The sequence below is a fragment of the Brachypodium distachyon genome, chromosome 1 (genome assembly GCF_000005505.3).
Source record: "Brachypodium distachyon strain Bd21 chromosome 1, Brachypodium_distachyon_v3.0, whole genome shotgun sequence".
Taxonomy (NCBI): domain Eukaryota; kingdom Viridiplantae; phylum Streptophyta; class Magnoliopsida; order Poales; family Poaceae; genus Brachypodium; species Brachypodium distachyon.
In genome coordinates this window covers 68,165,556-68,235,552 of record NC_016131.3, presented here as the reverse complement: position 1 = coordinate 68,235,552, position 69,997 = coordinate 68,165,556, and the positions used below count along the sequence as shown (strand labels likewise).

The 69,997-nt window shown below is 44.6% G+C and overlaps 6 protein-coding genes across 11 annotated transcripts in view; 3 read left to right on the top strand and 3 right to left on the bottom strand.

The window, feature by feature from the left end:
- Positions 1-10,870, bottom strand: part of LOC100840492 (kinesin light chain 3) — a 13,418-nt gene extending 2,548 nt beyond the window's left edge. For 2 of the 4 annotated variants that reach the window (XM_014897508.2, XM_014897510.2), the window contains exons 1-15: positions 10,687-10,870; positions 10,096-10,220; positions 9,585-9,665; positions 8,014-8,207; positions 6,728-6,832; positions 5,662-5,762; positions 5,309-5,387; positions 4,540-4,551; positions 3,827-3,892; positions 2,917-2,985; positions 2,786-2,842; positions 1,775-1,852; positions 832-929; positions 707-752; positions 170-297 (exon numbers count right to left, since the gene is read on the bottom strand). In XM_014897508.2, the coding sequence (XP_014752994.1) occupies positions 170-297; positions 707-752; positions 832-929; positions 1,775-1,852; positions 2,786-2,842; positions 2,917-2,985; positions 3,827-3,892; positions 4,540-4,551; positions 5,309-5,387; positions 5,662-5,762; positions 6,728-6,832; positions 8,014-8,207; positions 9,585-9,665; positions 10,096-10,195 (1,214 nt within the window). In that variant the 5' untranslated portion in view covers positions 10,196-10,220; positions 10,687-10,870. The remainder of the gene's footprint in view (positions 1-169; positions 298-706; positions 753-831; positions 930-1,774; positions 1,853-2,785; positions 2,843-2,916; positions 2,986-3,826; positions 3,893-4,539; positions 4,552-5,308; positions 5,388-5,661; positions 5,763-6,727; positions 6,833-8,013; positions 8,208-9,584; positions 9,666-10,095; positions 10,221-10,686) is intronic. The other 2 variants (XM_014897509.2, XM_010230649.3) reach the window with 2 other exon arrangements.
- A 292-nt stretch (positions 10,871-11,162) lies between these two features.
- Positions 11,163-16,375, top strand: LOC100840183 (probable UDP-3-O-acyl-N-acetylglucosamine deacetylase 2, mitochondrial). Of its 3 annotated transcripts, none has more exons than XM_003561827.4 (7): positions 11,164-11,311; positions 11,397-11,702; positions 11,827-12,033; positions 12,826-12,924; positions 13,710-13,774; positions 14,196-14,340; positions 15,961-16,375. In XM_003561827.4, the coding sequence occupies exons 1-7, from the start codon at positions 11,252-11,254 to the stop codon at positions 16,036-16,038; spliced, it is 960 nt and encodes a 319-aa protein (XP_003561875.1). In that variant the 5' UTR covers positions 11,164-11,251; the 3' UTR covers positions 16,039-16,375. The 3 variants fall into 3 exon arrangements, with proteins under 3 accessions (XP_014754492.1, XP_003561875.1, XP_014754493.1); XM_014899007.2 differs by having other exon boundaries at positions 11,211-11,315; XM_014899006.2 differs by lacking the exon at positions 12,826-12,924 and having other exon boundaries at positions 11,163-11,311.
- A 2,964-nt stretch (positions 16,376-19,339) lies between these two features.
- LOC100821963 (two-component response regulator ORR21) lies at positions 19,340-26,740 on the top strand. The gene is made up of 7 exons (XM_003558408.4): positions 19,340-19,706; positions 20,942-21,094; positions 21,177-21,575; positions 21,861-21,937; positions 22,625-23,931; positions 24,416-25,469; positions 26,445-26,740. Exons 1-5 carry the CDS (start codon positions 19,583-19,585, stop codon positions 23,903-23,905), a joined length of 2,034 nt encoding a protein of 677 aa, XP_003558456.1. The 5' UTR covers positions 19,340-19,582; the 3' UTR covers positions 23,906-23,931; positions 24,416-25,469; positions 26,445-26,740.
- A 6,046-nt stretch (positions 26,741-32,786) lies between these two features.
- LOC100821645 lies at positions 32,787-36,262 on the top strand. Its single transcript, XM_010230648.3, has 2 exons — positions 32,787-34,232; positions 35,896-36,262. The coding sequence occupies exons 1-2, from the start codon at positions 32,920-32,922 to the stop codon at positions 35,972-35,974; spliced, it is 1,392 nt and encodes a 463-aa protein (XP_010228950.1). The 5' UTR covers positions 32,787-32,919; the 3' UTR covers positions 35,975-36,262.
- Positions 36,263-46,202: 9,940 nt separating this feature from the next.
- On the bottom strand, positions 46,203-47,923 carry LOC106865708 (formin-like protein 5). Its single transcript, XM_014896335.1, has 2 exons — positions 47,461-47,923; positions 46,203-46,444 (listed from the first exon to the last, which is right to left on the bottom strand). The coding sequence occupies exons 1-2, from the start codon at positions 47,921-47,923 to the stop codon at positions 46,203-46,205; spliced, it is 705 nt and encodes a 234-aa protein (XP_014751821.1).
- Positions 47,924-49,139: 1,216 nt separating this feature from the next.
- On the bottom strand, positions 49,140-54,748 carry LOC100821342. The gene is made up of 5 exons (XM_003558406.4): positions 54,462-54,748; positions 53,677-53,762; positions 52,646-53,576; positions 51,758-51,804; positions 49,140-49,491 (listed from the first exon to the last, which is right to left on the bottom strand). The coding sequence occupies exons 2-4, from the start codon at positions 53,714-53,716 to the stop codon at positions 51,801-51,803; spliced, it is 975 nt and encodes a 324-aa protein (XP_003558454.1). The 5' UTR covers positions 53,717-53,762; positions 54,462-54,748; the 3' UTR covers positions 49,140-49,491; positions 51,758-51,800.
- Positions 54,749-69,997: the final 15,249 nt, after the last annotated feature.

Genomic DNA, 69,997 nt, shown 5'->3' with positions numbered 1-69,997 from the left:
AAAGGCGCCAATCGGGAGAATAATTTCAAATTTGAGAGAAATCACTTAAGAATTCACTACAGCATGAGTATATGACATCTTAAAAACAAAACCTCCTACTGATGGGCTGAATGGGAATATGGAGATAAAAAACATCGAAACACATAAAAAATGGAGCTAAATGGAATACCTTATTGAATCATTGACAAGTTGTTTTGCCTTGACAAGGTTAGATCTAGACAGGTCATTGTTCACTTTGATATCACTAACAATTTGAAGCAAAGTTAGCCTTGCCAAGTGCACTAATATACCTGCTACCTGTAACAATGACACCAACATACAACAGGTAAGCAACCACTGATATAATGTGATTGTTTCAACTTTCTTTTTGTTAAGTTTTCAAAACCCAAATCAGGACTGGCTCCAGCTAGGTGGTGGGTATTAGGTTCCAGGCTTCTAGCCCGTAGCAGTATGGGCCAAACCAGTCATCATATATACATACTATCAGATAGAACAAAGAATTCAAACACTTGCGTGCACGTTCTCTAAAAAACTTTACAAAGGGATCTTAAGATACATAATTTTAAGAAGGCGGAGTTTCGATGTAACAAAGCATATACAAGTGTGGCCATTTAAGATAACTGGTCACTATGGTTTCATCTAGTAACACAAGATGGCATTCTGTTATAAATCGAAAATCTGCTCAAAAGCCATATAAGCAGCCGACCTGAAAATGGTCTTCGGAGAGAATCTTTTTTCTGACTGAGAGGCATCTAAACATCATAAAGCAGTGAAAGCTGTTAAGAAAACTTCAAAAAATTGGCCAAATAACCTAATGAACAACATTTTTACCTTTCCAATATTTCTTCTGGTTCCTTCAACTTCCCCATGGTTTGAAGAGTAAAACTTAACGTTTCGGCTGCGATTGTAGTATCCAATGAATCCCATCCCTATCAAACAGTTCCACACATATATATTTCAGTAGTTTCTGTAGGGATGATATGGTAAGCTTTGGTCAAGAGTGGTTATCCTTGTCCCCTTTTCCTTTTCTGTCTTTGTCAGCTTTTATTCTAGTTCCTATATGTTTTATCAGAAATTTTGTGGACTTTCAGTTGGACTAGAACAGAATATGTGATGGCAACACTATTTCAAAGAATTTCTACTATTTGAAATGTCATTCAGTAGTCAAGGATCATTGCGACGCTATTTTGTGGTAGAATTTCAACCAATTGAAATGTCAAGGATCATTGTGACACTATTTCACTAAATTAGCAAATAGGACTCTATTTCACTAAATCTGCACATTTAGGGTCATTGTGACACTGTTTTGCTGAATTTGCACATCTAGTACACGTGATGAGTTGGGCAAGAGCTGAAGCGAGACATTGTTGCCACAGTGCATTTAACATGTCACTTTGTGATATGTGCTTGAAGACACTTGACCCTGCACCAGTACTTGCTTGCTAACTTATAGTTAGTCTTTCAAGAAAGCTCAAAAATGAATTTGCATCTCAATGCATTGATAGAAGAATAAGAGGTTATTTACAAGCTCAAAAGTCCAAGACAACTTAGGGAATGAATGATACATTGTCCCTCCACTTAGCCACCCCACCCAACCTTGAATAAATAAATGAGTAAATAAGACCTGTGTTTAGGCCAAAGATAGTGCAGAACTCAGCAAGAAATCAGTGTGACCAACTCAAGCACCAATTTAAGGCCCGGATTACGTACATGATCAATTTCACACTATAGTCTACAGAAGAAACAACATAGGACTAAAGCTATATGCGCATACCTTCGAAAGTTCCAGACTATGTAATATCTTCCTTTGCAAATTTTCAGCTTCAGCCAGTCGACCTAACTTCACCAACTCCTGAAAAAATGGCATATTAAAAGCAAGTATCAAGTCACAAAAAATGTAGTACAAAATAAAGTAAAATCACGAACTAGATCAGAAAACAGAACAGAAGCAGTGTTGTAAGACACATCATGTTATTTCTTCACATTAAGAGCAGCATTATTATCACATTGCAATTTATGTTCTTATAAAATGCAACTTTGTGGCATACACGTCATGTGTCCATTTATAAACATCAACGTACAGCACCAAAAGTAAGGGGTATCGGACCAAACTAGTCTTTCTGTGTGCCGAGACTAGAACTCAAAGGAGCTCTAGGCTCTCCTGTTGAGTTTATTCAAGATGAGATAAGGTGAGTTACACACCCCATGGAGGGAATATTTAGGGTATGTTTGGCCAAAATGGACAATTTTTTTGTTTTGTTTGGATGGTAGCCATTGTTTTTTTGTCGACTCTAGTTCATTTTTCTTGCCAAAGTTGTCCAACTCACACGCAAGCAAAAAGTTGGCCAATATTTTGGCTAGCTAACTTTTTGGTAGAGGGCTCAATCCAAACACACCCTTATAGCCTTAGGGTCCATGATAAATGACCATGGATGCCCTTTGGTGAGAGGGTAAAATGGTAAGATTCCCTAAATTACTAAGGGGGCCTTCCTCTTCTTCTTGCCCTTGAGTCCTTTTCCTCACAACCAGGTCCTTTTCGTTCATTTAGGTCCCTCTCTTGAATTGTTGATTTGCTTGATTTATTGGCTCGTCTGACTTGACAAATCCTTGTTGGCACTTGACCGGATGAAGATTTTCTTTGACTTGGTCTTCGCCATGTAGGATTTACAGCCCGGTCCAGATAAGGAATTTATTATATCCCAACAACAGTAGAAACCCCTATGCATAAGTTTGGAAAGTCGAAGGGTCACTGAGAGCTAAGAGATCTTCCATAGTAGGTGCTTACCATAGAGAGAAACCTCATCCTTTGTATGCAAGTAGGTGATTCACCAAGTCCAGCTTCCTAAGTTAATCCTGATTAAACCCTTCCATGTAAATAAAAATAGACTGAAATCTACTCTGAAATGGTAAGCGTACCTCCAGTATCCTAATAGATTCTCGAATAAGAGCTTCTGCATCTTTTCCTTTTCTTTGTTGACTTAACACCTGAGAACAGAAAAATAAATTAGTTTTTCTGACGGAACACAAATAGAGAGTTCGAAAAGGCATTTCCCTGGTACAAAATTTCCATCTATTTATGAGAAAGGAACCAGCAAAAGGAGGGAAATGCTCAAGAAAACACAGTTTAGAGTGAGCTCAGAAGGGTACATATGAAAGCACTTCATGGAACAACGAAATACAGTTCTATGCGGCAGAACACGTGCAACCGTCTGCGCTTCATGCCTTCATGGTGATATAAAACTTAGCTTCACAGAGAGAAAAACACATCACTTCTATAAATCATGAACTATGATCTATACAGGTAGAGCCATTGAGTTTTATTTCATAGCTGATCAACAGCATCGACGCCATGTTTTCTCAAGTATTCTCAGAAGGCATTCTAATCTAATCGTTCATATGCCACATATGCCAAACTTGCGTAGGTAAGGAAGCACTTTTCAATTAGTATCCCATTGATTAATATCAATTTAATTTACATAGTTTCCACCAAACAGTACCACAACATCAGATATGCTTAATGAGTACATATTTCCTTTTCTCTTCCCTCAAAGCATGTGGGGCTCAGGGTGTTGTATCTGGCCCAGTGCCTAGGAAGTAGGAAAGGAAATAGATAGTTTCTACCAAGCAGTATACACCTTTTGTTAGCCTATGGGTTTCAGGCCTAATTTATTTAGACATATGCCCGTTGGATCTGGTTTTCACCTAATTAACTGGGTAATTCTATTCTTCACACTAAAATGCAGATGTCCCGGGCTTCAAGAGAGACGTCTTTCTAAAAAAGAGAGAATACACAGGAGTAACTTATACAGCAATAAAGTAGTTGTACCTTGGCAAGAAGGTACATTGTATTTGCATAATCTGGGTGACCAAGCCCCATCACACGTCCTTGTATCTACATGAGAAGTTAAACCGATGAATGTCAGAACGACAAAACTAAACTTACCTCACCCCGAATATATATTATTTCTGTACAAAAGCTAGACCATACAATATCCAGCCAGATCAGTAATTGATATGTATCACCTAACAAATATTTGATGATTAAAAGAAAATGAATAAAACTAGAATCAGCAGAATACGACACAAGATGGAAAACGGCATTACAGTAGTTCTTCGATGAAACATCAATACAGTATTGAGTATTCACATGGAACAAAAGCTAAACTTTTCATTCATACACAAGATCTCTGATGCTTGGTGATGCTGGCCTTCGACAGTGACTTGGAAGAACAGCTAAACTTTTCATTCATACATATCATCAATTTACATGTGCTATCCTTCAGTTTGCTTGTATTTCCAATGTGCCATGACAAAAATGACGATATATTTCTATGATGGCATACCATTTAGTTTGCTTACTTGCCATGTGTGAATAAAAGATAATGATGTGCACGGCCAGAGAAAGTAGTGTACTGCTTAATCAAATGGTATTATTATGAATTATCTTAGTGGCATAGGTGACACATGAGATTCAAAGAACGAATTTCAAACATGCCAAGAAAAACTGAAAAAGGAAGCTGAAAAGTTAATATTCGATACCTTCAAAGCACGCTGCAAAAAAAAGAAACAAGAGAAACAGAAAATGATATAAGAAGCAAGTTAGACTGATGAAAACATGCAAAAATCACGGAAATAATGCAATAATTATATTGAGAATTACAATGCATGTTTTTTTTCTTTTCAAGGTTCTTACTGTAGAATATTGTTCCACAAGCAGTCTCTTACTCACTTTAATCGCACATCGTCAGAAGGACAGCAACTCAAATAAGTAGTGAGGCTCAAATTAATAAATTATAACAGCAAGATAGAAAGGCACCATGCTGATGCTTTCATCCAGCAAATGAGTATCGACATGTGAACTTTTGCAGTGTTGTGGATTCCATGTTTCTTTACGAAATTTTATGACATAATGATACCATGCCACTATGGTGCTACTGTTGCTTAAGAAATCCTTTACTTCATATGTTCGGTTTTCCTGGGCCTAGGGAAATGTTCATAAAATATGCAAGTTGGAACTAGATGGTGCATTATTCATGTCTGCCAAGATTAATGAAAAATGACTACATCATTGTTTCCAGCAGGATAAAAGAACTACATATTAAGGTAAGCAGCAGGACATGGTACTCTTTCCGTGAAAACCATTGCCTACTAGATGTTACATCTTTTTGCTAGAATAGTAGGGGAGTCCAACTGGGCTACTACATGACATTTCTCTTTAAAACTTTTCAAATAGCATATCATAAATAATTACAAAAGGATTAAAACATAACACAAAAAGGTTCCCCAGGTCACAACAGTCAACAGGTACCTCATAACATGTCTGAGCTTGATCAAATCTGCGTTGAATATGATAATGTTGTCCAAGATTACGCAAAGCTGCTCCAACCCTACAAGAGGCATCTAAAATAGCTTTATGCAATTAAAAAATTAAGGTAATTGTCCAACATAGGTAATTTAGATGAAACATAATAAGCATGGTAGGGATGCATGATACGCACAATGTAATGCAAACAAATATCATGTCACCTATGCATCCCTTTCTATCCACTAAAGTTCAACCCTAACACTAGGCTTTTGCCCTTGAGATATAACCTTATTTTACCGAATCAGAAGACAAAAGTTACTAAACAATAATACAGAACAAAATCTAATCTGAAGTACCGTATATCATCAGGTCCAAATGATTGCTCCAGGATTTCAATTGCCTCCACATATAATGGCTCAGCTTTCTCATACTCCTTTCTTAACCTATAAAACTCCGCCTGCAAATTAGCATAATTTATAAACAATGAAAAAAGGGAATGTCACTTCATGCAAGACTAGCATTAAGAGAGGTCACACAAGCCAGAACCTGGCCTACCTATTTAAATTTGTAGACAAAAACCATTTGAGTGCCAGTGTGTATAGGCAACCCATACAACTTAGCATACTTGTCAGATTGAAAGAGTACAATGGTATATGAGGGATTTGGTACAAGATAACAACAAGTCTGGTCATTTAAAGTAGTTTGGTTGAGAGAGCTTAAGTGGTTACTGGTGTCATGGAGAATACAAGATATAAGGCAAGAATGGACTTCACGTAAATATTCGTACATGTACTGAATCTAAAATACAGTGCACGGAATCTAATGTTGACACACCCGAAGTGTTTGGAATACAAAACATAAAAATTAACAAGCAAGAGTTCTTTAGTTGACTTATCAGAGTATTTAATTCAATTGGTGGTCATATTCTATATAGCATTAAGTTATCAGTACCCCACCTCTGTAGCGCTTACATGGTATAGAGCCTTATGTGCAGTTTAACAATCACAAAAATAGACATAGTTATGTGTATAAATTCAGGTGGATTTACCAGGTAACTAAGCCGATAAGTATATGTAACCTTGTCAAACTTTACCACATATGCCAAACTTGCGCAGGTAAGGCTGACAAAATCTGTGCACACTTCAGCATCCCTAACAGATTCTTGCCACACCTTTTGAGTCTATGACATGCGGAACCCAGCTGTCAGGAAAGGAATGTTGCCTAGGGCGTGGCCGCGGATGAAACCCATACCTAACTTGGTCAAGCTTGCCTAACTAATGTCGTAAAGTTTGTCCATGAACCCAAACAGGCACTAAAACTCATAATCTAGTTTATGGACTTAGGTGTACTGCAGTTCCATTATTTAGAGAGGAAAACAGAATGTTACTCAATCTTCAGTTCATAGTCAGTGATAACACTTGCCAAGTTGTTCAGTGCCGATGCAGCATGTGGATCTCCCAGTCCAAATCCTTCTTTAGCTTCATGTAAGGCTGCCTTGAAGAACTTCTCAGCTTCATCTAGTTCTCCCTAGAAAATAGAAAATGGATATGATACGCTAAGAGTGACTGTAACTTAAAGGTCGAATGCAGAGTAAGATTAACTAAAGATGCACCTCTCCTTTCCTCCTCTCATAATTCACAATCCAGGCATCATCAAGGTGTTAAAAACTTCCACTGGGCATATGGTATACATAATCATACTTAATGTAAATGTTCAATAGTTCCATGGTTTCCTAATTGAAGCAAGTTTTGGAATATGTACTTATGAGCCAAACCAAAGCTTTCAAGAAATAGCAATAAAAATTATCATGACATATTACAATTAAGTTTCAGTATAGCAACACTAAACTAGTTTAATGACATGCTAAGCCTTCCGGTTCCACATAGTTTAATGAGAAACTAAGGGTTTGTTGAGGAATAGTTATTCCATTGTACAAATATATAGGACGGAAGGTATAATACAGTTGAGCAAGTTTTGGAATATGTACTTATGAGCCAAACCTAAGCCAGGCCCATTCAGGGACCCACCAACCTTTTTGGGAGTACCCTATGGGGCCAAAAGAAAACCTTGAAAGATAGATGGAAGGTATAATACAGGTTCCACTCATATCAGGCTAGGACACCTGCCCAGCGCGACATGGAGTTTTACAAGGATGCGCGGAGTAAGCGCCATACCGCACATATAAAAGGGTGGCCAGGGGTCCACAAGGTTCCAGAGCCTACAATCTACAACAGATCCAAACCCGCCGAGTCATCCCGACTCAGCAGATACCCCCCATTGTAAACACTTCTGTACTCTGAGTTCCGGATAATATAAACAAGGCAGGAGTAGGGCTATTACCGTTTCCCCCACATTCAAACAAACCATGTACGAGGACCATACTGTACTGAGGACAATATTTCATCCCTCGACATGTGGACCAAACAGGTTACATGAAATAGGTCAGAATCATGGACCAAAGCACTAGGGTTATTCTCTCTAGGTTATGGTATACCAAGATAATTGTGGCCAATTTTTGGAGAATGCATATAAAAAAGGGGGATTATGTTTGAACAAAGGGGGAAACTATAAAAAGTATGTTTTTGCTCAGAAAGATAATGCCAAAAGGTGGTTGAGATGAAGCTATGGGTAACATGATACACGTTTTTCTCTCAGAAAGATAATGCCAAAAGGTGGTTCAGATAAAGTTATGGATATGTGATACTTGCTTTCAGGAAAAAATCTCGGGCTTTATCAGTGAAGATTCTCCATTTGACCGTGTGTTCATTTGATATCACTGAACCATCTTCAATCCGGTGTAGACTAGTAACATTTGCATCAGCTTTCTCACTTATTGTAGATGCTGGAGCAGCTGAGTCATCCTGAGCCAATACACAGTTGTTGCCAAGGCCAAGAAAAAAAGCTGTAACAAGATCAAAGTTAGGACCGAACAGTGTCTAGTATGAGTTTTACTTCATAAGTCAGAAAGTAAAATCCTAATGAGCTTCAAAACCATAGTGTGGGAACACAATTAAGTTCGGAAAAATGAGGGGAAAAGTTGCGAGGCTTTTGTAATAGCACCATGTTGGTTGTCGATGGGCAGCATACCTAATTTAGTTTGATCTCCAAAAAAAATAACTAGTTTAGAAGTTGGGAAGTTCCAATCCTTGTAGCTTTTGTAAATGTGAATGCTCTTTACAGTCTTGCATTCCCATAATCGGTAGTTTGGAGCATGGGTTTGGAGGTACTAGAGCCTAGTTCTAACATCTCTGGCCTGATGGACACTGGTGTGTTAAGGATTGACAGACATGGGCAAATTCACAGAACCATCGGTTGTACGCTGAAGATGCATGTGAACTTATGGGAATAGCCCCATATCGGTTGTGGAAGGGCAATGACCTAATTTAGACAACCCAATTATAATTCTGAATTAAGTGGGTGTTCTTTCAATATCTGGGTTGTACCTTGTACATTTTTCATTGACAGGAGCAGGACTGCGATTTTTGTATCTATCAGAAATAAACTGCAGCAAAAGTTTGTTTTGTGGTGTGCAGGCAATTGATCATTAGTCGCCTTTGTAACTTAGCTTGTAACCAATGGGAGAGAGAATGTCCGAACTCATGAAAAGGTATATGAATTATTGCACATGTGTTGGGAGAGAGTGGGCTATCACCAGATAATTTGCTTGTGTCTTGTTTCTTTGTATGCACAGTTAGCTTGTTTCTCAATCACTAAGCTAGACCTGTGACCTGTCTCAACTCTTTTCCTACACCTCACCCAGATGCTGAGATTGCATATGGCATACACTTCTTAGTAGCAAGCGATATACCATATACTACTCACTCCTTTACATCTCCAAAATAATGAAATTTCAATATACAAGGCCTTTCTCGTCCCCCACAAACTCTCATCTCAAACCAACCAATGCATGTTCTTTTGATTTTTTGACCAACCAATGCATGAAGAAGAGAGGTAGTTTTTTTTGAAAGTGGGTTAAGAAGAGAGGTAGTTAACACATGGGATTGAATGCTTGGTCTAACACTTATTAGATACTCCTTGGTTATAGTAATTTTAGAGATGAGACTTGTACACCCGAAAGGAGGTACTATTGTAGATACCCTTAAACTAACAATTGTCTCCATGTCTTGTACTCCCTCCGTCCGGAAATAAGTGACTTGGATTATTCTTATACAAATCCAAGTCACTTATTTCCGAACGGAGGGAGGTACTAAAATTTATGAATTAGGTAACTTTTAAGCAGTGTGCAATGAATATAAAGGTGAGGGTTCAGATATCTGACCTGCCTGTCCAATCAGTATAGCGCCAAACGTTGAACCCAACCGCCGATTAAAACTATAACTGGAGTTACCATCATTAGAACCTGAGGGAGAAAATCATGATTCTGTTAAAATGATGATGACTGGGGAACACGAGTAACATCTCTATTAGTTGCACTAGAAAAATAGCAGAAGAACAAATTAAATTTAAAAGTCAATTCAGAACAGTTTACAAAAAGCACTACTCTCACATTCATTGACAATTGATATCAAATACACACAAACTTTGGGAAAGAGGGCACAGGTTCATCAACATTTGGGGGAATATGATGAATTCGCCCAATTCTACTCTTAGTTGCCTCACCTGTCACTCAATGTACCTATGAAAACAATCGAAGGCAACATCATCGCAGTTTTTTTCTCATTAAGTCCACGCCATAATACAAACATAGAGTGAAATCACACGATCCAATCGCTCAAACCCGCTAAAAGTGTATCACTCCATCTAGGTACAGACACGGGGGAACTGCTCACCTGAGATGGAGGCCACGGCGGGTAGGTGGAAGCTCCTAGAAGATGACGCGGCGGCTAGACGGACGTTCCGCATGAGCAAGAGCAGCCGCCGCTGCGACATGTTTGATGCCTGAACAGTGGCGGAGCTATAAAAAAATCATGGGCAGGCCAGGCAAAAGGAGGACTCAAAATTTTGTTCTGAATCATACCACTTCACTAAACAAAATTCATGAAATTGATAAATTGCAAAGTAGGGATTTGAGGAAAGAAAGAAAAATATCTAGATAGAGAAATTGGGGAAGAGGAGGGCAGAAGTGGAGGAGGGGCAGCGGGCGCACGGCAGTAGTGGGGGAGGGGCAGCACGCAGCAGGCGTAGGGCAGTAACTGAACCAACGTATGTGATTGAAATTGGGGAAGAGGAGGTAAGGCAGCAAGCCAGCAACCGACTGCTACTGCGGGGGACGAACAGCGGAGGCGTGCAGGGCCGGGCGACGCGCGCGGCGGAGCAGCAGGGGCGGCGGGCGCGGCGAGGCGAGGCGGAGCAGGGCAGCGGGCCCGGCCCAGGTGGCGCAGCGGGGCGAGCAGCGAGGGCGTGCTAAATTCTTGTCTCACCTGTGAGCACGCGGCGAGCGGTGCGACGCGCGGCAAGTGGTGTGGGATGCGGCCTGCGAAGCCAAGGTCGACGGAGGCGGCCGGATTTCGCGGCGAGCCGTCCGGTGTGGCGGCGGCCGGCCGGCCGGGAGGTAGTGGCGACGGCGAGTCAGAACGAGCTGTGTGGCGGGTGGCGGCGCGGAATCTGTGAGGAGACTCTCCACACTTGGGCCACGTACGATGTTGGGCTGGGCGCTTGGGCCGCTGGGGAATGGGGGTACGTAAGTACGTTGGGCCACGTACGATCAGGTTTTCTGGTTACCGAGATTATCTTGATTCTCAAAAAAAAAAAGGTTAACCGAGATTAAAACCAAACGACCGCCTCAGGTTCGGTCTCAAAAAAAAACTGCACTAAAAAACCCCGATAAAAGTCGTTTTGTACGGTTTACGTATAGCGGTTTTACCCACCCTGTACAAGGACCCACCCAACGTCTGGGTACTGGCCTACTGGGTAGTCAAAAGTCAACCAAAACTTAAAGTTTGATTGATCCCCTTCCTCCTCTCTGCCGCTCGCTCCGCCGCCGCCATGACCGCTGCCGCTCGAGGTCTCCAGTCGGTCTCCCGCGCCGCCTTCTCCTGGCAGCCGGTGGGTGAGAACCAGCAAAAGACTACTACCTAAACTCTGAAGCGCCGACTGACTATCTGACTAACCCCTTTGTCCCTCGCACCAGACGGGCCGCGCGCAGCAAACGCTCGCGGCGGCGGTGAGCAGGTCGGGCGTGGGGCTTCACTCGGGTGCGCGAGCCACCGCCACGCTACTCCCCACGCGCGCCGGCGAAGGGAGGTACTTCGTCGTGGAAGGGGAGGAGACAAGGGTCGCGGCGGAGGTTGGGAATGCTGAGACACAGTCCCCTCTTTGCACCACACTGCGGAGTGGAGGCGGCGCTGCTCGGGTGCGCACGGTAGAGCATCTGCTCTCAGCGATGGAAGCGCTCGGCGTCGACAACTGCCGCGTCGAGGTCAGCGGCAGCGACGAGGTACGTGCGCTTTTGCTGATGCTGTTACAGTAGCTGGCTAGACGCTGATGCCAAATTCCACTGCAACGACAAATGTTGCAGTGTGTTTTGTTTCATTTTTATGTGAACTTTTAAACGATGACAGGTTCCTTTGCTTGATGGATCAGCGCAAGAGTGGGTAGAGGCGATACGGAGCGCAGGTTTGTGTGTAGCCGAGGATATCAGTGGAGAAAAGTTGGAGAAAATGGCGCCTAAAATTGACGAGCCTGTTTACTTGCGGAAGGATGATTGCTTTGTATCTGCATTCCCTTCCTCGCAAATCCACATCACCTATGGAATTGATTTTCCAAAGGTATGTCTCATCCCTTCCTCTCTCTTTTTTGTTTGGCCTATGCTCATCCCTTCCCTTTTTAAGGACATGAAATGCTAGTTTGTTTTGCTCATTCATTTATGTGATTATCATAGACTCTTCTACCTTTTTAGTGTTGAGTGGTTCTTATGTCCGCTACCAAGTGCTAACTATGTGATTGTTATTTGCTTTATATTTCCATTGAATGATGCATTGCCTCTCAAATTAAAAATGTTAAGTAACTGTGGAGCATGATGGGGAATAAGAAACGGATAGAATTTTGTTTCTATGAAATTGATCTGAGGCCAGCACTATCCAGAGTCAAGCTTTCTTGGACCTTTGCTTCCGTTTTCTTCATGTATGTCATGATCTGGTAGAGGCCCATTGGACTCTCCGGATTTAGCCTTCAGTTTGGCTGATTTTGCACATGTTGTGTGTTTTGCTCGAGTCGGAATTTGCAGAGCTTGTTAACATGTTATGGTGTTGAGGCCGAAATAGTTGTTCATACAGATAATGTGAGGCTTAACATTTTTGTTTGTTTTTCTTTGTGTTCTTTTCTAATAATCTGATGATCATCTCAGGAAACAGTTATGATGGAAGTGTAAGCATCTTCATTTTTCTTATCTGCATTAGTAAATGCTTATGCAAGAGTTGAGGTTGTGCAAATGTCTGGTGTTGGCAAGGACATGAACAAAGTTATCAGTTGTCACTACTTCCCAAGTGTGAATTTTCATAATGTGCTAAAAGCATTTTGAATATTTACTTAGGACTTGAAAACGATGAATCCTATTGTAGGCACCAGCGATTGGATGTCAATGGTTTACTACTTTCCTCGATGCTAATATATACTCAAGCAAGATAGCTCCTGCAAGAACTTTCTGTATATTCGAAGAGGTTTGCTCATACATTAAATGAGTTTATCTATCCATTATGACTGCTGCTTTCTCCTTTTTTGGCTCTAAATATCTCCCGTGCTACAAACCTGTAGTGGCAATTCTCTGTAAAAAAAGAGTCTGTAATGGTATTATCATTAGTTTAATCTGTATTTGCATGTAAAAATTACTCCCTCCGATCCACAATAATTGTCTCAGACTTAGTGCAAATTTGTAATAACTTTGTACTAAATCTTAGACACTTATTATGGATCGGAGGGAGTAGTAATTTTGCAATTTGTCTGATGAGAATGTGAATTTGGGTTGTTTGATACATATTGCCCTAACAACTGTGGTTATGTGATAAATTTTCCAAAAGTTGGGGTTTTGTGTTATTAGTGCCTCGAAGATTGGGGTTCCTCCATATCCATATTTACTAAAAAAATAATTGGGCATGTCTTTTTCATATTGCGTATATAGTATCATGGCTTTCGTGTGAGAATCATGACAGTGCAACTTAACTAGCACATGGTTTCATTCTCATCGGTTTCATAATGTGTGCTTTGAGAGTTTATATTCCTTTTCACCTCTACTAATCAGTACTGGGATGAATCGTTCATGGGATTCAAGTATTTCTTTCATTTTCCTTGTACCCCAGGAGTCCAGTCTTCCTTTTATCTTTTCTGCTTTGATTTGCAGAATTACCGGTTACATCTTACATCCCTCTCAGCAATTTCCTGGCCTTGTCCTCATGAATTACATATAAATGCATACACTAACTTTTGCATTCTGTGATGAGTTCTACAGGTTGAAAAAATGCGTAGTGCTGGGCTCATCAAAGGAGGATCACTAGAAAGTGCTATGGTTTGCAGGTGAAGAATAATATGCTAGAATTTGTGTCTTATTACAGTTCATCTAGCGTTCTCTAGAACTGTGGATTGGTGGGTTTCCTTTTTGACATAGTTCTCCAAAATACATCTGGTCTGATGATGCCTATGTGTATGAAATATGGATACTTTGGCTTTCGAAAAAATTTCTCATGCATAATTCAGTTGCAGTATTAAGAACTTGGTACTTGTTTATTTCTGTAAATCCTATGAAGGATTAGCTGAATAACTAACTAAACCAGATGGTTCTAGTTCTTAGAGACTTAACTGCTTATCTAGTTCATACTTCACATAATAGCTTTGCAGTAGCATTACAGGTGCTCTGTACATATTATACTACTTTGCAGTTATTGACCATCCTCATGTCAATTTAGTCATATAATGGTAGTTGTTCTGCAATTGACAGTATGACTCGTGGTTGGCTGAATCCACCACTGCGGTTTGAGGATGAACCTTGCCGACACAAGGTCTTAGATCTCATCGGTGATTTCTCACTTCTTGCTCAGAATGGCAACCAGGGTTTTCCAATTGCTCATGTAGTTGCCTATAAGGTATGTTCTGTAAATTCATATTACTATAACGTTATTATCGATGATGTGGCAACTGCATTGCATGTTCAAAACATATGAGTGTTGTCACTGGTACTATAGGAGTATTCACTGCTACCAGATTTGGGTTGGCGTGCCCCGTTTAGTCGCTAGACTATATGCTTGTCTAATGAAATATGGAACCTCTTGAACCCCTGCACGCTAGTTTCTATGCTGTGATGTAGAATACGAACCTCATATAATTGGGTATGCATTTGTGTTCCTTGATAATTTGGATATGGAAGTTTGCTACTGTACACTGGTTAAATTATCGTCCAGTACATCTTTCATTATGATCGATAACTCCGTGTTCTGTTGGTGATTTATCTTCTAATTGAAGAAAATCTTGAACATTCATGAAATCTCCAAGGTACTTCAAAAATATACATGATATTTACTTTGTTTTAGACAATAACATAAAATTTATGTGTGGTTCTGTTCAGTTTTTTGTGAATTCATTCAGGCGCCAACATTTTGAGTTTGAGTTTGTGATCATCACATTAACTTGCCTTTTCTAGCTTTGTATCAAGAGTAAAATGCACCTGAGGTCCCTATTCTTTCGCGAAGGTGTCAAGTAGGTCTCTACTCTTTGAAAATGCACGTTTAGGTCCTTATTGTTTGGTAAGTGGTTCATCCCAGTTCCCTCGCCTGTATGCACAGCTCGGGCCGCATGACGTGGCTGCCACCTAGGCTTTGGGCCCACACATCAGGCGACGACGTGGCGTTCAATCTTACAAAAAAAAACCGCGTGGCAGATGTTCCTAAAAAGAAAAATGTGGCTACCAAGAGAAGGATGAGTTCTGCAAGAGTGGTAAAAAGATTCCCTTTTTTAATACATGCAGATGTCACTAATCCTAGGTGGCAGCGCCACGTCGTCGCCTGACGTGTGGGCCCAAAGCCTAGGTGGCAGCCACGTCATGTGGCCGGAGCTGTGCATACAGGCGAGGGACCTAGAATGAACCACTTACCAAACAATGAGGACCTAAACGTGCATTTTCAAACATTAGGGACCTACTTGACACGCTAAAGAATAGGGACCTCGGGTGCATTTTACTCTTGTATCAATTACCCCCTTTACAAAAATAACGTTCAATACCATTTATAGTGGTAGGCAATAAGACTATGCAGTCCATGACGGTGAACACTCTGAATACTGACACCTGACCAATGATAGATCAGAGATCTAGTCAAAGTTCGGCAAAAGTTACAGTTCATCTGACAGGGAACCCAGACATTAATTACCAAGTAAAAAAGTATGGTTATTGTGACAGGTTATTCAACTAAAGGTTTCACAAGTTGCAATAACACTCATTGTTCTGATTGTGACCTTGCACTACAGATCACCTTTTTGTTTTTTTTGGCACATCACAACATCTTGCTTCCAAGTACTGCTCTGCGACATGTGGTTCTGTGATAAGGGTTTATCTGGAACCATAGCATGTTCCCTGCTAGGGGATATCTGACAGAATGGATTGTAAATTGTTGTCCTAGTTTCGTATCCTATGTTATCTTTTATGCTACCCCTAGACATCTGTAAATCAGTTTGTGACATCTGAACTTAATCTTTCCTTTTCTTTGACAAAGGCTGGCCATGCCCTGCACACTAATTTTCTACGTCAGCTATCGGGAAGGATCACGGCAGACCAAGAAAAGCTTGCTTAGCAAGTCTGAAACATATGGCTGGTGTTGTTCATATGTTGTCGCTGCTGGTAAGGAGGCAAAATTCAGGATGATCGTCTGATGGCCTTCATCTTAACAGTCAGACCAGTGTCAGCTTTATAGTTCGATTAAAATCTAACACCTCTCTATGTATTTCGTTTACAAACACAAAACGCCGGAAAAAAAAACGCTAGTGTATTCATATCATTGACAAGCAACTTGTTCAGTTACCTGAACTGTACCATCGTACTTCCAGAATATTTTGTTTTAGGAATCATGTATGTGCTCCGGGTGTTGTAGTTTTAACTTTGGAGGTTAAACTGCTAGTTGTGCCGAGAAACAGGCAGGCATGCGTTATTCCCAAATATACGTGAACATCGCACAGGCTGAATTCGTTCCTGTGAATCTTCCGTTCGATTTGGATGCAGAAAGCTGTCATCCATGATCTATGGTCCAACCGGTGGTCGCCGAGGCGTCGCCACGTCGAAGGCTTGCTGCCTGGATAACTACGAGGTGGCACCGGGATGCGGATGGACTGGACTGGACGGATGGGTGGACGTGAAACTGCGAAAGCGATGCCTGTGTAGGGTAAATGTCTTTACGAAGCAGTCATCGAGTGGAGCAGTCGACTCGCTCTGATGGGGATTTAGCCGACCGAAAGCGCACCGCGCCCGGCCGCGTGCGCGTTCCCGGAAGCGCGGTTGCCCGCGGCGATGTTGTTGCATTGTCTCCCTGTGCAAAAACCCAAGTCAAATTTGTCTTCCTTGCCGAGGCGTACTGGCGCCCAAAGAAGAACTGCGCAGAGCTGACAAAACTGTTGTGTAGACGTTGGGTTTCTGTTGGCAGGGCAGGTGGTTTCATCGGAGTTGGAAGGAAGGTATGCCTGGCGATGGCGGCCCTGGCTCCTGTCCTGGGTGATTCATGGTTTTGTTCCGGTTCTCTTGACGCACAATTGCGCCCCCGAAACTGAACGGTAATGCAAGTGAGCCCCCCCCCCCCCCCCCCCTCCTCTTGCGCCCTTGCCGAGCGTGAGCTTTCCTCCGAGGCTCCGACGCCGTGGTAGCCAGTTTTTATTCTCACACTAGTACATTAGAGGAGCAGCTGCTTGTAAAAATAAAAGGGCAATTCATCTGTTCGACCTGTCTAAACCCACTCTGACTAGCATTTCAATAGTATTGTGCTGCGGCTGTGCGTGCCATGCACGAAAGATTCGTCGTCAGGTGGATTTAGTTAATTATCCACTGACTAACGGAAACATGCGTGACCACATATCCTCTCTCGGGTGGACAAAAGAAATGACGACGAAAAGAACTCCAAGATTCTCCAGCATCTCGGACACGCACTGCTGGTCATCAGTCGTCACTGCCACATTTTGGAGGTTTTCGTACACGGTAGGGCTATTCGTGTTAGGAGCTAAAACAGTGTATACTGTATTTCTATTTTCTAAATTACTACAGTATATACCCGGCTGGCAGTAGTTTGGTGCTTGCAGGGAGATATGAAGCCTAACTACTGCTGCATCATGCGTGCAGCGTGCAGGGATATGATATCTCAAATTGCATTTCTCCGCCAAAATAAACTCATGTTGCATTTTATTTATATATTATTCCTCTGGTGGGTTTAATAAATGGAGCATGCATCAGTTTATTTTTCTCGTCAGGTTGATCAGCTTGGAGTAATGAAATACGAAGATAGCCAAGTAGCTTGCCAAATGCCAGGAGAAGTACCCATATGATTCGTCCATCATGTCCTGCCTTGGCCAATGTGCTAGACTGGCAACCTAGTGGATAGTACATCTGGTTTTTTTGCACGCTGTACTAAAGGCCAAGTCACATCACATGCGACGCATATACTGGCGTCATCTCGCAGGCTCGCAGAGTTACAGACTCTGCATCCAATCATCGGCTCATCTATCCTAGTCATAAGAGTACTTCGTGCCTCTAAAAATAACGGCGTACTTCGTGGCTTTCTCCGGCGCGGCCAACTTTGCTGCGACGGTGGTAACGCGAATTTGGCACACTAATGTACTGATATATTCCTTCCGTTTCTTTAAATTCTTGTTGTGATCTTGTGCGTGGTCAAATAATGTACTTCCTTCCTCGTCCAATAAAAAATGTCTCAAGTTTGTTAAAATTTGGATATATCTAAACATGACTTAGTGTGTAGATGCATTCAAATTTGGTCATAGTTGAGACATCATTTGTTGGACGGTGAGAGTATACACATTTCATATCAATGGTTTGTTTACAATCAAAAGGTGACGTGGTCTGGAAATGGTGGACGGCCACCACCAACAAAGATCTTTGAGCACAGATACACATGTTGTTGTGCAACAGTGGCGGAGTATATATGAACCTCTCTAATTGACAAGATTAAAAAATTAGAAAATCCTTGCACCAAGATTAAACGATGGAAAAACCATATATATGGATACATGAGCCATGTATTTAATTTCCCTGAGAATGTGATAGAATTTTATTTGTTTTGGTAATTATGTTCAAAGTCCAATGAAAATTTTTTTGTCAATAAAAATGATCAAATTTGGTGCTTGTGGCTTTCTTTGGAACCCATGATTATTAAAGCGTGCAGCATAGAAAATGAAAGGTGAAACCAAAAATCAAAATTTACAAGGAAGAACAGTTGTTTCGATGAACTATCCGAGAGGAAGAGGCAATGTTACTTGTGTCGCTAGGGACATTTGTGCCATTATAGTGATTAGTAGGATTTTGAAGGATACTTTAATGATGACTAATAGATTGAAAAAGATTAGGTAAATGATTTAACTTTTGATTTGTTCGCTTGCCCCCTCTTATTTTCGCTTCAAGTTTCGTCACCCGGAGTCTCATATATCGAGTCATCGACCAATTTTACATTCCAGAATAGACATAGATGCAGCTAGCAACATCTAGACGTAAACACGAGGATCTAAAAAGTTGCACCTAATTTCAGTATAACTAAAAGCAATGTTTTTTATTCCTTTTGTATGAATGAATACACAAAAGCAATCAAAACTCGCAAGCTCACAATTTATTGCTGTATTTCCAATCCAGCCAATCCACCAGCCGTGTATTACTCCACGCTAATGAAAGTTAAGTTATTCTAGGGTAGGAAATCTTAAAATTATGGAAAGAAATCAGTGGAAAATCAATAGTACAACCTGTTTTGAAAGGAAGCCGCCAGCTAAGCGCACACGCAGCACCAGCCGCCGCAAGTGGAAAGCAAGAGAACGCGCGGCAGAATCATTAATTCCCAATCGCTCGCCCCTGACAGATTTAATACCAAAATCTCGTATTTACTTCCTTTACTAATCACGCTTAGCGATTTAGTCTCCTCTTCCCCAAGCGCACCACCTCTTCTTCCTCGCTGCTGCTGCCTTTTCCCCGTCTTCTCTCTCCGTCCGAATCCACAAGTCCAGGGGCAGCCGAGGAGCCGTCGTTGGACGCCGCCGCGCGCGCGATACCGGATCTGCCGCTGCTATGGAGGCGATTGGCGCGTGATTATCCGAGAGGTGCGGGGCGTGTGGGGACGCTGGTGCTTTTCGCGGGAGATGGCGCCGCCGGAGGAGGCCGGCGGCGGGGAGTTCCCGGTTGGGATGAAGGTGCTGGTGGTAGACGACGACCCGACGTGCCTCGCTGTGCTCAAGCAGATGCTCGTCCAGTGCCGCTACGACGGTGAGCGGATTGCCTTGCCCATCTCCTTCCCTTCTCGCTTGCTGTTGGGTGACATCGTGTTCTTCTGGTGCGACCTGATTAGTTTCGGTTGATTCGGTTGCTCAAGTTTGGCACCTAATAAGTTTCGCTGCTTCATACCAGTTGTGTGCGTTTGTGTTTTAATTTGTCCGGAGTTGGAAGGCTCACGCTTAGGAGTTTGCTTCGCTATTTCCGTGATTCTAGGAGATTTAGAACGGTCTTGTAAAATCTTCTGTTATCTATAAATTGTGTTTCCTTTTCCCGGATTTCTATATCTGGGAATGGATTTGTGACATATATATGCATAAGAACTTGTGATCATGTTGGAGATCTGAGTGGATTCGTTGTATGAGAATAATCTGAGCAGGCTCATGTCTATTGTTGCTTCTATTTCGGAATGCTTAACCCTTTAGTAGAAGAATTAGGATTAGATTCTGGGTATTCACCTGAGCTTGGAAAATAACACGTGCAATGTCTTGGTCATATATATTCGTGTTTAGGCCAAATGATTGTAAATTGTTGGTGTAGACCTCGGTTCTTTTCAGGGTCATCACATCAATCTGGGACATACTAGGATAGCCTCCCCACAGTTAGTATTACTGTAATGCACTGTCAATATAACCCAGACAGCATTGCTGTATCCATTCTCGGCTCATTGAAAAATGCTGTATCTATAATTTGAGCATAATCCTTGTTCTTTATGTTTGTGTTTGCTTAGCCCCATGTGGTGCGAATGTACAGACGTGTAAGTTATGCACTCAGTGGCTCCTTATTTTGTTGTGGTGCTGTTATTACTATCACTTAATTTTCCGATTTCATAAGTAGTGTATTTACTAGATATTTTTATGGGTAACATGCCCTAGGAGCTTCCAGGTTAAATTATTTAAACCTTCATATGGGTTGTTTGGAGGTTATACGTAATAATACATGCAATAGATTGGAGCTTCTTACGTCATGCTGCATGCTTGTATGTGCTTAGGTTTTTGTTTAATTTTCCTATTCATTCGTAGTGTATTTACTAGGTAGTCCTATAGGTAGATTGCCCTAGGAGCTTCAGGGTTAAAGCTTTTGGAACTTCATATGGATAGTTTGGAGGTTCTACATAAGGGCACATGCAGTAGGTTGGATTTTCTTACATCTTGTTGCATGCTATAGACTTTTTTTTCTTTTCTTTCGGCTATATTTAGACACATTATAATCATTTTTTTCTTGTGCAGCTACAACTTGTTCTCAGTCCACAAGAGCATTAAGTATGCTGCGAGAGAACAGGCGTGGTTTTGATGTTATAATTAGTGATGTTCACATGCCTGACATGGATGGATTCAGGTTACTTGAACTTGTAGGCCTTGAGATGGATCTTCCAGTTATTAGTAAGTAAATATTATTATTTTCTATTATGTATGTTTACCAATAAATGGGAAGCAGTATTAAAGATTGTTGATGAAATTTCAGTGATGTCTGCTGATTCAAGGACAGATATTGTAATGAAAGGAATAAAACATGGAGCATGTGATTATTTGATTAAACCTGTCAGAATGGAAGAGTTGAAAAACATCTGGCAACATGTTGTAAGGAAAAAGTTTAGTGGAAACAAGGAGCATGAGCATTCAGGTAGCCTAGATGATACAGATCGGAACAGGCCAGCAAATAATGATAATGAGTATGCTTCCTCTATAAATGATGGAGCTGATGATAGCTGGAAATCTCAGAAAAAGAAACGGGATAAAGAAGAGGATGACAGTGAACTAGAAAGTGGAGATCCTTCTAATTCTTCCAAGAAACCAAGAGTAGTTTGGTCAGTTGAGCTCCATCAACAGTTTGTAAATGCGGTCAATCACCTTGGAATAGACAGTAAGCTTTTGGTACCTGCTTTTGTACTCCTTAATTTTTGCCATGGTGAGATAGGCGCTAGGCAGAGGCAAAAGTAGGAATTTACGCCTAGCGATTGTTTGCACCTTGTTTTTTGTCAACTTTCTTATCTATGAGTAAATTATTGTAAGTAGGTTTTGCCAATTATAAATGCCTTCTAGATTGTTTCTGATGAGCAATTTTGGTTACTGTTGAACACCTGTGCTTTAGAAGTACGCCAGATCTTTCCACTTTTGTGTTTGACTTTTTTTTATAATTTTTGTACAGAAGCTGTTCCCAAGAAAATTTTGGAGTTGATGAATGTCCCTGGTTTAACTAGGGAAAATGTTGCCAGCCATTTGCAGGTTTGGTTATGCCTTCATTACCTTTTTATATCCATAATGAGCATGATATATTGGACTTTTAGCATTGTCTACGATTCTAAGTAAGCATGTACATTTATACCTCAATGTTGCTCTAAGGATTTCAATTTAGTCAATACAAATTAAGGGCTTATTCTCAGAATTAGCTTGGACTTTCTGAGACTTTAGTAACTACAGGGCTGCTCCACTCGTTTGCTCTAAAATTTAGTTTGTATCAGGTTCTAGATTTTTTAACTGAGAAAATAATGTGAGAACACAAAATAACCTTTTTTGGCAATATTTTTGGAGATGGCTAAGGGCATCCTCAACAAGGGGTACTACACGGGCACCAAAAAATTAGTGGCCAATATGGAGGAGAGAGGAATGCCACAACTAAGTAATGGTTACCTGAAGAAGTAACAGGTACTACACGGATACCAAGACAGCAAAGAAGATGACATGTGGGTCCTGAAAAAATGAAACACATTAAAAAAGAGAGAGAAAATTTAGTACCTCTACTAGCTGGTACCTTGTTGGAGATGCCCTAACTAGAATTCATCATATATAAGTTGAAACTTACTGTTTGTTATCAGCCAATCAGTATGCTGAGTTTATTTCCTTGCATTAACTTTGTCAGTTTTCTGCGGTAAACATGCTGACACATTGCATTTTTTTTTCTTCAATCTGCAGAAATTCAGATTGTATCTGAAGAGAATTGCTCAGCATCATGCAGGAATAACCAATCCATATTGTACCCCTGCTTCTAGTGCTCAAGTGGCCTCATTAGGAGGACTTGATTTCCAAGCTTTGGCTGCTTCAGGTCAGATCCCTCCTCAAGCTCTGGCTGCTTTGCAGGATGAGCTCCTAGGACGAACTACGACCAGCATGGTGTTGCCTGGAAGGGACCAGTCATCATTACGACTCGCTGCAGTCAAAGGAAATAAACCCCAAGGAGAGAGAGAAATAGCATTTGGTCAGCCCATATTCAAGTGCCAGAATAATTCATATGGGGCATTCCCACAAAGCAGCCCTACAGTTGGAAGATTGCCTTCTTTTTCAGCTTGGCCCAATAACAAACTTGGTATGGCAGATTCAACCAGCACACTGGGAAATGTGAATAATTCCCAGAATAGCAATATCGTCTTGCATGAATTGCAACAGCAGCCAGATACCATGCTGTCAGGAACCCTCCATGCTCTAGATGTCAAACCTTCTGGAATAGCTATGCCATCTCAGTCATTAAACACTTTTCCAGCTAGTGAGGGTCTCTCTCCTAATCAGTCAGGTTTTCTAACAACCATTCCTCCATCCATGAAGCCTGAGCCTGCTCTCCCAAATTCTCAACAATCAAACAATCTGTTAGGTGGGATTGATCTGATTAATCAAGCTTCAACCAGTCAGCCATTCAGTAACAGCCACGGTGGAAATCTTCCTGGTCTCATGAATCACAACTCCAATGTGATGCCATCACAAGGAATAAGTAACTTTCAAACTGGGAACATTCCGTATCTGGTTAATAATAGTTCTATTGGAGTGGGCTCTAAACCACCAGGTGTTCTAAAAACTGAGAGCACTGACTCTCTTAACCAAAGCTTCGGCTATATCTGTGGTAGCAGCCCTATGGACTCTGGATTGCTGTCTTCTCAGCCAAGAAATGCACAGTTTGGTTTTCTGCAGAGTCCAAATGATGTCACTGGTGGCTGGTCTCTGCAAAATGTTGACAATTATAGGAATACTATTGGGCCAAGTCATCCAGTGTCCAGTTCATCTAGCTTCCAGAGTTCCAATGTTGCTCTTGGGAAATTGCCTGATCAAGGACGAGGAAAGAATCTTGGGTTTGTTGGGAAAGGTACTTGCATCCCAAACCGCTTTGCAGTGGATGAGGTTGAATCTCCAACTAACAGCTTGAGTCACAGCATTGGAAGCAGTGGAGACATCCCTGATATTTTCGGATTTAGTGGACAGATGTGAAGAAGGCTTTTTGAATTTGTAAGTAGGTAAGTATCATTTTCTAGTCTTGGTTACCGATACATTGGTTCCATGCAATGCCATCACTCGTACTTGTTGATTTGACTCCACGAAATCCCCTTATCCCTATTTTTTTTTCTTGGTGCATTAACTCTGTCATCATTTGTGATATTGTTTCTTTTGGACAATAGTCGATTGACTTAATCAGCTTTCAAGCAATCAATACCTAGTTTCCTATCTATTTTATTTTTTGACATTTTGTTGTGATCGTTAAACTCTCGTTGTATCTACATGATTTTGATCCGATTTATTGTCATTTGGTAACTCTTGCAGCAGCCTTTCTCAACTTAAGCACACTTTAGCAACCTTATCTACCCCATTGGCAAACCTCGTGCATTATGTTCATTCATAAGGAAGTTCATTTGACTACTTTCTCTTTTTTGGCTGATTGAAGAATATACAGTACAATAGTTTAAACATCTTTTTTCTGACAGAATTGTTTGCCTTGTGCAGGTTCATCACTGGAAACAATTTAGTGGTTTGATGAATGGTTGCTCGTATATTTCATTTCATCTTTCTCCTCTGTAATTGGTTTATAAAGGGAATAATTTATGTGACAGCATGTTGAATCTTGGTTTATAGAAAGTTTTTCCGTTTAAAATACTTTGAATTTGAATTATTTTCCCAGTTCATGTCTCCTTTCTAAAAAGAATTGCTCGTATTTCTTAACACAGTTATCCCTAGCATTTATCAAAACGGAAATTGTTAGAGAAACCTTATCTCAACTTCAGTTGAGAAATTGCAATTGGTTGAGTTTCTGGTCGAACTCATTTTCTGAAATACATGCTCAGGTTTCCAGACAACTTTCTGGTTTCTGAACCGGTCTTGAAGTTTCCTGTTATGTTGCGCATTTGTAAGTGGTTTTTTAGGCATAGATACATTCATACCTGGGCAAATTTGAGTCACTTAATATGAAACGGAGGGAGTAGTTTGAAAAGAGATGCAAATCTAAATCATTTGGAAGTGTATAGATACAGGCATGCAGCACTTGGAAGCAGCTGCCACCGTAATTTTCTTTATGAACGGAGAACTTGTAGAACATACTAGTTTATTCGATTAGGCGATTTTAGATAAAAACCGGTGTAATTTACCGGCCCGGTACGTTTTATACTTCACAGATCCACTTGCGTCCTGTTTGGCATCCCCGTTTTGAGATGTAATGTAAGCCCGGGTAAAACGCAAAATACACCTCGTTCGGGCTTGTTTTCGAGACGCGAGGAGGGGATCGCGTTTTTTCCCCTCGAACCGGCGGCGCAGCGCAGCAAGCTCTCACGCGAGGGGATCAGGGGAGGAGACGAAGCTCGACCCCGGCGCCCCGCCTTCGAGCCATCGAACCCGCGCCGGCGACCGTTCCGCGGCGGCCGGCGAATCCTCGGGCGGCGCCGACGAGTCTGTGACAAGTCCTGGCGACTCCAACGAGTCCAGTCGCCGCCGGTCCTGCCACCGTCTCGATCTCCTGACCTCGCCGCTCCTCGTCAGGTCGTGAGGCTGGAATTTTTCGCCAGAGGTTTGTCTCCGTCGTCTCCTCCTCCCACCTGTAATTTCTAGCGTTCTTGCTCTTCTTTCCAACTTGATTCTTCCCCAAATCCAACCGAAGCAGCTCGTGCTGGACGAAGCCGTGGATCTGCTCTACGGCGGCGTGGTTGGGAAGGGAAGGCAGTAGTGAGATGTGGGTCCTCTTCTTCCCCTCTCCTTCTCCCCGTTTGGGTAATGAGGCCTTCCTGATCCGCCTCCCATCGCCGCCTCCGGCCACCCCCCAACACCGCCTCCTTCCACAATAGCTCCATAGACAACATGGTGCTATTGTTCTAGTCAGCCTCTGGCTATGAGATCCGAAGAAATAGATCGACTGGGAAACAAAGCGTACTGTTTCTGTAATTTGTAAATTTTGGAAGCACACTGAACCACAGGAGTAGAGTTTGAATGTTCATGTTAGATGCTTGATTAGTGATTCCATTCAATTTCGACATGTCTGATTAGTATGATTTGGAAGAGTGTATGTTTAGCATCTAAAACTGCAGCCTGACTAATAAATTTAGCATGACTATTGATAGCGACCTGGTGGTCAGGGTTTAGTACTTGGTAATTTCAGGAAATGTCCTTTTTGTCTTCGGATGATTACCAGCCTTTGCATGTTCCATAGTTTGCATTTTCTGTAATACAAAGTAATTTACTCTATCATCTATATCAGAATTGAACTGACTTTTTAATAAAGACCAAGACCATATGGACTGCTACTCAGTTTTCTGAAATCCTAGTGCACTGTTGCAGAACTTTAGCTAGCCTCTTAGAAACCTTCGGTGTTTTCACACAATTTAGACTTCAAAGTCTTTGTTGACGGTCAAAAAATTTGGCATGAACTAAGAAATGATTCTATCATTTGAAAAAAGTGGCAACCAGAACTTCTGTGCTCTATTTGATTTAATTTAAGCCTTGTTTGATTACAGATCTTCTGATTTAGTTAAGCTTTGTTTGATTGCAGATCTCACAGACCTTAAAAAGCTGAGAGGGAAGTGAGTAGGAAAGTCTGATGACGGAAGTAGTCTTTTCTGTAGCAAGTAATTGTTGAGCTACAAAGTAGGCTTGTCATTACTGTAATTGGTGTTTTGTTTATGCCTGCTAAAAATCTCATGGCACAAGATTTAAGGCATGGTCGTAACTTTCTTACTATGTTGTTTATTTACCTATTACTCCTTTAATTTTTAGTGAAATATACCTGGAACAGATATTATGTGTAAGCCTGAGTTAGTGTAATGATGCATCAGAATTTGTGATGAAGTGATCCTTGAACTCTCTGCTCAATATGCAAGTAAAAAATGAATCTTTGTTGCTTCAATCGAATGTAGCTCTGGTTCTCCTTAAAATACAACAATAATCTGCTTGACTGATTCCCTGTCTATCAAACAGCAAATTTGAACAGAGGGATTGTAGAGTATTAAAATGAAGGGTATTCCAGGGTATTTGGTGAAGGGTGTATTTTCACCAAACACTCTCCCTAAAATACTCCCCAACACCCTCTAACACACTCTTGCCAAACGAGGTTACTGGTTGCGGCGGGGGGGGGGGGGGGGGGGGGGGGGGTGGTCCCACGAATATCAGTACTCTCTCCGATCCATATTACATGTCTCAAATTTGCTAAAATATGAATGTATCTATGTTTAAAAAGCGTCTAGATACATGTAATATTTTGACAAATAATTATGATAGGAGGGAATAGTATTTTTCTGGATAGACTGTCACCAACGTGACAATGCATGATCATAGTGGTACTAGGAGCTTATGGTGGTACGTCTGGCTGGCTACTGTATCCACTGTCGTCCAACCGGTTGGTTTTGGGTTGGCTCTTCTTCTGCAACGATGGATTATCATCATTCAAAGGCGGCTAGCCCTTGCATCATCAGGTGTGGTTGACTGCCTGACTGCTCCTTCTGCGGACGCAAAAATTACCTCATGGCGCGACTTCTATTGCAAAGCCGTTGTTGGGCAGTAGCCGATGCGAACTAGATCGGTTGAGGCAGCATCTGATCAGCGTTGGGACTGACTGTACGGCAACCAGCCGGGGCCGTGGTGGATGGTGCCATGGAGGTTTGGCAACGATGACTTCGTTTGGTGCTTCTTACCTACTCTCAGGGTAAGGGGCTATTTGGTTTGAACCGGGTTTCCTAATTATTATTTTTGAAGGCATACGCCAGTAGGCATACGCTTATCTGTATTTATACGAGTAGGAAAACAATACATGTAGGAGTACAAGTACAGAGAACAGATCGGAAGGATACATACAGCTGTACTGACTGAACCAACCATCGAAGAAAACCATATCAAAACAAAAAGCAACGGATTCCTTGGTCCTCTTCTCCAACGCATGAAGCACCGCGCGTTGAACACCTCTACCGCCGTCGCCGTCGAGAGAGGTGACAGACGCCGGTAACCTCAATCCAAGGATCGGAGGAAGCCCTTCGCTTGAAGCTTTGAGTGGCCGCAGTCGCCACCTACCCCGAAGAGCAGGATCTGAACTCGCAAAGCACATCGGCCGGAGGCGATTTCCAAGACAGAAACGCTCTCCGAGCTTCACTCGCCCCGGATCCGGGCTCGCTGCCACGCCGCCTCGCCCGAGGCAGCCGGATCCAACCACCTCCCGTCCAGCTCGCCAACAGTCAGCACCGAGAACCTTCCGAAGAGAGACGCGGGTACCACCACGCGCCGAAGCGACGGGCGCCCACATCTCGACCCCAAAATCAGGTCGCCACACACCTGGAGCTCCAGACCGCGGGTGCCCCGCCCTCACCAGCCCGCGAACGACGCCGAGGCCAACGCCGCACACACGAGGAGGAGGCCGGAGGGACTTATTCATATGAGGCGGCGCTGCCCTCGCCTCACCACCGCACCCAAGAACCCTAAACCTAGACAAACCTAGGACTACAGCCCCCAGCGAGCGGAGATCCGAGTTCCCCTCCACCTCCCGGCGCCGAATCGACGCTCGGAGGCGATGGGGAACCACGGCCTCGCTGGCGGCGGTCACCAACCCCACGGACGGACCCCTGTTCGCTTTTTCTGGAGAGAGGCTTCGAGACGGTACGGGAGGAGACGAGAGAGAGACGGGTTTCCTAAAAATTTAGCTATCCATAATGTTGATCAAGATTTTGTTTGCCATAAGTTGGCTAACCTTGGCCATAAGAATGTCTAGAGCCGTAAAGTAGCATTAGTACACCAAAAAAGTTCCAATCATCCAAACAAAGAACCTTTTTTTTTGCTTGGTACAATAATCTAGATATTAAAATGTGATCTTTTTGAGTCAAAAAAAAAAGTGATCCTCTAAAGTGGCTAAATCTAGGGATACAAAACACAGAAATATGACAACACAAGAATAGGTTGGAGTGTTAAGGTAAAATCAGTCAATCGAAAACCTAAGGAATGGGTATTGTTTTCACCTTTTGTTTCAAACACCTCTAGAAAATGCATAATAAGCTAAACCTCTAAAAATGCCTTTCTTTCCCAACAGGCTCTTACTTTGGTAGGCTGTGAGCGTGCACTGGCCGTAGTGAGATGGATGCATTGATGTTGTAGAAACGATCAAAGGATACATAGTAAATTTCACAAAACCACTTTGGGGCTAGGATTTCAATGGGCACGACCAATATCGCATTATCATCTGCTTGCCACATGTTTTTGGGTACATTTTTTACATAACCCAATCAACCGGATTAAGGCATTTGACAGGGAATCTGACTGGTCGGGCCTGCATGTAAGGTGCTAGGTTGTTATTTGCCTCGACCCACTTGTCTACTTAGGACTCCTAATGGGTTTCCACATGACCTGACCCTATTTTGCTCTCTCATATAGCGTGGGCCTTTCCATCTACCAGTCAACACTTCATCAATATCCTGTTTCAAGTCTGAACGGAAGGAGAGGAGAAGAGGCGAGTCAGAGGCGACTTTTGCGATGGCCGTTGTAGATCGTTGGTTGCAGCATAGATGGATTGGATCGACCAATTCACTGGACTCAAGTATGTCTTATGTATCCTCTATTCATTTTCATCACCCAACCTGAAAGGGCATTTCTCTCCCTAAGTGTTTTGGCGTTAATGACAACATGACACATGGACTAACCGTGTGCTCGAGTGTTTCAGATTTGAGATCAAATGGCACAAGACAGTTCGTTGCCCTCAAAAAGGAAAGAAGCGTAGCGGTGTTTAGCGGCTTTTTTGGTTTGATTGAGTCGTAGGAACTCCGTACTATTAAGAGGGAGTCCACATGGGAAGGTAATGACTGAATCAACTTCACGTACATAAACTATCGTATTTGCACCCACATAAAGCCTACCCGTGCGAGAGAGAGCCACCCAAAGTCTAGCTGTGTTACCAGGTCTGTTGCCAGGTCCGGAACTTCCAGCCAACCTTCGGCAGGGCGGAACTTCCACCCTTCCTCCGGACCAGCTCCACGACGCTACTGACTAGAGCATGGTTTTCCGGAGGTTGGACCAGAACAAGGGCGGAACTTCCGGGGTACCGGAACTTCCGGCCTACCTCCACTCCCGGCAGACTCAGTGCATAACGGTTAGATTTCGGGACCCCCATAAATAGTCATCCCCTACCTCGGGATGAACTTATCCGAAGCCCAACTCTCTCCACACCATTTCTAAAGTTTTAAAGTGCTAGATCTCCCTCCATAGAGCTCCCCTCTTGTTGATTCTTTGAGAATTGGAAGATAAAATCTAGATCTATGGTTTCACCAAAGCAAAAGGTTGATTCCCCTTGTTTCCTTTGTGGATTTTGTTACTCTTGAGATTTTGGGATCCCTGGCCAGAAGGTGTCTCTTCAAGGCCTCCAATCTTGTGAGGAGGTGCTTGAGGATTCAGGAAGGAGCCTCCAATTAAGTTGTGGAGTTGTGCCCTTCTCCTTGTTTGTAAGGGTTCGGCATTCGCCCTCAAGGAAGCCACTAGTGGAACTTACCTCACCTTTACTAGAGTGGTGTTGTGAGAGCTCATCCCACCTTTGTGGTGTGGTGAGTTGGAGAATAGAGTGAGCCTTTGTGGCGCCTCTACCTTTGTGGTAGAGCACTCATCCAAACGGAAACGTACACCGACCCCAATAGGTGGAACTCCGGTGAAATCTTCGTCTCCCCGTGTGGTATCATTCTTGGCCTTTTACTTACTTGCTAAGCTTAATTGTTTATCTTGTGCTTCGGCTAGTGCTTCGGCTATTGCATCATACTAGGGGTGTTCACCATTTAGACGTTATAGTGAACCCATGTATTGATGCTTGTATCCTTAAAAGTGAAAAGAAAAAATAAAATTTGTTAGTCGCCTATTCACCCCCTCCCCCTCCCTCTAGTCGACCATACCGATCTTTCACAACCCTTATTCCCACGAACCCTAGATTTCCCCCCCCCCCTTCCCCGCGAACCCTTGTTTGTGGTTTGAAAAAAATTAGGATGTAGATTTGTGGTAGAATCTTCTTGCTCTAGGTCTAATAGTGTGTACCGATTCAATTATTTGGGATTTTGCAATCAATTTTGTTTGGATTGAACTAGGGTTTTTGCAATGAGATCTTTTTGGCGCGCAATTGGTGCTCCGCTCTGGTAGTATCGTGTGTTTTGAAATTAATGTTTTTTTTGCTTTTGTAAGATTTGCTAGTACCATGCGTAATTAATTTCTAAAAATGGTAGCTCGGAGGATCAGTTGTGGATGGTGAATTTGTGTTCAAAAGGCAAAGAGAAAGTGCATAGGACAGTTGGAAGGACGTATTTGAACCTGTTGAATATGGTAGATCTTATGGTGGCCGGTGGGTATTCAGTAGATGACTATCTATATTATGTGAAGCAATCAGGGGTAGGAATTACAAGGTAAGATTTGTTGCACATCGTCGATGTAACATGGCATCTTGCTACCTCACATGCGCCCATATTGCCTGCATACAACAAAATAAAACGAACCTCACGGAATCCCCATCTAACCAAGACACCCAAACCCTAAATCGAGCCACAAAATCGGCTGGCAATGCGGGTATTGAACCTACCAGGCCTTCATCGAGAAATTCAGACTGACGATGCTTGCTCCGACCAGCCATCATCAAACTCCTTCCTATCGGCGTGGTCCATCACCATCATTGAGCTTCTCTTGCGGCGGGGATTGAGTCAACAGTGGACTGGTCGGGGTAGAGGGGGAGAACACAAATAAGAGCGAGCAAAATCAAGTCGGTTCGCACGAAAACTTGTTAGGATTTGTATTAGACCGATAGATTTGGGTTAAGTGAAAAAAGTTACCCCAAAATGTGTATCAAATAGACAAAAACCAGATTGGTTCCGTCCGTTGAAACCTTAGCCCAAAATAGCATGGTTTTATGAAATTTAGTCAAACATATTGGATATTTAGCCGAAAGATCGAAGGTGGATGGTGTGCCTATTTCCCAAAAAAAGGCCGAAGGCCGGTAATCACTACGATGACTCATAGCTCCATTGAAGACAAAATGCTAACTAAGACACCGTGTGATGTAAATCGAGGAAATTGCACAATCCAGCAGATTTTGGGGGCGTTGTTGCGCAAAACACTAGTTGGACAAAAAACTTGTGCTTTTCACCGGTTGTTCGTCTAATCAGTTGCAGCTAGGTTCTAATGGGCTGTTTGCCCTTTTAACCGAGATTTTGACAGGTGGGACCCACGAGTCAGCGCCAACGTGGCCAAGCCACTTGCCACGCGGACGGTGTAGTGGCACAACGGCGCGGGTCGGGTCTGCAGGCGGACAGCGCGGGGCGGAGGGGCATCGTCGGTGCGTCTCCCAGGTGAGCTCGAGGTCCCGGGTGCTCGCGAATGCGGCCATGGCAGCCACGACGTCGACGGCCATGCCGTTCCCACGAGCTCCAGCCACATGGCGACGAAGGTGACTCCCTTCGTACTGGTTGCGGAGTTTTTGACCAAAATTTAATCTATTACTCTGTACCATGTGGCACCGTACTTAATTAGTGCTCATTCGTCTCATATTAATTGATTTTTTATCACATATATCTAGACACTTTTTACACATAAATACATAAATATTTGGGTAAATTGGAGTCACGACGGACAAAGTACATGTGAGCCAGCGATGTCTGTTTTATGCCATGTCACATGGCGACGAAGGTGAGCGGGGACCACGGCACCGACCCGGCCACCCCATGCGCCACGATGATCTGGAACGTCGGCACGCGCACCACGTCCTCGGCCTCGCGAGTTGTTCGGCCACCGAGGCCGTGGTCTGCGTAGACGACGGGCCGCTTGCTGGGCCTGGGCGGCCCGGGCGCTGATCAGTATTTCCGGAGCGAGTGCCCCAATATCCGTGCTCAAGCCCAACCAGAAAAGTAGAAACGCCGTTCTCTCATCCTCGAGGGACAGAAAGAACGAGAGTGAGGGGGAAAGAGAAGCAAGACCTAGATTAGGGATCCGCGCTGCCGCCCGACCCCCATCCCACCCCCTCCCCGCCGGCCATGGCTCTCTTCCCTGACTGGGTTATGCTGGACCGCTTCGTGGTCCGCCGGGACGACCTTGACGTGGACGACTCAACCGTGGCCTCCGGCAGCGGCTCCGGGGAGCACGTGTTCCACGTCGGATTCCAGCTCCACGCGCCGCCGCGGGTGTCCCGCATCCTCCTGCGGGTCGACGCCGGCGCGTCGTCCTTCAACAACTTCCACGTTGTCGCCGCCCACCGCGACGCGTTGCTCCTTCAGATGTCATACCTCATCGAGGCGCGCCGCGGCCGCACGCTCCGCAAGTACGGGATGATCGACTTCTTCCTCTACAGAGCAGCCGGTACCGATGGCTCGTCTCGGCCGTCGCTCGATCTTCTCCCCGCTGTTGACGGCACCGAGGCCGAGGTCCGGGCCCGGATCGAGGCGGAGGGCTTCGTCTGGACGAACCAGCGCGAACGGAGGGCCAAGGGCTTGGATCTCGGCGTCGTGCGCCGTGGCGAGAAAGAGTTTGCAGTCGCCGAGCTCCAGGTCAGCTGTTCTAAGGAACCATCAGAGCTCCACGTGTTTTGCCCGACCAAATCGAGCCAGTGGGAAATCAAGCAGCCACCGCTCATACCCGTGGGTTGTGCGGACGATTTTTCCTTGGAGCGGTTGCTGTTCTACTGGAATGCGGACAAGGTCGTCACATTTGGGAGCTCCCTCTGCTGGATAGATTACTGCTATGGCATCATTTTCTGTGATGTGTTCGATGACAGCCCAGTGCTCTACTACAAGGAATTCCCTTCAAAAGTGCCCAATCTGTATGACAACTGTCATGGTACTGGATGGGTTGATGCCTACCAGACCGTCGGTGTTACCAGCTGCGGCTCCCTGAAGTACGTCACAGTTGTGCGCGGTGATGGCAAGATTCACGGAGAGTTCACAGAGTCTTCTGGTTTCACCGTCACCTCCTGGACTCTAAAGAGAACAGAAGTGAATAAGATGGAGTGGGAGAAGACTGATGAGGCTACGTCCGATGATCTCTGGCGTCTTGATGGTTTTCAGAATCTCCCGCGCATCCCGTTGCGGTTTCCTCACATCAGCATTGACGACCCCAATGTTGTTTGCTTTGTGTTGAGGAGGAGGGTTGAAGGGAAGTGTTACCGCGAGACTTGGCTAGTTTCTGTTGACTTGAGCAGCAAGGCAGTTAAGGCTTCCCACCCATATAGCAATCCAGAATTAGAAGAAACGGATATCTCTTGCGAGACTGACTTTTCAAAATCAAAGTACTGGTACTTCGAGTCTTTTCTTCCCACCGAGTTCACCAAGTACATGAATCTGCTTAGCACCAGGTACCTTCTTATTCACAGTATAAGTGGTTCAATACATTGGCATGGTTTTCAGAGTAGTACTTTTACCATAACGAATCTAGTATTTGAATTTAATGTTGTCAATGTTGGTAATTCTTGTTCCACTTGAATTGGTTTTATAGATTGGTATTAGTGGAACCAGATTCTTGTTATTTCTGCAGGGTCTCATGTTTGAATTCTTTTAGTTGCACTAATTATGTTTTACGTGTCATAGAAAAGTGAGTATGCTGTAGTCAAAGTGTACATGATGAAAAACCAATTTAAGTCAGAGCTTATGATCTTCATTGTTAAGCCAAGTGAGGCAATCAACCGAGTTTGACTGGTGTGTTGCCTCATTGTTCTGGGAAACGCAACAGTCTGCTCTTAATCACCGACTGTCGTTCTTTTGATGTAATCTGTAGTAAGCGGGAGTAGGTAACTTCAGAGTGCCACACGAGGAACTTAAAAATGCACAATATCAAGGCTGTGTATGATAATGGGTTGGCTGCAAACGCCTCTATTTTCTTGGGTTGGGTTTAAATGTACAATTGACTGGATTCAAACGGATTGAGAGGCACCGCACGAGGGATAGGTTTGGTCGCATCTGCCTTCTACCTGGTTGGTTGAGTGGAGTATTTTTTTAGTTAATATCTGGGTTGATGCTCTTGTTTGAATGTTGGTAATTCTTGTTCCGCTTGATTTGCTTTTATAGAATGGCATTAGTGGAACCAGAATCTTGTCATTTCTACAGGGTCTCATGTTTGAATTCTTTTGGTTGCGCTAATTATGTTTTACACGTCATAAAAAAGTGAGTACATTGTAGTCAAAGTGTACATGATGAAAACCAATTTAAGTTAAAGCTTATGCTCTTCATAGTTAAGCTGAGTGAGACAATCAACCGAGTTTGACTGATGTGTTGCCTCGTTGTTCTGGGAAACGCGACAGTCTGCTCTTAATCTCCGACTGTTGTTCTTTTGATGTAATCTGTAGTAAGCGGGAGTGGGTAACTTCAGAGTGCCACACGAGGAACTTAAAAATGCACAATATCAAGGCTGTTAATGATAATGGGTTGGCTACAAACACCTCTATTTTCTTAGGTTCGGTTTAAATGTACAGTTCACTGGAGTCAAACGGATTGAGGGGTGCAAGGATAGGTTTGGTCGCGTCTGCCTTCTAGTGGGTTGGTTGAGTCGCGTATTTTTTGAGTTAATATCTGGGTTGAGGATCTTGTTTGGGTGCAATCTCTGTTCCCATGTGTAACCTGATATCCGTCACCATGCTTCCCTCCTTCCCTGATCTCTATTGGTTCCTTCTTTCTTAAACATGAGCAGTTAGGTTTATTCGTTGGGTCTGATTATTATGCGATCTATTGTTGTCATTGTGCAATCAACTGAGTCTGTGAGGTCAGGAATTTCATGTGGACTGTAAGGTGTATAGTTTCAGCTTATCATACAGAAGGTGTTCATATGACTGTAAACTATTGAGCGTTGGTCCATTGAAGCATGTACCTCTACCGGATAACTTGTTCACAGGCACATGTTTTTACATCCTACATTTAGCTCATAATGGACAGTCTTTGGTTCATATTGTTATTTGTACTATACCCGTTTGGACTAAGCAAAGGATATTCTATTGACGGAACGGTGTGCTTAACACTTTTGTGCAGGACCGACCTTCATAGTGAGCCAAAACCTAGAAAGAGGAAGTTCATGGAAGGGAGCAAAGAGTTAGAGCTCACAGGATAATGTAGGGCGATAATTCTGCAAACATCCAAATTCGATGGAGACAAACATCAAAACTGCATGCATGATCACTGCAAAAGCTGAAATTGCAATTATGTTTTAATGTAAACTTTATATATTTTCCACTTTGCAATGTATGCGAGATGAAAATGTTTAGCTTTGTCTGTTTATTTCTTAAATTAGTCACTGAACTTGATAGAGATTCCATCACACTGACAAAGAACTTATGGGTGCACCATGCTAAGAAACACCTCATGAATATCTTTATGATCTGAAATTTGGTTTTGCTTCTGCACAGCAATGTCATCGGAATAGGATTTCAATACAGAAACCATATTTGGCCCGCTAACACTGTTGTAGCTGAATTTGGTGTTTTTGTTGGTTGATTTGGTATTTGAGAATAATTGGCGCATACATTTCACATGTCGTGAACTTCAGAAATTCAGACAAATTTCGAGGGGTGTTTGGGAGGTTTGGTCAAGACAAAACAACTAGATTTCCAATTGTGCTCTGATGTAACAAAAAATTACTCCTTTTGTTCCAAAATAAGTGACGTGGATTTGTATAAAAATCTATAAAAATCCATGTCACTTATTTCGTGACGAAGGGAGTATTTATTTTCATTTTGGAACATGGGTTTGTTAAATGAGAAGGCTAGATGAATACAGACAGGGCTCTGTGTGGTCTCAGGTTTAATACATCATTGTCAGATTGCCGTTGTTTGCCTAATAGTCTTTCCACCTTGTGCATGTTACTGCCTGCAAACATTGCGTGCTAGGCTCGGCAAGTAAGCTCCTCCAAAGCTATTTTCCGATCAGCTGGTGCCTATTAAGCACACTAGGGATTGTTGTGGCACGCCTCCCTGGAACAAACCTTGATTTCTGCCCATTCAGAAGCGGAAATAAGAATGTTTGTCAGCCAACAGGAACATTCATGTCATGTTGAGTGCATGAAACAGAATGGTAGTAGTCATCGCACCGTAATTCTACTGTTTGGCTTTGCTTTACCTCGTAATAAGAACCAAAATCTCTACGTCGTAAGAAAGAAGAAACATAAACTAATCTCTAAGCAAAGGGAAGTAAGAAGTATTCTTAACTTGGTATCGATGCCTTTCACGGGTCATATTCACGGAGCGCTGATCATGTGTCATTTGTACACTTCTTAACTAATGTTTGCACATGGTTAAAGATCTGAACACAAAATTCCGATTTTCGTTTGTTATATGAACAGAAGACAAGAAGAAAATGCCAGCCACAAAATAATCAACGGATGCAAAACAATTAAAGTGAACCAGCGCAGCATAATCTTCGACTACAATGCCAAACATAAATATTTCAAGATGGTGCCCTAACTCAAGAAAAACATGCTAGGAAGTGCTTGTAACCGACCGCGCTCCTGAAATGTTCTGTCACTGAAAATTGCAGCAAGGAATGAGATCATCTCCAGAAACGATCGAGGACATCTGTCACTGAAAATTGCAGCAAGGAATGAGATCATCTCCAGAAACGATCGAGGACATGAAAGGAGGAGTCTTGCAACCTTGCTGCCGACCGGCCCTTTTCTCTGGCTCGTGGAAGCGCGCCGTGGATGGGGACCTCAAGTCCGAGGGCGTCGGGGTCGAGCTATCCACGCCGCGGGCGCGGCGGCGGGGGCAACCCTGGACAATTATCAATGGATAAATTCAAGTAGAACTGCTAAAATATTCAAACAAGAAACAAGATAGGTAACTATATGTCCTTTTCTGTTGATTGAATCTTCGAACCAGGCGGAAACAAGTTAACACTCGAGCATACGTTTACTTTACTTCAACAATTCAATAGTTAGTCAGGCATGTTTAATAAGAGAGAAAAATTCAGAAGAATACACACAATGTTTTCTGTAATTGAGCAATAATATATTGTGTGAAGTGACACATAAATAAATTTCATATTGAAGGCTAGGCAATTTTGGATATGCAAGACTGAACTGCATATATTAATTCTCAAAAGCTAGCCGCTGCATTGAGATTAAGATGGAAAAAACACTATGTGGAACATTAATGACAATATAACCTTTTCTCCTATTTTTCTAATAAATATTTTCCCTTTAATCATCTAGCTGAAGAACCACAGTAGGCCACATGCGTACTGTGATGTTATGCTACATTCAGTTTTGTTTTCGAAACAGCAGAGCTGATGCTCTTGTAATCTCGTTTGCTACTACAGGCGAAATGGGCATTTCAAGACAAGAATATAGAAGATTGCAATAGAAACTGTAAGAATCACCTAAGACAATATAACCAGTCCATGATATATCGACGGACAGAGAAAGTTAAATGAGATGAAGCCCTGAAACAAAGAATAGCAATTGTGTGATGAAATTAACGCTTTTAGTGCCAGGACTACCTTCATAGAATATCATGAAAGAAGGAAAAGGCTGAAATCGCAGATCATAACATATGATGTCCCATCCAACATCATTGCAAGGGCAAGGACAGATTTCAACACACTTCTCATCAGTGTCACTTGAATTAACTCTTCGGGATAGTGTCACCATAAGTAGCTAGATAATTCAACGACATTTGACTTAGAATTAGGCAACTCACAGATTATTCTAACATGAAACTACAAGGAAATTTTTTCATTCCTTACCATAAACTGAGAATAAGCTATTCGTTACACCTGTACCATACAAACGAACATAAGAACTATATTTGCAACCATAAAATTTGTGTCACCGAGACCCAGTGTGCAAGATAAATGAGAACAATATAATCATAGGGGGTCTATGCTCCCAGCTATGAATAGAATCACAAACGTCAGAACATGGAAAGTTATAAATTCTTGTATGACCCAAACAACACCAATGGATACGATGAAACCTGTAAAGTTATATTCTAAGTAGAATGTTGTAAAGTTGTAAATGAAGATGGACTCGTATTTATGCATGCATACCTATGCATAGCCAGTGCAGAAACCACTGCATAATTCAAGCAAGAGATGATAATACATTAGCAAATCATCATGGTTATTGAGTGAAACAAGTAGGAAAGACAAAAGATGGAAATCATAAGTTGCAAAAATAAACTAGCAAACTTGCATTTTTAGCAACAAAGAGAACGGCAACCAATGCCAGTATGAAGCACCCTGCTGCAATTCTTGTGGTGAGAAGATGTGTGGATGAAAGTACGAATACCATTCTCCAAAACGATGAACCTAGATCTGCAATTGGAACAGAACAGTAACACCAAAATAAAAACAAATGTAAAAATACAATCAAGGCATAAATGAAAAACTAATTGCTATACATAATTCAATAGAAAGATGAATTTAACTTTTCTTTGAAGGCATTAAGAGAACAGCAAACTACAACATTCATTAGAACCAAGGCCTTTTTAATAATACTGTGCGTGAATCCTATGAAAGAGATTCTTCAGTTTCTTTTTCATCAAATTTTTTTATCCAAAAGGTTCAACGTAATCACCATCTTGGGTCTTATGTGTCAATCGGTGAAAGAAATAGCAATACGAATTTCAGGCTCGCAAGGACCCCTCTATTGTCACTTATTGGTTGTCTTCTTGCTGATAATTATATAAGGCAGAGGGAGTTGATGATTAAGTGCTTACATCCAGCAGGTAAGATTATCAAAATATATGCCGGCCACCACGAGTTTGTGTAACTCCACGCTCATTAGCATGGACCTGCATGCCCTCAACCTGCAAAAGCCAGACACATTGAAACATGGCATCAACCAAGAAATCTCTTTGATGCATGAACTCTTTAAGTAGCATCACGTGACCCATCAGAGGGCAACGAAGTGCAGATATACCAAATCCCTGAAGCAGTACGGATAAATAACCCCAAAAATCACATCCGCGCGACCGAATCATGCTTACGTGATCAACTCTGACATCTAACAAGCTGCCAAAAAAAACTCTGGCTTCTTACAACAAAACGCAAACCCTAGCAGTCCACAATAATCAGCATCAGGAGAAGGAACTCGTGTAATCTATCAGTAAAATAGTCCGTACCTCGTGTCAACGGCGTCAAGCCACGCCGCAGCCTCTCCGGAGGCCTGTGCCACACCCTGAAACTAAGAATGAATTCTCACAGTATTCATTAAATGACAGCCCTTTGCTCTCAAGTATAAATGAAAATAACAGATAGATTATTTTAAATCAACAGTTCATGCACATCTCACTGGCTTTATTGGTAGTTGGTACCCTTACCAATTACTCCCTCCGTTTGGGTTTATAAGGCCCACGCGGAATTTTATGCCAAAATTTGACCAAAAATTGCATCGGTAATACGAGATTATTCCGGCACAAAAGATATATTGTTGTATTCGTATTGAAAAACTCTTTCTAATGGTATAAGTTTTATATTTGAATAATTGTTGGTCAAAGTGTGTCACAACTTTCAATAGGAGCCTTATAAACCCAAACGGAGGAAGTACATATTTGGATAATTTTGAGTGAGTTAATATGGGACAGAGGTAGTACTACTTTGCACATTTCCCACCGAGTAAAATGCACCCGCAGTCCTAAAAGTTTCGCAAAGGTGCCAAGTTAGTCCTAAAAGTTTGAAAATGCGCGTTTGACTCCCAAATGTTTGTTAAGTGGTTCACCGCAGGTCCTAATGGTGTTTAGCTGCGTCTGACCGGCCGACGTGGCACTTTGACTAACGCCACGTCGACAGGGCCCACACGTCAGATAACCCCCTCGAATTAGAATCTTGCAAAAAAAATTGAATCTGTGTTCTTTCCACAAGCCCTCCCTGCCTCTATTTTCCCCTCTCTACTGCTCTCCGGCAGACGGCGAGGCGGCGGAAGGGCACGACGGCAGGTTTGGTTGGCGGCGGACTAGGCGGTCCACTCCGACGAGATGGAGTCTGTGTGTCATCACCCAGGTGAGCGAGGACCACTTTACGATATGACATTGACCCCAAAACCCTCTAATTCCGAACCCTAATGTGCTCTATTCGTTCGATTTGCTCGATTTTTCATAATGGATGATCCGAAGAACTGATTTGGTGTCAAAATTTCTCTTATTTCACTGGTAGGAGCAACTAGTGATCTATTCTCCGTGCGAATCAATCACGGTGGATTTTTTTGCGGCTTTGGGAAGAACAAGACCTATGTGGATGGACAAGTTGCTTACTTTGATGGATGTCATGTTGATACGTGGTCACCTCTCTGGATTAAGGACTTCATAGAACAGTTAGGTTATATTCACTCAAAGTGTCAAGTGCATTGGCTGCTTCCTAAAAAGAACTTGGATGAGGGGTTGCGCATTATTGACAGTGATTCTAACACTATAGCCATGGCATCTGTTGTTCCAAAGTTTCAGATATTCTCACGGTATGTTGACCATAAGAATGACCTGTATAACAACATTGTGTTGGATGATGTTTTAGGAGGAGGTGGTGGTGGCCGAGCAGGCCGAGCTCGCTCCGGGCCTTGGCCATGACGATGTGGAGTAGCGTGCCAAGCCAGCCCGACCAGCGTGGCTCTGACTAGTGGGTCCCACCGATCAGAAAGCTAGTTACCGAGCCCTATCGAGGATTAGGATCTTTGCACAACAGATTAGACGTCGGCCGGACGTTTTTCGTAAAAATATCGTCGATTAGGTGTTTTCCGCAACTGCCCACCCAATAATGCGTGGAATGTGCAATTTCGGTTGCGGCGCTGAACCAAGATGTCGTTAGGGCATGTACAATGGTTGATAAGACTGCCTTATCTTAGATGTGCCACGTCAATAAGAAAGACAATAAAACTATTGTACAATGGGTTATCTCTTAGTGTTATATCTTAAAATTAGATGAAAACATTAACTAAATAAATGCTAAGAAAAGACAAAATCTAGTACAATGAGAAATTTGACTTATCTTTGCCTTGCATTCTTGTGAAGAGATCATCTCTTAATTAAGAGAAGACTTGTGCATTTTTTTCATTTCTCTCTCTTTTACAGAGCAGATTTTATCCTATGTGACATCGGTAAGAGAAGGCTGACGTCACCCCATTGTACACGCCCTTATACGCTGGAGCGGGTTGGCGGGAGGGAAGTTTCAGCTCACCTGTGAGCAACCCACCAGATGAATTGCTCAATCAGGTTCAGATTACAACTCGAGACTCATTGGAATATAGGAATTACAGAAGTTCATAGAGGAGGTGGAGGAACACGAGAAAGAAGAAGAAGGAACACACGCCCAGCCAAGCCTCGGCCGAAGCCGCCGTCCAGTCCGATCCAAGCCAACCTCTTCGTAGTTGTGTCCCTTGTATTTATACCCATAGTGGCTGCCTCTTGTGATATGAGCAGGCCCAAGCCCAGGGTCACAGCCCATCTTCGAGCCCACCAGTACAGCTCCAGTAGAAGGATCGCTGACAATCCTCCCCCCTTGAATTTCGGCTTGTCCTCAAGCCGAAGTCGTGCCGATCTGCCGGGATCCCAAGGTACTTGTAAATCAGTGAAGCAATGGGGTATAGTTGTGCTTCTTGTTGTTAGAGGACCTTCACATATCAATGCTATGGCACATAATGGCTGTCTCGACTTGTTGCAACTAGCAGAACACTCCAAGACAAGTGACCAAGCAATCTGCCATTGGAAAAGTTCAAAAACATGCCAAGTAATATGTCCATGCTTCAACTTCGTTTGGCCCCTACTTGGTAATGCATAAGTTCTGGAGCTCCTTCCTTTGAAATCAAACTCAGTGCACTGAAGCATATCAACACATCCAGCAAGAAGAATATCACTTAGCCGAACCCTTGTGAAGTGTGGCCATACTATTAGCACTCCAAGAAGCAAAATATTAAGCCTAATATGATGAACCAGGAGAAAACCACAAGTGCCAGTGTCAGGTGGTTTGGCTGATGGTAGAGATGGTGAAAAAAATTCCAGCCGGATACCATTTCAAAGCATCTGCTAGTACTTGTAGTGTTGTCTGACAAAAAGGGAATACAAGCCCTGAAATCAAGTCCTCCAAAAATGCAAATAGAGCACAGCCTGCTGTGAAATTTCCACTTCCTACAAAATCTGAAAACCACAAGGTGATCCAACTAAAAACCATGCAATTTCCCATTGAAACTGAACAGGACAAACGGAACAGTGGAGAAAAACATGTATGACACTGAACCTCCCAGTAAGGAACGAATTGTGAGGTAGCTTGTACCAGCCCGCCAAAAATTCTGCCACAAGACAACTGAGTATAGCACTTCGGGACTCAACACTGACATCGAAAGATTCAGTTTTGCTATTCTTCAGAAAATTTGGTTGGACAACAGACATTGGATGATTCCACACGTTCAGTTCTATGGAGTAGAATTCAGTTATCGAAAGCATACCAAGACAAGCAGCATGAGAAAGCTGAAACCAATTTGCCAATAGCGGAAGACTGAATAACCATGCAATCTTCCATTGCATAAGCTCAGAATCACCTTTAGTAGTATGTCCCGAGAGGCAGGAGTTAAACCACGGATTGCAAGAATCTATCAATCACCAAAAAGAGAGTCTGATTGAAGAGTCAAGGATTCTGCCATTGCATCTGCTCTGTATCTAAGATAGCAACCAATTTAATAATGCATTCATCATGACATTCCTCCTTTTCTTGTACAGTAACAACTGCATCATTGCACTTCATAGTTAGGTACTTGTTCACAGGAACACACCTGCTAGCAGCAAAGTAGGACACCAATTGAACAAAATTTTCATGTCTGAACATTGGCACAACTATGGCATTGCAAATCTGATCAGAAACCATGCTTGAACAAGAAAGAGAGTCACGTGGAAACCAAGCAATGACCCACGGAAAATGCTCAGAACCGTCAACTGGAAGAGCTTGAGTTGATGACAATGGAAACATGAAGGTGGATCCATTGGAATAGAGCACAAAAGAAGGCCATGGCATCAGGGTAAATAATGCCATCATGAATTCCTGTAATTTCCCAACCTGAAGGCAACAAGTAGACTCCTTATGGGACAACCTGCTCTGAATTTGAGACACATGGGGAGGCAACAATAAACCTGAGATCATGCCACTCAACTTCGTTCGATCAGGCGGATGCCACTGCCATAAGACCATTTGCATAGAGTTCTTGTCCACAACCAGATTGCCTATGCTGTGTGTCTTGGTGACCATGGTGCTATCAATGAGGACGAACAACTGGGGAACGTCGACCTTTTCTACATTAGCACACCCCAAAACTGCAGCAGTGTGCGGCATAAGACTGAAGTGGGAATAGGCGCGTGCCATGATGGTCGAGGAACACGTGCCCAATGCAGAAGCTGGCGTCGCCACAGGTGTATCGACGTTGAAGCTTTCCGTCGGGCACCTGGTGGGCGTCGGCGGTTCAGACTCATGGACAAAGAATGGTGGCATCATTGGTGTTGGCGAAGCCCTCACCAGTACTGGAACAGTCAGTAGGGCCGCCACGACCTGATCGGTGTCAGCTTCGACGCTCAATTCACCTACAATGTCGATGTCCTCGCAAACTGTCGAACACATGGTGGGCGGCGAACTGGCAAAGGTGAGCTCACCCATGGTTGTCCTCGTGGATGCAGCCTGAGGGGTAGCCGTCGGTGCCGTGGTTGATGCAGTACATACGGGAACGGGTGCCGAGTCCAGGGGCACTGCTGCAGGGGCGTGTGGAAGCAAGGGAGAGCTGGGGTGGAAGGAAGTTGACTCGGAGGTGCAGGAGAGCTTGGGGTCGATCGCGAGCGCGTTGCTGGAGGCGGGCGCTGTGTACTGGCGCTCGGCCAGTGCCAGAGCGGCAGCCCACTCATCGTACGGTGTGTCGTCGTAGAAATACTCTCGCGCCAACCCGTCGTCGTCTGGTGTCGTGATGGTGGTGTAGATCGGAGGAACGTGGTCGACGGTGAGGACGCAGCACCCATCATAGAGAGCATGGCCGTCCAAAGCATCACGAGCTCGGGCCGCCGCCCACCTAGAACAGAATTGGACGTAGGCCTCCACGCCATACATCCCGTCAACCATGCGCTCGAACAAGCCAAGCACTTCTCCATCGCCATCTTGACGAAACAATTGACGAAGCCTCTCAAAGGTATGGTTCACTTGGCTCATCCTGACATGAAGAAGACCTTGACAACATGAGTGTTTATGTGTTGGCATTTTGTCGAACAGGTGGTGGGCGGAGGAAAATTAGGTGGGGAAATTTTGGGAGATGGGAGGATCTATGACTCTGATATCAGATGTGAGCAACCCACTAGATGAATTGCTAAATCAGGTTCATATTACAACTCGAGACTCACTGGAATATAGGAATTACAGAAGTTCATAGAGGAGGAGGAGGAACACGAGAAAGAAGAAGGAACACACGCCCAGCCAAGCCTCGGCCGAAGCCGACGTCCAGTCCGATCCAAGCCAACCTCTTCGTAGTTGTGTCCCTTGTATTTATACCCGTAGTGGCTGGCTCTTATGATATGAGCAGGCCCAAGCCCGGGGTCACAGCCCATGTTCGAGCCCACCAGTACAGCTCCAGTAGAAGGATCGCTGACATCACCCGCCATCGGAACGACACCGTACTCGCCGGAATCCGGCGAAATTCCGCCACCGCGCTTCTATTTTGGCCAAATACTCGTCAATTTCCGGCGAGCTACCCCGATTCCTGCCGGTCTAAATCCAACGCGTCGACGATGGTCGCCGGAGCCCGAGACGGCCTCGACGACGGGAGCTGCGGAGCCAGGCGACTGCGGGCGTGGCGCTGGCGGGGCTTTGTGGGGCGGGCGGGCGGCGCAAGGGCGATCACGAGGCCATCGAGCCCGGCCCAGGTCGATTCCCCGCGGACCTGCCCTCGCCGAGGTCCGGGCATTGGCCTCTCGGACGTGGCGCGGGCGGGCGGTTGCGGGGTGTGCGGGCGGCGAGGGGGTCGGGCGCGGCAGCAAGCTGGCTGGAGGAAGAAGACGACGTGACAGGAAAAAAAAGAAAATGGTGAGCTAAGGTGGGCCCTACGTGTTTGAGGGGCTATTTTATGGGTTCGGCCGCAGCCCACGTGGCGACTCTTATCTGCGTTTCAAAAGCTATTATGTTAAGAGCGTTCGGTCTGTCGGTGTTGTGGGCCGTATGGGGGCGCCAGCGTAAAGAATATTTTGGGGACAAGGCGTCCAGCCGCGGCTCCAATACTAAATTTTTTATTTCGACTAAATCTTATTCATGTAGGCTAAAATTCTTCAAATCATGCGACATTTCATTGGAAATTAAGATAATTTATAAGATTTAAAAAAAAGGAAAACCCTAGTCGTCTAGGCATCGATCCAGGAGGCGTCGTTGCTGCTGTTGGAGTCGAAGGTGAAGCCGCTGTAAGCGGGGTTGTCGTCGAGGACAGTGACTCGCGGCTCCTGCTTCGCCGCCTCGAAGTCCTGCCTGGACTTCTTCGGAGGAGGAGGTGTAGCCGAGCAGGCGACGCTGCTCCGCCTCTTTCCGGCTGGCGCGCTCGGCGGCGCGCTGACTCGGAAATTCCTCTGGGTCGTCCTCGCCGCGGTGCCTTCAAAACATGTTTTTGCGACCCTTATCTGTGTTTTAAAGGTTGTTATTTTAAGGGGACTTTTAAGGCCATGTACTGCGCGGGCGCTTAGGGCATGTATAATGATTGATAAGACTGCCTTATCTTAGGTGTTCCACGTAATTTAGAAAAGACAATAAAACATGTTGTACAATGGGTTATCTCATAGTGTTATATCTTAGAATTAATGTTTAGATGAATAAAATTAACTAAATAAATGCTAAAAAAAATGTAAAATCTACTACAATGAAAGATTTGCCTTATCTTTGTTTTATTATTTTTTGAAGAGATCATCTCTTAATTAAGAGAATGCTTGTATATTTTATTCATTTCTCTCTCTTCTACATCAGATTTTATCGTATGTGGCATCGCTAAGAAAAGGCTGACATACCCCATTGTACACGCCCTTATACCCGGTGCCAGGAAAAAAATCCCAGCCAAAATATGGTTGTTGGGTGCAATCCCAGCTTAAATATGTAGCATCGCGGCCTAACTGATCGTCGAGCGCTTACTGAATATTTGGCTTGCAACGTGAGAATAGGAGGGTAGTTTGGCGCCTGCAAGCGTCCAGCGCAGGAATATATCCTAAAAATCACTGGAATCTAAATAAACATAAGTGCAGGGATGTAAAATACAACTATTTAGATAGATACAAGGACGAAATCGCAAATAGCCGAAACTTTTGGACTTTTCTGCAAAATGGCCTATACAGTGGAGAAGGGGGCGCGCAGAGGGGGGGCTTCGGGCATGATGGGCCTGGGCCGGCCCAGGTCGGGCTAGGGCGAACGGCTGCGTGCGGTTAAGGGGAGCTCGGGCGCGAGCAGTTAGAGGTTCACCCCGTCCCGACGCCGCCGCCGCTGCCTCTCCCAAATCCCGCCGCCGTCCGCCGCCGGTCTCCCGCCCCACTCCTCTGCAGCGGCCTGGTCGCCTCCCTCACGGCGCATCTAGAGGGAGGAAGCCCCCCCCCCCCCCCCCCCCCTCGTCGGATGAGGAGAAACCGAGGGTGGCGGGGTTCCACCCGCCGCCGCCCGGTCCGGCGCGGTGAGCCGCCATGGCGGCCGCAAAACAGCGGAGGAGCCGTGGGCGCGCCTTCGGGTTGATAACTTCAAGTCCACTGTCGTCGTTCCGGTCCGCCTCGGAGGTGCCACCGCCGGTTTGGTTTGAGTTGAAGTCGATGCGTGGTGGAGTTGCAGGCGGGGTCGGAGACGGAGGCGGCGGCGCCGTGCCATCCCGTGTCGGGCATGGACCATGCCCATGAATTGGGCAGAATAGCGACGGTGGAGGCGGTGCGAGGGCGAGGACGAAATCGTCCTCTTCCCCAAGCATGGGCGGCGCCGGTCCGGCCATTAGCCACTCCATTGAGGGCATATATTCCGGGGAGGCCGGCGGCGCGGAGTCTGGCAGCGCGGGGGCCGGCGGCGCGGGAGGTGATGGTGCGGAGCCCGGCGACGCGGGGGCCATGGGGCCGGCGGCCGCGGTTGCAGGGGCGGGCGCGGCGGCCTCCATGAACGTGGCAGCCATTGGTACAAAGGCCGGCACGGCGGGAGCCAAGGGCGCGGTGTCGCGGGCGAAGCGCGGGCGGCGCGCACCCTCGTGCGCCCAGCGTCTGGACGCCCAATGACGGGGTGGGGCCCACCGGCGGCGTAAGAGATAGAGGGGCACATCTTTGATTGCCATAATTCTGACCTTTTGATCGTAGAGCAAACGTGGCTGATAACGTGTTGTGAAATGAAATGAGAATAAATCTGTGTATTGATTTCATTGATTGATGATGATATTTATACAGGTTGAAGAAACACCAATACATGCATTGATGTCCCAAATATTTGTCTTCGCGTCCCAAGTTTTCCAGAACTTAGGACACGGAATAACTGTCTATTTAATTAACTAATAATTAAACTAACTGAACATATATTATTGTCAACATCTATTTCTTGTTAAAAAAAATCTCACACTAAGCGCCTAGATGGGGACTGCTAGAGATGTTCTTAGGCCTTGTTTATTCCTCTAGTATTTTTATCCCTAGGCCTTGTTTGGAGGTTTTTGAGTGTTTTTTGTGTATTATACTCTTCAAATTGAAAAACACTAAAAACCCAAATGGTTGTTTGGTAGGAAAGGTTTAGAGGAGATTATCCCTAGTTTTCCCTCACAAAACACTTCATTTTTTACTAAATTAAAACACTAGTGTTTTGGATTTTTGGGTGAACACGCACACCCCTTAAATAACACACTAGTGACTAAAAATTACACTTGTGCCGAAGGGGATGGGAGGGGATTTGGTGTTCACCCAATTCCCTCGAATACTCTTCCCCAAAAATACACTAGTATGGTGTAGAGTTTTTAATCTAGTAAAAAATACACTAGGATGGATGGGGATTTGTGAAGATATCTAGGAATTATCCCGTCCAAACCCGGCTTAGTAAACGAACTACGGGGATTTTACAGGATTTAGAATAATCCCTTCCAATCTCCATGAATCCCCGTAAATACATTAGGATTTTACGGAATTTAATGTCTAATCATCGCTCCCCTATAAAACAGCTGAGCTGTAGCCAATTCACTATCAGTCTCTCTCATAAACCCTAGCTGAGCTTGATTCCTCCCCAAATTTTCTGTGATTTGTCTGTTCCTACTCTGTAGATTACATCCAGGGCCTGACAGAAAGACACTCGCCGAATACAAGAACATGTTAATGGTTAATAAACTAACAGCAGCAGAAGTACAAGCAGTACTGAAATACAAACTACAAAATGTAAAGCGCAGAACAACAGAACGGCTAGTACGTGAACATTACTTCTATGTTTCTCGGAGACATAACAAGAACTACTGATGGATCAAATCCTAATGAGGTTAGAAAGTCTAAGAAATGACATAACAAGTTCAGCGCTGATGAATGGTAGTCATTAACAAGTTAATCACTAGACAAATCTGTTTGGAAACAGGGCTCTTTTATCGCCAGACCCTGATTCAGGGGCATTCAAGTTACTACCCAAGCACTCCTTTCATCTCCATTCTAGACATCAACAAACCTGCACATGGTTGAAATTTAGAGGCATTTATGTTTCAATAGGGGGGAAACATGCTCAATTACAGCAGAGAGATAAGTAAAAAGTACTTCTTTTGCTGAAACATATGCTAGTTGCGATATCTGTGCTTTGTCCCATTTATGACTGAAATGATGAGCACTTATGTTTGTTTTCTGGTCACAAAAGGATGCAAAATATTCAGGCTTTCTAAACTGCATGAAAGGTTCATTTTTTTTTTGGACTGAACATGAAAGGTTCAGTCATCAGATATTTAGATCAAAGAAGGATCCACTGGTAGTGTGTACATACAAGCACTACCAGTCATTAACACTGGCCATATATTAACAGCTATGGTTGGTGTAAGTAGCACAAATAGTAGATGGTTAGCGCAAACAAGAAATACTGTAATTTGAAGCAGCATTTAGTAAGTTGAAAATGCTACAGCCCGATCCCTCATAACTCAGGGTGGACAATTGAGCTGGGCTCGGCGAGCTGGACCGAGCCTGCTCCTGTTTCAGCCCGAGCCGAGTTCTGAAAAACGGCTCGTCTGGCCTTCAGGCCGAGCCGCTGGCTCCCATGCACTGTAGCAGCCCAGCAATGCACAAATCTACGGCCCAAGTCATAAATCGCACGGCCCAAAGCCTGGAACGCACGTACTTCCTCCGTCCCATATTAAGTGTCTCAAACTTATCCAAATATGAATGTATCATACCTAAAAAGCATCTAGATACATGTAATATTTCGACACTTAATATGGGACGGAGGGAGTATCTCCCTCGGTCCAGTTCACCCGACGTGAGTTAGGTCATCTCCCTATCCTTCTGTCTTCCCAATTCTTTTCTTTCCCGAGTCCCACGCCGCCGCCAGCCTCGCTGCTGCTCCGCGCCATGGCAACTGCTAGTCGCTGGCAGGCCGCCGCTCGTTGCAGCTCCTCGCCAGCGCAAACCCGGTGAGCATGGCAAGTCCTACCCCGACGCTGCTGTCCAAATCGTCCTCAGATCTGTCCTGCATGTCATCAGGGGGCGACTGTGGCGGCGGCGGCGTACAGCGCCCAGCTCGTTAGCTCGTCGAGCCAGCCCGAGCTTTGTGCCGGATCGAGCCGAGCCGGCCAAATGAGCTCGTCGGAATTTCGGGCCGAGCCAGGCTTGGCTCGCCAGAGGAGCTCGTGATGAGCTGGACCGAGCCGAGTCGGCTCGGCGTCCACCCTGACTCATAACAAGAAAGAGGCCTTTAAGTATCTGCTATCCCTCAGAGAATCATAATTGGCCTGGTTTAAAACATGATTAACATATAGGCTTTTGCTGGAGTTGCATGAGCAAAAGTGCCATCGGACATGCCTTTGCCGCACCGAACATGATTTGGATCCGATTGGTACGTGAACAGACGCTTACATGATTTGCAACAAGAATTCCATCATCCACAGGTTGCTACAAACTACTGCTGCTACTGATTGTGTTTCATACAAAGACACGAAAAAACAAATCTCTTAGTACAGATTGAGAACATGGTTCATGCATTGCCAGCTAAGCAATCAACCAGAATCTCAAGCGATGGCGTATAAGAAGCATAGAAGAAGGGAGGTGGCAGGCCCATGATTAGCATCTGACGCAGTAGGGCCACAAGGCTTCGTAAAGGAAATGGATAGCTTAGGTGGCTCCATCAGGCGAGGAGCATCAGAGGCGGAGCACCAGCAGTAAACAGGTCAAGCACAGTGCATATGGTCCCACCACCCTATGGCTGCCTACTAACCTAACCATCTCAAGGAGAGCACCAAAATTAGGGGGGAGCCAGTGAAAATTTGAAATAGCATTTGATGATTTTCCTTCGGGTTTTTGTGTGCAGTTAATTAACTTCCTCAGAGGAAGAATTAACTTTTCCAGTATAGTCGGTACATCTTCTTGGACCTGAGCTGATTTCCAGCACCCAGAATGTTCAGAAAACTGCTGGCAAAGTTTAGTACAGGTGTAACAGCTGTAACTATTTGCATGAACACAACATTGTAGGTCATGGACTGTGATCCTATTTGTAGCAGAACCTCATCAAGACAGGTACTTCAGTGTTGCAATCCCATCTTCTATTATATATACTCCCTCCGATCCATAAAAAGTGTCTCCCATTTTGTACTAAGTTAGTACAAATTTTGTACTAAGTGGGCGACACTTTTTATGGATCGGAGGGAGTATATATATAAGAACGCTTACTACTCATGGACTTGTGCTATATGGTGTAAAAGAACAAAAGTTGTTACTGTCAAGATAAGAGAAATCACCTGCTTAAACATCAAATGGTGCTCTAGCAAAAGGGTTACTTGTTTACCTGCAGAAATTTAGCAAACAATGATATATACTTATAATCCTATGGCCTGAGGACAAAATGCATGTACAGAAGCAAATATTCAGCAACTTTCTGAAACAGTGGTAATGAAACTTAAGCACAACAGTGATACCCTAAAAGTCAGTCATAAGTTACCAGGTTACCAATTGCATGCGATCATACTGGTGTATGCTTTTGTGCTAGAAATCAAACTGTAAATAACAGCGTCTAAAAGAATTGTCCCAGTACCACAATACCAAGGTTTTAAATGTGTTTTGTGGCAACCCACCCCCTTCATAATTTTACATTGTTCATGGAATACGGTGAGGCGACTTCATATGGAGAACCTAATTTGGTATGAAAGCAGATTAAATAACAGTAACTTAGTCTGACCGCAAACTAACTCACAACCACTAGCAAATTAAATCACCTACCACACAACCTAAGCTAAAAAAAGCTGCAGGAAATCCCAGCCTCATAGCACAAACTGAAAAAAGAAAGGAAAGAGGATGATTCAAAGTGTAGCCCATGAACTCCCTCCCACCCCCAAACATCACCCATCCCTCCACCCCTTCCTCTCTTTCCGACCTACACAGTTTACGCGAGAAGATGCGTTGCTCTGCTTTTCCCTCCCGCATCCCTGCTTCTATTGGAACCAGCAGAATAATAGAGGTGCAAGTGGAAAAGGCACCATAACAAAAGAATGATCAAGCATATACTCACTAATACAATACAGCAAGATTTGGATGTTCCTTGTGAACAAAATATATTAGAAAGAGAACAAAATAACTAGATCCACATACTGAAAACAAAGAACATACAAACATGGTCCAGGACAGCATACCTAAGCAGCCCTGCCTTCTCAAGGCCATCAGCACCTAGATGATCAAGCATGGCCTCTAGCAGCTTTGGAAGGAGCATGTGAAAGAGGACCAACAGAAGCGTTTCATATTGATCAGCACTAAGTTTGCTAGATCTCTGCAACCTGTGAGAGGTGCCATTACGAAGAAACTCCATGAATTTCTCAGCTGACTGAATCTTCTTTGCATTTTCAGTCCAGGCAGTTTGATCTCCAACAGAAGGGTTTACATCATAGGCCCCGTCGCTGTACTCATATGTCTCTGTCAGAACATGATTCAGATTGACCTTTGTTCGCCAGGTGTCATGGTACGGCAAGGCAAGAAGAATCAAATCCTTTGAAGCAGCATCTGCCCTATGCATGACATACTCGTAAGATTTAAGGAACACCCATCCCCTATCAGAGTGGGGCACTATGGAAGGATGTATTTTGTAAAGCACTTGCTTCTTTCCACTCTTCAGCAAATTGATAAGGTGCTGGATATCTCCAGGGATATCATAGTCCGTAAAAAGTTCCGTGATGACCGTAGCAATGCTCTTGTACACTGCTGTTTTGGCTGCATCAGATAATCCAACCATTCGAAGATGCTTGAATAATGCTTGTCGTTCATGAGTCACCACAATATTCTCGCTCGTAAATGGTGCATAGCATTTTCCACGACCCATTACTCTCTCAGCGCCCAATATGATTGACAAAATGAACTTCTTTGTGGGGTCAGGGGTGAGGGGGCACTTGTAATCGTAACCTCCAATGGCTCCTACAATCGGGTAGTTAAAAGCATAATCTTCACATGTAAATGGTGGTACAACTGTCCGTGGTTCCATCACCCTGAACTGCTCAAACGATAAACAGTCATCCTCAACATCAACTTCCATATCATCATCAATGTATCTGCGATAGCTGTACTCCCGTTGAGCTGCATAGACAGGTATAAAACGACAAATGAACTATGAGAAGGTCCTGCATAAAGATAAGATGTGAAATTCACCGATTATGAACCTATTGAGTACAATTACCATTTGTGTGGTGGTCACCAAGTGCCGCAAAACTAGACATCCCGCGCAAGGTGTCCGGTGAAGCAAATATTAGCCTTGAAAATGAACTGGGCAAACAAAGTAGTGCTTAGTTAAAGTGACAATTGACTAATAAAAAACAAGCTATAAAGTCTGATACAAATTGCACATTGGAAACCACTATTGCTACTGCAACTGAGATAATCATGCAAGTACATCTTTAGGTCCCCAAATTTATGCATCTTTCAGTGTCGGCCCTCCTAGTTGCTGGCCCAAGCCCTGCCACTGCATCGTTTACTGCTAATTATTTCCCTACTGCATTGCAACGCGGATGCTGCTAACATTCTTAGAGCACAGTGCTCAAACATTCAGAAGTTCAAGCACAAAAGCCGTAAAAAATTAGACTACGTCTACAGAAGATGTCCACTGAAGCAAAGAATGGCCTTGAAAATGAATCGGACAAACAAATCGGTGCTTAGTTAAAGTGAGAATTGGACTAATAGAGAACAAGCTAGAGTCTGATACAAATTGCACACTGGAAACCCCTATTGCTACTGCAACTGAGATAATCGTGCAAGTACATCTTTAGATCCCCATCTTTCATTGTCGCCCCTCCTAGTTGCTGGCCCAAGCCCCGCCACTGCATCAGTTACTGCTAATTATTTCCCTACTGCATCGCAACGCGGATGGTGCTAACGCTACTTGCGCAGTGTTCAAACATTCAAAAGTTCATGCACAAAAGCCGTAAACATGACTACGACTACAAGATGAGGGCTATGTGTGCTTACCCCAGGAGATGGGGGAGGAAACGGAGTGCCTGATGACGCGCTGCTTTTCGCGCCGCACGTAAGGAGGGGCGGCTCGTGCGCCGCTGCTCGCGCCGCTCGTCGGGAGGAGGGGCGACTCGTGCGTTGCTGCTCGCGCCGCTCGTCAGGAAGGAGAGGCGACTCGTGCGCCCGCAATGGCGGATGGATCTCGCAGGTGCGCGTCGGCCGTCGGTAGTCGGCGGAGGTAGCTTAGGGTTTCGGCGCTCTCGCCGATTGGGTTTCCTTTTGGCGCTGGACGGCTGGAGCACGCACGACTCCCACTATAGATGGCCATCGGGCCGGCCCAGCCCGGCTCGTGTTAATCCGGCCAGGCCCGGGCACGGCCCGGCGAAGCCCGGTATTAGAGGGGCCGGACCGGCCACTTAAGGAAATCGCTCCGCCCAGGCGCGGCTCCAGGCGCGGCCGGCACGGCCCGGTAAGCCCGATGGGCCTAAAAAAAGTCTGGGGCTGAAGCCCATTTATCTACAATGGCTTTAAAAAATCAGAAAAATATGTAAAAATTCAGAAAAATATATAGAAAATGTCCAAATGAGGCGAAGTGTCATATGGGGTAAATGTTGAGCTTTATTAGCTATCTCGTTAAAAAACCGAAAAAGAGTGCAGCGCCCATGAAATAAAAAGGAAATTAAAAATGATCAGTTTTGGGTCATCTTCGTGCTTGCCAAGGTGCCTGTTGATGTGGCCATTTCCTTCGGCGGCGTGCTTTGGGAGCATGGCGACACACCCTGGCAACTTGCACTTGACCTTGGTCACGACCTTCCCATCCGACTCCGTCACTGTGACGATATCAAAGTGCTCCCACACCGATGAGATTTTCTTGCAAGTCATCAAATTGCCAGTAGTAGGAGAGCTGACCATGTTTGAGAAGGGACAGGAATGGGTTTGGATGTGAATAAACTGATGTTCGAAGCACTATTTATAGCCAGCATTTGCACTCAAAGGGGCCTAAGTTTGAAAACAAAGTACATGAGGGCCTCATTTCAAATAAAAAGCCCCCCAAGCCCGTTAGGCCCCGGCCAGCTGCTGCCTGGCGAATGGTTTACTTCGACAATGTCCATATTATTAGACTTGTGTTCAGGAAAGCTACGTGTGTGTGTTGGCGAACTCGTCGATTTACAAGCAAGGGGAGTCGAAGATTTACTCAGGTTCAGGCTCTTGATGAGGTAATAACCCTACGTCATGCTTGTCTGATCTGTATTGATGAGTCGATTACAAGGTTGCCGTCGAGGCGAAAGCTCAGATTGGATCTGGCAAGTGCGTCTAGGCGGCTTCTATGCGAGATTGGATGATCTTGGCTCCCCCTCCTGGTCCTTTATATATGCAGGAGGCCAGGTCTCGGGTAGAGTCCAAGTCGATTACATCATTGAGATATACTAAGTTTAAGCTTCCTTATCTTGAGCCGCAAGATTGGGCATATGGACTCCTCAAGTCATAGTAGGCTTCTACATGGGCCTCTAGTTGGGCCATGGAGGGTATCCTCGAGTCGAGCACGTGGTTAGTCATAGCCACATCAGTAGCCCCCAAGTGCCTAGTTGAGTCGTAGACTCGAGTAGTGACTTTCAGAGTCGAAAGCTTTGTTCGTCATGTATCAAGCCAGTTGCAGCTGATAATGTTGAATGTAAGGCCGTCGACTCGGGAGTGCATCAAGTCGAGGCTTGTACTTCGAATGAGAAGTGGTCGGCTCGAGAATTGCTCGAGTCAAGTTACAGTTTGTAACAGCAGACGACAAAGATGTCGTTGATTCGGTAGCACGTCGAATCGTTGCTTTGCTAAGGGTAGCTTGTTTATAGTCAAAGGGATAAACGCATAATGTGCCTGGAATACTCGACGGGTCGAGTCCAGTTAATTGCTCTAGGGCAAAAACAACATTAGCTTGCATCAGTATTCGAGTCCCCGGACTCGAACCTGGCAACTGGCGTAATTCGACTTAGCCCGCGGGGTCTTATAGAGTCGAACTCCAGTTTTGACGTTTCAAGTACTTGACTCGCTTGTCAAGAGCGCTAGCTTATGCTATGAGCATGAATTGAACTGGAATGGCGCAGCTGGTGTGACTCCAGGCCCAGTAGAAAGGCTACGGGTCTTATCTTCACGCTATGAACGTGGATTAGGGAGCGACCCATGAGTTGATGCTTTACTGGATAGATGCAGTTGATGCATATCCAGGGCTAGTAATAGGTCTTATATTCACACAATGAGCGTGGTTCAACTAGAATAACGCAGCGGGTGTGATTCTATGCCCGATAAAAAATATATGGGTCTTATCTTCATGCAATGAGCATGAATATAAGCTTTACTAGAGTAACGCAGTTGGGCGACTCCTGGCTCTGTGGAAAGATCCATGAGTCTTATCTTCACATAATGCACGTGGCTTCGAATATTTTCTCGCAGTTGATGCGACTTGGATATATTCGACTGTCGTCAGTCGACCTTCATGTCATGGACATGGCTCTGGGTATATTTACACAGTAGATGCGACCTGTAAGTAGGCTCCTGAAGCCTCGACCGCATGGAGTTGAATAGAGGTCAGTCAAGAAACTGACTTGTATGACCCGGCATGAATTGAAGTGTTTACGTGAGTAAACAACTTTTATCGACTGCTCGAAAATTCGAGTCATGACTTCGAGTCAAAATCGTCATGGATGGCGTATCTTGCGAAGGCGAAGAGTCGCTCTGGTTAGCTTCTGTGACTCGGCGTGCAGCCTAACCTGACAGATAGGCGCACTGTTGGCGTGTGCCAGTGGAGAAATGACCGCACGTTGCGCGGTAAATAAGGCATAATGATGGCCTCCTCAATTTTCGGGCCCATAAAAAACACTACAAGAATTTCGTCTAATTATGACGTTCTCACGGTGACGTTCTAGTATACTGTCATGTAAAATAATAAATCCTTCCGACTTGGTTTTGGATGGTCGGAAAGCCCATGGGCCTCGGCGAAAGGGCATTTCGATCCCTAATGAGTTTTGGTGCTAATGACAACATGACATGTGGACTAACCATATGCTAAGTGTTTTCAGAAGTTTTATAGAATCAAGCGAAGCGGTTCGTTGCCCTCAAAAAGGAAAGAAGCGTAGAAGGATTTACGGCTTTTTATTTCATTGAGTCGTAGGAAAATCCGTACTATAAAGAGAGAGTCCATGTAGGAAGGCTTGGGTGAATCAATTTCACGTACACACAACCACCAGATTGCACCCACCAAATAGCCTACAAACCCATCAATGAAGATTAGCTAAAACCCATTTTTGAGCCTAGAGGGATCTGCCTGCGTTCATTCCAGGGCGGCAGTACCGGCCTGCCCAGGCCGGTAGTACCGCCCCGGTACCGCACCAGTGCCCAGGAGTAGCAAAACGCTCTGACCTAGAGCGGTACTGGCACGGTACCGGTGCAGTACTACCGCTGGCGGTAGTACCACCTGGTCTGACAGTAGTACCGCCCTGTGCTGAAAATGCACATAACGGGCAGATTTTGGGGACTCCTATAAAAGGGGGTCTTCGTCCCCAACGGCTCGAATCCCGACTTTCCCCATTTTCTTCACTTCCATAAGCTTCAAATCTCGAGATCTCTCTCCCTAGTGCATCCCCTAAGCCAATACTTTGAGGAAAGGTAGAGAAGAGCTCGATTTAGGGTTTCACCAAATCAAAAGTTGATTCCCCTCGTTTTCCTTGGTGGATTTTGTTATTCTTGGGATTTTGGAATCCCTAGCCGGAAGGTGTCTCTTCAAGGCCTCCAATCTTGTGAGGAGGTGCTTGAGGATTTGGAAAGGAGCCTCCAATTAAGTTGTGGAGTTGTGCCCTTCTCTTTGTTTGTAAAGGTTCGGCGTTTGCCTTCAAAGAAGCCACTAGTAGAGCTCACGTCACCTTTGTGGTGTCGTGAGAGGAGAATAGAGTGAGCCTTCATGGCGCCTCTACCTTTGTGGTAGAGCACTCCTCCAAACGGAGACGTACACCTACCCCAATCTGTGGAACTCCGGTGAAAATCTTCGTCTCTCATGTGGTATCAATTCTTACCCTTTACTTACTTGTTTTACTTCATTGTCTATCTTGTGCTTCGGCTATTGCACTTCATACTAGAGTTGCATTACCTTTAGAGAATCTAGTAAACTTTAGGATTAAGTGTTTGTATCTTTCAAGAAAAGAAAAAGGAAAAAGTAAAATTTGTTTGTCGCCTATTCACCCCCCTCCTCTAGCCGGCCATACCGATCTTTCACTCGCGAATATGCTGTCAGAGTTGCTCTTTCCGTCTCCGATCGAGATGCGTGGGATGCATCGAGCTACAACACCCCTTGTTGGGCTGACTTCTTACGATCCAGTTCATACAAGTGACGGTCAGGCGCCTCGTGTCAGACGCGCTCCCACGTTTTTGTCAGTTCCACCGACCTGGGCCCGCATGCAGGGTACGGGAAGGACGTGCATCCTCACCACATACTACCGCCTGTCCAGAGCCGCCGCTACATCTCTAGGTGAACCCGCATGTCAGGCTTGCACCTTGTTTGACGAGCACGTGCGCTATTTGCTCCAGACGACTGAGCCCGTCTGTCAGACACAACCACACGTGTCCTTACGAACTGCTCCCACGTGTCCACCCTGTTCATGTGTGGGTCCGCATGGTCAGTCCGTCCAACCTGGTGGACCCACACGCAAGGTACGGAAGGACGCACGTCCTCACCACATACCACTGCGTGTCCAATTCGGCCCGTAACATCCCCAAGTGATCCCACATGTAAGGCTTGCACCCTTTTTGACTAGCATGTGCGTTATTTGCACCATACGACTGAGCCTGCCTGTCAGATCCGACCACACGTGTCCTTACGAACTGCTCCCACCTGTCCACCCCGTTCATGCGTGGGCCCCTACTGTCATTCCGTCCAACTTGGTGGACCCACCTCAGATGGGGCAACCTGTCAGAGTAAGGGGACACACGTGTCCGTTTCATGCGGTTCCTCTTGGGTCCGCCGGCCAGAAGGTCGCCTGACATGTGGGGTCACATCCGTTCTTGGTGGACCCACATGTCAGTGTAAGAGCCTCTTCGGGACGGTGTCATTTCCATTAAGGCCACCGAAAGCCCAATTGTCTGGGCCTTGCACCAATTCATTCAGATGGCAAATGGGCTGAAGTGACAAATAAGAGTTTGGGCCGTATTGGACCCAATCATGTACAAGGCAGAGGCTTGGACCAAATCATTCAGATGGCAGATGGGCGGAAGTGTGGAATAAGAGTTTGGGCCCTATTGGACCCAATTATGTAAACGTCTATGGGTTCGGAGGCCCAATTAGTTGGGGTAGCATATGGGCTGACATGCAAATAAGCAATTTTGGGCCAGCTTTGGAAAGCATATGGGGGGGGGGGGTGGCATATGGGCTGGCCTGCGAGACTTAATGGGCTGGGCATGGTGAGGCCTTGCAACTACTTCCAACACTGTCCAGTGGGGTCGCTATAGGGAAAATTGAACCCCTCAACAGCCTGAACTGTACTTAATGGGCTGGAAGCGGTGAGGCCTTGCAACTAGTTCCGCCCGAGGTGTTGTCCCACTTTTTTTGCACGAGATGCAAGTATATAATACTGGAACTGGCGGGAGATCGACCCAGAGACCGTGAAAACACCATTGTTTGCGCCCATCTAGGGCCATAGGTCATGGGACATGGAGAGTTGACAACCCACTTTCACGCCGCCGCCGACGAGTAGCACGGCGAGGAAAAGGTCCATCCATTGCACGGAGACTTTGCCGCGCTCCTGTTGTCCTGTAGCACATACCCCTCCATTGTCCTGTCCCGTACTACCGTCACCGTCCCGCCGCTGCTGGCACCTAGGGTTCCATTGCTAGCAAAGGAGCGGATTGGCCGTGTGCACCTCAGTTTACAACATCTTCCTCAGGCCGGCAGCCAAGGTATGTTTCTGCCACCCACTTTATTTGGATTTATTTTTTGAGAGTTCCTTTTCCTCAATTTGAGAAAATGTCAAGTATTCGACTTGTATATATGCAGAGTTTTAACCAGATGGATAGAGTGTGGGTGAGGAATGCTACTGTACATACCGATGAGAACGACCCTACATCCTACCCATGTTGTTCCTGTATGAATACTGAACGGATGCTTCAGCCGGTTGTGAGGAAACACCTTCTTACTAATGGCATCGATTCTACATATGCTCGGTGGACGAATCACAAAGAGCCCTTAGATATAGAAGTTATTGTAGATGCTTTGTTGATACATAAGTTCCTGTTCATCATGTTGATCTTCCTGGCAATGATGGCGATACTGATGCTGTTAATTCGATAGCTGGGCTGTTAGGACAGATATTCAACGCAAATGAAAACACAGACAAAGATCTGTTGGAAAGCCTGCTAAAATGTGCAAAGCGTGAGCTTTATCCGGGGTGAAAAACATCAGCGTTATCCTTTGTGGTAAAGATCCTGCATATAAAGTCGTTGAATGGTGTTACCAATGCTGCATGTGATCAATATTTTCACCTATTGGCTGAAAACATTCCCACATATAGAAGGACTGCCAAAGTCATACAGCACAGCAAAAAAAAATTCTAAAGGGGTTAGGGCTTGGATATGAGTCAATACATGCTTGCGTTAAAGTTTGCGTTCTCTGCAGAGGTGCTGACCATAAAGATCTTGATGATTGCCCTGTTTGCAAAACATCAAGATGGAAAAAACCCCGTAGAAAAGAAGATTCCGCAGAAAGTGTTGCGGTATTTTCCATTGATACCTAGGCTGCAGAGGATGTTTATTAAGAAAGACACATCAGAAATACAAATTGAAACGTGAGCCCGTGGAGAACGAAATGAGCCATCCAGCTGACGGAGAGGCTCGGCAGGACTTCGACAAAAGATGGCCAGAGTTTGCGAAAGATGCAAGAAAACATTAGACTTGGTCTTGCTACCGATGGATTCAATCCTTTTGGCAACTTGAGCACAAAGTACAACATGTGGCATGTGTTTGTTATTCCATACAACCTTCCACCTTGGGAGTGCACGGATTAGTCAAATCTCATGATGGCTTTGCTGATTCCAGGCCCTACTTCACCGAAGAATAATCTTGATGTCTATCTACGGCCTCTAGTTTATGATTTAAAGGAGCTTTGGGATGGTGTGGCAACATATGATGCTGCAGCTGGCCAATCGTTTAAACTTCGTGCTGCGGTTTTATGGTGCATTCACGACTACCCAGCTCTGGGTAGTCTTTCAGGACGTACTACAGGAGGCTTTAATGCTTGTGTGCACTGTGACAAGAATACTATTTCAGTCAGTATAAAAAGAAAAGTGGTGCATGTTGGGCACTACCGATTCCTTTCACCGAAACATCGGTTGCGGAAAAAGTGTCAATATTTGGTACTAGTGAACCTGGGAAAACATAAGAACTCTGAAAGACCTGGTAAATTCTCTACAAAAGAGCTGCTCGAAGAGGTGGAGAAGGCTAGAACACGTCAGCAGGAGAAGAAAAAGAAAAAGAAAAAAAGGAAGCGTACGGACAATGACAGCAATGCAGACAGAATGAAAAGAGTGCCAATATGGCGCCAGAGAATGTGTTTGTGGGACTTGGAGTAATGGAAAGATTTAAAGCTGAGACATAACCTTGATGTTATGCACATTGAGAAAAACATTTGTGAATCCCTCCTTGGGACAATTCTCGGTATGGAGAAGAAGACAAAGGACTCGATTGAAGCAATGAAAGATTGTGAAGACCTCAAAGTTCTCGAACATCTACAGCTGAAGGACGGTCCATGGGTGGATGGTGCATATTGCCTCGGGAAAGATGCCAAAAAAGCATTCTGTCAATTCTTGCTGGACCTGAAGTTTCCTAAAGGGTATGCGTCGAACATCTCAATTTGTGTCATCACTGATAAATCGAAGGTCCAAAACCTAAAAACACATGACTGCCACATTCTTCTGCAACAAATCTTACCGGCTGGCATTAGAGGGTATTTGCCGAAGCATCTATATACAACAATAGCAGAGTTAGGCAGATTTTTCAGGCAACTGTGCAACAAAACTCTTAACAAGGTGTGATGGCTAAAATGAAGGAACAAATCCCTGAGATCCTGTGTAAGCTAGAGAATATTTCCCCCCTGCTTTCTTTGATGTGATGGCGCACCTAGCTGTACATTTACCTGAAGAGGCCATGCTACGAGGTCCAGTGCAATATGGGTGGATGTACCCGATAGAGAGGCGGTTGCATACTTTGAAGAACTATGTGAGGAATAAGGCACGTGCAGAAGGTTGTATTGCCGAGGCATATGTTATAGATGAATGCCTGACATATATCTCGAGAATCTTGGAAGATTCTGTAACAAGATTTAACCGAGACACGAGATATAAAGATTTAAAAAATGAAGAGCAGTCTGGTGTTGACGTTTTTAATCATGGAGTAAGATTTACTTCTGGAAGCGGCAGTACACGTGCTGATGATGTTGAGCTTCATAAAATGGCATGGTTTGTGTTGAACAATTGTAGTGAAGTTAAGGAATTTAGAGAGTATGGTCCTCGCATCTAAACTCGTGTTCCTTCGTACATACTCGACTATATATGTGTGACCTATGCATTGACTTGTTTAATAAAATTTTCAGCCAGTACAGACAAGAGTTGGAGGGAGGAAATGAGGGTCGCGTTACAGAAAGGATGTCCGCAGGTTTTAAAAAATGGTTAGATGACAAGGTAAGTTTTCACACACATGCTGTTTGAACTCTTGGATGTGAGGTTTTCACTGCAGATTGTGATATATCCCTTCCGTTCTGTTGTCGCAGATTGTGAAGAACTGTGCGCAGGTAACTGAGGATATTTTCACATTGGCCTGTGGTCCTGAAGCTAATGTCAATAAATACTCATCATGCATAGCGAATGCGGTTCGATTTTGCACAGACGACCATGGTAAGGATAAGAAGACACAAGACTATGGAATCATGTCCACAATTACATGTGGCGAGGACAATGCCGAAACTGATCGAGTTAAAATATAACCATGGAAGGACCGTAGTTTTGTTCAAATGTGAGTGCTACAGACTGAAAGGGAAGAAATGTGAATTCAAAGATTATGGATTTTTTAAGAGCGTCAATGTGCGCAGTCTATGCTACAAGGATGAAGATTAATTCTGGCAACAAATGCTAAAAAGGTCTTCTATTTGCCTGACACACAAAATGGTAATGATTGGCGAATTGTCCTAACAGTCGACCATAGGCATCTGCACAATGTTAGTGAAGTTCATGATGATGGTGGATCACATCCTGAGCAACAAGACTCTGAAGAACCAGGGACATCTGTTGTACCTCCAAATACAGGTGATGAGGATTTAGAAGAGGACTGAGACCGCGACAGTGATGATGTCCAGGACGAGGACGAGTAGCTTTTTGCCATGATCCATTTATGTGTTAGACTAACATCTGAACTTGATTTGTCACCATCTCTGAAAACTTATGCTATGTGTCTACGTTCCTTATGGTGCATGATGCCATGATCCATTTATGTATCATCGTATTGTGTAAGACTAATCGTTCCTTGCTTTGTCACCATCTTCGAAAACTTATGCTATGTGGCTATGTTCCTTATCACCTTATGGTGCGTGAATCATGTGAGACTGTTGGGAATATGCCCTAGAGGCAATCATGTATGATGTAATTCCCAATGTATTCATAAATATTATTAAGTTGTCCTTGTTTGAACATCTGATATGTATCATTGAATATGTGATTTGATTGTGGAACTATGTATTCATGTTGTTCATACTAAATTGTCCTTAGTCATTGAGGTTGTGCTGGACACATAACCTAGACTAATGTGAAAGTTGGCTGATGACTCGGTTCCACTTGTCATGGGCATGGTGATGTCATTCCAGCTTACACGGACTCGGCTAAAGAGTTTAGCGAGTCGGACTGACCCATATTGAGATGCAACGAGTAGGTCGTCATTTGCATGTCTCAATCAATGTAATCCTTAGACCTGAGGTTATCGCACAATCCGAGTTGTGGATCACCAACTTAGGTTCTGTCAAACGTTGTTCCGTAACAGGGCAGTTATAAAGGCAGAGTTCGGGTTGACTGAGAATCAAGCTGTGTGATGTGGATAACCAAGATGGGATTTTGCCCCTCCGACTGGAGAGATATTCTCTGGGCCCTCTCGAGTGACATGATTTGGGAAGCATGGCCATGCGCGACTTGGTTAACTGTTAACCGGGTCGATCGACTAAGAGTTAGTCGGATGAATCGTATATCACAGATCGAGAAGAAAGTTGAACTATTAAAGGGATGACGATTAATCGCCTATAGTTCGACAAGGTATATCGTGAGGCAAAAGGGACTAAGACGTATGTCACATTGGAAGGTACGTCGTCATGACTCGATGGTACTTGAGAGTCGGCACGTTCTGCTAGGAGCCGCTACCGATTGATCGATTGTGAGTCGGACTCCAATCGTGTCCAAGTCGCCATGAGCCTGCGGGGTCACACACTTAAGAGCGGGAGCAAGTATTTGGTCGGATTGGACCCGAACTGGAATTGGGCTGACAATGCGAGTTGGACTCGCAGGGTGGATGGGCCACAAGGCTTGGAGCCCACTTCCACTCGATATATAAGCAGGGGCGTGGGATGCCTAAGGGGCACGGTTTTTCCACTCTCATGCGTTGAGAACCCTAACCCGATTCAGTTCAACCGTCGCACCGAACCTAGCAGTCCGCCGCCGGAGCTCCTCCTCGCACGTGTGGATACCGGCAGAGGTGCTGTACGTTCAGCACTTCGACGATCGCGGGATTGGATCGGCTGGATCGGATCGAGGGACTGCACTGCATCAAGGCGCTGCATCAATAATCCGCAACTGCGCGTCTAGTGGTAATCCTCGTGGCCTTCTACCTCGGCTAGATCTTGGGAGTTCGCGTAGGAAAAGTTTTTTTGTTTATCTCTACGCGCCCCTTCATCGTCTTCTCTGGAATGTTCATCAGCAACCCCAGCACGCTGTCGCATACATTTTTCTCCACGTGCATGACATCTATGCTGTGGCGGCATTCTAAATGTGCCTAGTACTCCAGGTCCCAGAATACGGACCTCCTTTTCCACACGACGCCTTCAGGTTCCTTATATTTCTTCGCAGCAATCTTTCCGGGGACAACCTCAAGATCGTTCACAATTTCGAGGATTTGCATACCAGACTTCTCCTTCGGCGCTGTCCCATGCTCCGTCTTCCCATTGAACCTTTCCTTGTCATCCCTCCAAGGGTCTTTTAGCATCCAACCACTTTCGGTGGCCTATGTACACAATTTTGGATGAAGCGGGCAACTTCTCCGATGTCGTGTTTTCCCCGCACTTTGTACAGGCCTTGTAGCGATGTGTCACCTGGCATGAAGTATTTCCATTCGCGGGGTAGTCATGCACGCACGTCAGAAGCGCTGCTCTCATCGTGAAGTACTCCCTCCTGTTTGCGTCCCAAACCACTCTGCCAGGGTTCCAAAGCTGTTTCAGCTCATCCTTCACTAGCTGCAGATACACATTTAGGTCAGCTCCCGGCTGCTTTGGACCCTGTATAAGCATGCACATGTGGATGTACTTTCTCTTCATGATTAACCATGGAGGAAGGTTGTAGACAAACAAGATCACTGGTCATGTGCTGTGCTTCTTGTTCATGTTTCCGAAAGGATTTATCCCGTCAGTGCTGAGACCGAGCCTCAGGTTTCTGGGCTCTGCCCCAAAATCTGGAAATGCCGTGTCCAAGTTCCTCCGCTGAGTCCCATCGGCAGGGTGTCTTAGGACCGCAGCCTCCTCCACACGGTAGTGCCCGTCAGGATCGAATGCAGCCTGCGCCGGATCGTGATAGACGAGATACCTCGCATCCTTAACGTTCTGCATCCAACGCTCAACTCGGCCACCTATCGTAAGATACCAGACAGTCTTTGCCGGCCTGCCCTTCATCACTTCGTTCCCATGGTCTTCGCCAGCTCTGGCGTTTTTCTTCTTGTATCTCGATGCACCGCATATGTGGCAGCTCTCATGGTTCTCGTACTCTCCAATGTATACCATGCAGTCCTTTGGACATGAATGATGTTTCATGCAATCCAATCCGAGCGGGCATGTAATCTTCTTCGCCTCGTATGTGCTCTTGGGCGACTTATTTGGCTGTGGAAAAACCGAAGCAAGGTAACTCAACAAGCCCGTGAAGCCCTTGTCTGACCAGCATGATGCTGCCTTCAGCCTCAAAAGTTCGAGCATCACTTCGAGCACGTTGTTTTCTTCGCCAGCTCCATCATACAAGGGTGTGTTTGCGTCCTCCAACAATTTTTTGAACTGAGCAGACTCTGCCTCATCTTCGTGGTCCTCCAGCTGGTCCCGTAGGTACGGGTCATCTAGCATTTCGGCAATCCTGCCACGTGGAGCTACTTCACCTTCCACATTAGCCTCCTCATCGACCCTTGTTTCTTCCTCGGAATCATTTGCCAGATCATACCGCAGGACATCATCATCTTCGCTACCGCTACCGACATCAACCGCATCCTCTCCGTGACAAGTCCAGCGAGAATAACCATCGACAAAACCCGATGCCAGCACGTGCATTTGAACATCTTCAGGCTTCATCATGCATGTGTTTCCACATTTGCGACATGGGCAACGCATCATCAGAAGTCCTTTTCGTTCCATATCACCTTTCGCGACTCCAAAAAAGACCGTCCATTCGGTTATCCATCGAGCATTGATCCTTTCCTTCGCGTACATCCAAGAACGATCCTTCGATCTACAACACAATACACAAGAAAACAAAAAAGCAAAATAGTTAGCCTAATCATTGACAAGGAGATTAATGTGCTAATTAACCAGAGCTAACTAAAATTTTGAAATTAGAGACATTCGGAGAAAAATTGGAGGCCGGCAAGAAAGATCAGGAGGGAGAGAGAGCACGCAAGCGAGAGGGAAGCTCCGGGCGACGATGAGGACGCCGCATTTCGGCCAGCGGCTGCGGAGCTCAAAAAATTTAAATTGGGAAAATTCGGAGAGAAATTGAGGCCGGCGAGAGAGAGATCGGGAGGGATAGGGAAGCTTAGGGCTCGAAGATCGGAGCGCGCCGGCCGCCGGAGCTCCAAAAATGGAGCTCGCCGGCCATGGAGGCGGCGCCGCCGACGCGGGGGGGGAGGGAGGAGGAAGGGGAAGGGAGGAGGGCGTACCTGGGGTGGTCGCCGGAGGCCATGGCGCGGTCGGGCGGCACCTCACCGTCGCCGGAGAGGAAGAGGCCGTAGCTGGTCCGTCACGACGCGCGGCGCGACCAGCTGCGGCTCCGCACAGCGTACTTAATACACGAGTAACATCAGTGTCGATCGAGGTTTTCTCGACCGTTACTGATAATCGTGTACACATCAGTAATGGTCAAGCTGGTCCGACCGTTACTGATGCATGGTTCATCAGTGGCGGTCGCCACTTAAACGACCGCCACTGATGTAACTCGTGAGCTATGAGTGTTCATCAGTGGCGGTCGTGTCGCGCGACCGCCACTGATGTGTGGCTGGGCGGGGACGGACGGTGCCCGCTCGGTTCATCAGTAACGGTCGTGGCCGAGACCGACACTGATGTTCTTTATCAGTAACGGTCGCGCCGGACCAGTTACTGATGTTGCATGACATATAGACCGTTTTGTAGTAGTGAGGTTGGCCCAATAACAAACTTGGTATGGCAGATTCAACCAGCACACCGGGACATGCGAATAATTCCCGGAATAGCAATATCGTCTTGCATGAGTTGCAACAGCAGCCAGATACCATGCAACAACAGCAGCCTTATCCCTATTTTTTTCTTGGTGCATTAACTCCGTCATCATTTGTGATATTGTTTTTTTGGACAATAGTCGATTGACTTAATCAGCTTTCAAGCAACCAAGACCTAGTTTCCTATCTATTTTATTTTTTGACATTTTGTTGTGATCGTCGAACCCTTGTTGTATCTACATGATTTTGATCCGATTTATTGTCATTTGGTAACTCTTGCAGTAGCCTTTCTCAACTTAAGCACGTACACTTTAGCAAGCTTATCTACAGATTCAATTAAGCAAGTTCATTTGACTACTTTCTCTTTTCTGGCTGATTCAAGAATATACAGTACAATAGTTTAAACATCTTTTTTCTGACAGAATTGTTTGCCTTGTGCAGGTTCATCACTGGAAACAATTTAGTGGTTTGATTAATGGTTGCTCGTATTTTTCATTTCATCTTTCTCCTCTGTAATTGGTTTATAAAGGGAATAATTTATGTGACAGCTTTATAGAAAGTTTTTCCGTTCAAAATACTTCTTATTTCTTAACACAGTTATCCCTAGCATTTATCAAAACGGAAATTGTTAGAGAAACCATATCTCAACTTCAGTTGAGAAATAACAATTGGTTGAGCATGCATGTATTTTCTGGTCGAACTCATTTTCTGAAATACATGCTCCAGGTTTCCACACAACTTTATGGTTTCTGAAGCGGTCTTGAAGTTTACTGTTATGTTGCGCATTTGCGTTGCTCAAATGTAGTTTGAAAAGAGATGCAAATCTAAATTATTTGCAAGTGTATAGATGCAGGCATGCAGCACTTGGAAGCAGCTGCCACCGTAATTTTCTTTATGAACGGAGAACTTGTAGAACATAGTTTATTCGAATTACTGGTTGCGGAGGGGCGCTCGCCAGGCGCCACGAATATCAGTATTCCCTCCATCCAACAAAAAATGTCTCAATTTTGATCAAATTTTGGCAAGTGGGTATTAAGTAGATGACTATCTATATTATGTGAAGAAATCAAGGGTAGGAATTACAAGGTAAGATTTGCTGCACATCGTCGATGTAACATGGCATCTTGCTACCTAACCTGCGCCCATATTGCCTGCATACAACAAAATAACACCAAACTCATGGAATCCCCAATCTAACCAAAACACCCAAACCCTAAATCGAGCCACAAAATCGGCTGGCAATGCGGATATTGAACCTACCAGGCCTTCATCGAGAAATGCAGACTGATGATGCTTGCTCCGACCAGCCATCATAAAAATCCTTCATGTCGGCATGGTCTTTCACCATCATTGAGCTTCTCTTGCGGCAAGGATTGAGTCAATAGTGGGCTGGTCAGGGTAGAGGGGAAGAACACAAATAAGAATGAGCAAAACTAAGTCGGTTCGCACGAAAGCCCGTTAGGATTTGAATGCGTGCGCACGGTGGGGGGGGGGGGGCAAATGGCCACGAGGCACCTTACATGCGAACCTGACTTATTAGGTTCGCTGTTAAATTAATGCCTTAGACTGATAGATTTGGGTTAAGTGAAAAAAGTTACCCCAAAATGTGTATCAAATAGACAAAACCAGATTGGTTCCGTCCGTTGAAACCTTAGCCCAAAATAGCATGGTTTTATGAAATTTAGTCAAACATATTGGATATTTAGCCGAAAAATCGAAGGTGGATGGTGTGCCTATTTCCCAAAAAAAGGCTGAAGGCCGGTAATCACTACGATGACTCGTAGCTCCATTGAAGACAAAATGCTAACTAAGACACCGTGTGATGTAAA

Coding starts and splice junctions, on each gene's coding strand:
- LOC100840183 (XM_003561827.4), top strand. CDS start 11,252: ATGACCGCTGCCGCTCGAGGTCTCCAGTCGGTCTCCCGCGCCGCCTTC. Junction 11,312..11,396: donor CCGCCTTCTCCTGGCAGCCG/GTGGGTGAGAAC, acceptor CCCTCGCACCAG/ACGGGCCGCGCGCAGCAAAC. Junction 11,703..11,826: donor AGGTCAGCGGCAGCGACGAG/GTACGTGCGCTT, acceptor AAACGATGACAG/GTTCCTTTGCTTGATGGATC.
- LOC100821963 (XM_003558408.4), top strand. CDS start 19,583: ATGGCGCCGCCGGAGGAGGCCGGCGGCGGGGAGTTCCCGGTTGGGATG. Junction 19,707..20,941: donor CGTCCAGTGCCGCTACGACG/GTGAGCGGATTG, acceptor TTTCTTGTGCAG/CTACAACTTGTTCTCAGTCC. Junction 21,938..22,624: donor ATGTTGCCAGCCATTTGCAG/GTTTGGTTATGC, acceptor TTCAATCTGCAG/AAATTCAGATTGTATCTGAA.
- LOC100821645 (XM_010230648.3), top strand. CDS start 32,920: ATGGCTCTCTTCCCTGACTGGGTTATGCTGGACCGCTTCGTGGTCCGC. Junction 34,233..35,895: donor ATGAATCTGCTTAGCACCAG/GTACCTTCTTAT, acceptor ACTTTTGTGCAG/GACCGACCTTCATAGTGAGC.
- LOC106865708 (XM_014896335.1), bottom strand. CDS start 47,923: ATGGCCCCCGCGTCGCCGGGCTCCGCACCATCACCTCCCGCGCCGCCG. Junction 46,445..47,460: donor GTGGAACCCCGCCACCCTCG/GTTTCTCCTCAT, acceptor CATGTTTTGAAG/GCACCGCGGCGAGGACGACC.
- LOC100821342 (XM_003558406.4), bottom strand. CDS start 53,716: ATGTCTAGTTTTGCGGCACTTGGTGACCACCACACAAATG. Junction 53,577..53,676: donor TGGTGACCACCACACAAATG/GTAATTGTACTC, acceptor CTGTCTATGCAG/CTCAACGGGAGTACAGCTAT.